General features: G+C 38.3%; 1 protein-coding gene across 1 annotated transcript; it reads left to right on the plus strand.

Annotated features, from left to right (window-relative positions):
- The first annotated feature begins 19,066 nt into the window (after nucleotides 1-19,066).
- Nucleotides 19,067-58,912, plus strand: LOC145643527 (Fc receptor-like protein 5). Its single transcript, XM_081695035.1, has 20 exons — nucleotides 19,067-19,190; nucleotides 19,564-20,183; nucleotides 24,043-24,078; nucleotides 25,292-25,360; nucleotides 27,651-27,962; nucleotides 30,259-30,531; nucleotides 35,699-35,968; nucleotides 40,235-40,507; nucleotides 50,754-51,026; nucleotides 51,357-51,635; nucleotides 52,236-52,514; nucleotides 52,676-52,921; nucleotides 53,022-53,132; nucleotides 53,344-53,466; nucleotides 53,549-53,590; nucleotides 55,303-55,377; nucleotides 55,462-55,521; nucleotides 56,041-56,112; nucleotides 57,715-57,784; nucleotides 58,033-58,912. The coding sequence occupies exons 2-20, from the start codon at nucleotides 20,108-20,110 to the stop codon at nucleotides 58,064-58,066; spliced, it is 2,973 nt and encodes a 990-aa protein (XP_081551161.1). The 5' UTR covers nucleotides 19,067-19,190; nucleotides 19,564-20,107; the 3' UTR covers nucleotides 58,067-58,912.
- Nucleotides 58,913-62,718: the final 3,806 nt, after the last annotated feature.

Raw genomic sequence — 62,718 nt, forward strand, 5'->3', positions numbered from 1 at the left:
TAGCACTTCCGTGTCTTCAGCAGTGCCAGACAGAGAGCACATGGGTCTGGGTATGTGTGAATGGTCACGATCAGCACTTAGAAACTGCATTCAGGGAATTTCAAAAGCCAGTAGTGAAAAGTCAAATATATTTAAGTGATTCTTATGAAAATCCTCATTTTAACTACAGGATGGTGTAATAAACTTAACAAATCCTTTGTAGCAGGCCTTCAGTGTCAAACATTATGGAGTTAGAAAGTATAACTCCAGTCCAGGAGATCTGCTGCCTTGCAGAGTTTAGAAACTGCATTCAGGGAATTTCAAAAGCCAGTATGGTTTATGTGAAAAGTCAAATATATATTAAATGATTCTTATGAAAATCCTCATTTTAACCACAGGATGGTGTAATAAACTTACCAAATCCTTTGTAGAGGGCCTTCAGTGTGAAACATTATAGAGTTAGAAAAAAATGACTCCAGTCCAGGAGATCTGCTGCCTTGCAGAGTTTAGTTCCAGCACATATGATTGAACTAATCATGCCTTTTAGTATTATCTGATTATCTGATTAGTAGAGCCAAATGTGTTGGATCCAAACTTCATTTTCCTAACATATAAGAGCATGCTGTGTAGGTGCAGCACTATGTGGTAGCTACACCATCAAGGACAGAAGACCCTACAGTGGTCAGTGAAGACAGCAAAGAGTATCATCAGCATGTTTTTTTCCTCAGTCAGTATACATTAAACCCTGCAGAGCCACCAGCATTGTAGAGGACCCCTTCCACCCCTCCCATGGATTATTCACCCTATCACCTGGTAGAAGGTACCAGAGTATCCGAGCTATCTCCACTAGAATGTGTAAGAGCTTTTTTCCCTCAGACACCCATTGGACTATTGTTCAGTAACATTCTGCTGCTACTGTACACTGCATACACCAAATCAAGCCACACTGCACAGACTCTTAATAATAGAATAATTTCTTTAAACCAGTATACCACACTGTGTACCATGTTGCTGCCAATGATGTTTACAGTAATTATGTAGACAGTACTGTGTTTTTGCAATGTCCTGTATCCTGCACTGGGATGTGCCTTTGTACCTGTGTTTACTGTTTTGTCACTTAACGTTATGTTGCATGTTGAACGATGAGTCCTGGAGGAATGATATTTCAGCTATGGTATACCCGCAAATAACTTGGTCAACAATAAAGGAAAACTTGATGATATGCTTACATAAGACTAACACTACATGTATGAATGCAATTTTTCATCAATGGTGATGTTAAATGAAAATGAAAAATACACATCTCTTCCACATGCGTAAGTGTGAGGTTTCATGCATAGATGGGTAATCAATGTCATGTGGACACACCCATTAGGCTTTACAAGGTTTGGCAGGTAAAGTGTCAGATAGGGTCCTGTCTTGCTGTATCTGTGTTGAACAGCAGGCAGGGTCCTACAAGTGGGGGTTCACATTTAAGTGCGTGCTATAAGTTTGTGCTAGCAGTAGATGCCGTGTGGATATGGTGCTACGAGGGGATCGTGGCGGCCTCGTGTATGCTGAACATGATGGCTGAGCACTATTAGGGCATCTTTCCCTTTGGTAGCATGGAGTGTTTTGAGGCTTTGGAGTAATTCACATGTGTATTTTGCTTTGGTCCTATTATCAGTCCCTGGAAGTTTGTACTAGTTGAGTAGCTGGTGTCCTATGAATTCTCAGTCAAGTGGCCTTATTGCATTGTGATGTGTATTTAATACATTTTGCATATGCTTATTGTTTTATCTTAGTCCTTTTTGAGCAATATGTCACCAACCACTACATTTGCCTGTGAAGAGGTCACGTGACCTCACCACTCTTTGTAAGTTCCTGTGGTTGAGATCATGTGGTTGAGACCACTGTACCAGGAAGCGATGCAGCTGTACAGGATTCTCTCCATGGTGAATCGGTACAAGTCAGTGAAACTACACACATATTTAGGCAATGCATGCAAAAATATTTGTTGCATACATGTGCTTGATAAACATTCTCATTTATGTTGCTGATATTTATCTTTCATCCACCAACAGCAAATAATTATAGATCAGAACATATAAGACACACAGTGAATGTGGAAAGTGTTTGTCACTTTGTCCCATACAAGCAGAAGTTCTGTTGAAGAAAAACAGTGATAAAGGGCAAGTGAGTCCCTTTCAGGAAATTCATGTGTGGAGGTCTGTCTCTTCTTCTTCAGGTTTCCTACCTATATGCTTACAGTACTTAAATGTACATAGTGACATAGTGGCACTTGCATAAATTATATCACAATAATATACTCCTGTTATTTATGTTTTAATTATGTTCTATTAGTATATGTGAGTTGTGCAATATAACTGAAACAGTCTCCTCATACAATTTCCATTCAAGAAAAAATGAGGAATTTGGTTTAGGATGCCACAGTTTTTATTTGTGAAAAATATGGTAATTTGTGTCAAATAAACATATGGGTATTTAGTATCTTTAAAAGGTCAGTGAAGCCTGCTTTGATACATTTAGAATTAACTTGTTATTCTGCAAGATGCAGATGTGGTGTCACTATGATGCTCTAACGTGTGAAGGATCATCTGATCTATAAAATCTATAAAATCAAACTTAGGTCTGTTATCCCAAGATAATCAATACGGTATATTGATCCACATGTACAAACATTAAAATCAACATGTAAGTGTAACAAGACAACTATGTGTGTGTCCTTAGAATAACCATTCCATCTTTTACTTGATAGCTAGATAGCTTTGGCTTTTACTAAATAGATAGCTGTATAGGTTGCTCAGACTCAAAGAGGATTTGAAAGCAGGAAGGTAGAGAATATGAGAGGGGCAGCAACTTTCTGGCTGTTGAGCATAAAACTTATATAATCTTTACAAAAGGGCCACCCATTTTACAAGGAAAAGTATGAAATTTTGCTGGAACAAAATTTGTCATTTATTGGACTTTGTAACGGTATTCATATTGCATACATGGAAGTGTAAAATTAATTGAATTAGCAGAAGATAAGAGATTGAGGGTTCCTTGGTCTTTAAGCAAACATTGGTATTAAAGTTTCAGAGAATGAAGGAATATGTAATTCTTTACAGAAGAAGTAATACTCTATCCAAAATTTTAACCAGAACTTTTATCTATGTTGTTCCATAGGCTACTTGTTAGTTTTAGTCTTACCACTCAGATGTCTAAAGGAAACTGATACATTTGCAAAGTGGAAATTCAATAAAATGTGATTGCTTTGTATAACAAGGCAGAAGTTCATGAAATTTGAAAAGCCAATTTAGAGGAAGATTAAATAGATACTGCTAACAACAATTGAATTTTCAAGATCCTTGAGTCCAACAACAATACTATGTGCTGTAGTATTCTCTTTATTCTCTGCCTTTGATTGTTTCACTCATTTGGTTTTAGCTCATTTTGACGCATTGTGATACTGATACATCTGTGAGTAGTTGTTGCATTTGCATAGGGTTGTGTTGTGAGGGCTGTTGTACAGACGTTCTCACCTCTCAGCCTCCTCAGCCTCTTCATATCTGTTAGTGTCATTCATTCTGGAGCTCACATGCTACAGAGATTGATGTTCTCTATAAAAGGAATCACTCTAAATAAAATAATAATAATATTAATAACAATAACTAATGTGGTTGTGTTTTTCAACTCATACCAATAAAAAAGACAGATATTGCAACAAAGATATTTTCCTATGACCATTCATACTTATTTAAAATGTTTAGCCTCTTAATAAACATCTTAAGAACACTTTTTTGTTTAGATACATACATTTAAAAAATGAAAAATGCATATTTCATAATTGTGAATAAAATATTAGGACAAAATGAATTAATTCTCTGTAAGATGGGCTCAAACCCAGGGCATCTAGTTGATGACACAGACACCCTGCTGGATGAGCAACTACACTCTAATAATGGTTGGCCCGTGTGCAGAACAGTTAGATCTTGGATCAGGTAAAACAAAAGGAAACTCTAAACACCACGCTGAGCATGGAAAAAGGGAGAACAAAGGACACCACGGGAATAATGGCAACCCTGATGCACTGGGGAAAACCAAACTAAAACTTCCCAAACAAAACTAGAACACGAGGAGGAACTTGAATGGCTAAGGGAAGCCTCAGGAGAGAGACAGACTTGAGAGGGAAAACTGGAAAAACACAAACACCTTCGCAGACAATAAGTGAGGTGTAGCATGAGGGCTCACAGACCTGGATACCTGAAGTTACCGGCTAGGAGCTTGCCTCAAAACTTTAGCAAACACACAGATCAAGTGGGTTTGTTAAACTGTAAACCATATCAGGCTCAGCTATCAACATAGCAGCCAGTGTGCTGCAAGCAATATCCTCTATCTAGTGATTAAAGAAACAGTTTTGCTTTATAATACAACTGTTAATCTGGGAAGGGCTGAAGGCTGAAGGTTTACACAGGACCTTAGGATGGTAAATGAAGTAATTGTTCCATGTGCTCCTCTTGTGCCAGACATGCCAGGTGTTGTTAAACTTCCTGCTACTCACACATTTTAATACACGTTTTGCCACAAGGCTTAGTACATTTACATTTACGGCATTTAGCAGACACTCTTATCCAGAGCGACTTACAAAAGTGCTTTGTCACTTACTCATAGAATATATCTATGAGTACAGTATATATATATATATATATATATATATATATATATATATATATATATATATATATACACAGTATAAGTACAGTATAGTAGGTTAGAATTAAACATACCAATGAACTAGAATACTGTAGAATACAGGGATGAATGCTGATCCCTAGAAGTGCAAAATACATAATGTCTATCTTAAACAATGATAAGTGCTATAAACAATAAGTGCGAAAGTTTGTTAAAAAGCATAAATAATGCCCTACAATAAGTATTAAACTAGTCAGTCAATAAGGGAGCAGTGTCAGTTGCCCTTTAAATATTCTGCAAAGAGATGGGTCTTCAGTCTGTGTTTGAAGACTGCAAGGGACTCTGCTGTCTGGACAGCAAGCGGGAGTTCATTCCACCATCTTGGAGCCAGGACAGAAAATAATCTCGATGCTCATCATCCATGAGACCTGAAGCAAGGTATTTCAAGCCGAGCAGTACTTGAGGTTCAAAGTACTCCAGGTACAGGTTTGGCTTTGACCATTGACCTCATGTATGAAGAGGCTGGTCCATTTTTGGATTTGTAGGCAAGCATCAAGATTTTAAATCTGATTTGTGCAGCTACAGGGAGCCAATGAAGGGAGCACAGCAGTGGAGTAACATGTGTGAACTTCCTAAGATTGAAGACCAGTCGTGCTGCTGCATTCTGGACAAGTTGTAGAGGTTTGATGGCTTTTAGAGGAGGACCAGCAAGTAGCGAGTTGCAGTAGTCTAGCTTTGAGATCACAAGAGACTGCACAAGCACCTGGGTAGCTTCCTGCGAAAGAAAGGGTCGAATCCTTCGTATGTTACAAAGGAGGAATCTGCAAGACCGGGTTAGATTAGAAACGTGAGTTGAGAACGACAACTGGTTGTCCAAAGTTACGCCCAGGCTACGGGCAGCTTCGAATGGTGATACCAGGGAGTTCTCAATGGAAACAGTAAGGTCATGGTAAGGGTTGGGAGTACCTGGGATGAACAGAAGCTCAGTTTTACTGGGGTTGAGCTTCAAGTGGTGGGCTGTCATCCATGATGCAATGTTAGTTAAGCATGCCGAAATACGTCTGGAGACCTGCGTGTCAGAGGGTGGAAAAGAAAGAAATAATTGAGTGTCATCAGCATAGCAGTCACACCAAGCCTGGAAAGAACAGAGAGAAGAATGTTGTGGTTCACTGTGTCAAAGGCTGCTGAAAGGTCTAGAAGAATCAAAACAGATGACTGTTTGGCAGCTTTAGCGGCATGAAGTTTCTCAGTCACCGCTATGAGGGCCGTTTCTGTAGAATGTGCCGGTTTGTAGCCAGACTGATTGGGATCATGCAGCTTGTTCTGGGTGAGAAAAAGAGACAATTGATTATAAACTGCTCATTCAAGGGCTTTTGAGAGGAAAGAGAGAAGTGATAACGCTGGAGCTGTCAAGTGTGGCCTTCTTGAGGATTGGTACCACCCTGGCGGTTTTGAATGCAGTAAGCACATATCCAGAAGATAAGTAGTTGTTGATGATGACAGATGAAAGGAAGCAGATCTCTTGCGGTTGTCTGGAACAGAGCAGAAGGAATCGGATCCAGCGGACATATAGTCGGAGTTGAAGAATTTCATCTGTGGAGAGGAGAAAAAGAAGTCAGAGAGTTGGATGTTGGGGAATGCACATTAGTTGGAGGAGTGGGAACAGAGGAAAAGGACTGGCGGATTGCTGCAACCTTCTCAAAGAAGGTGATCAAATTTTCTGGAGTAAGAGATGAGGAAGGGTGGGGAGGGGGAGGATTAAGGAGAGAAGAAAAAATAGTGAAGCACTTGCGTGGATCAGATGATGATGATTCGAATTTCTCTCTGTAGTAGGATGACTTTGCAGATGTTACTTCCAGTGAGAACTTGGAAAGGAGAGACTTGTATGAGCTAAGATCTGAATCTATGCGAGATTTCCTCCACCTCCTCTCTGCAGTCCTTCATTCTCTCCTGTGGCAGTGAAGTGTTTCTGTTAGCCAGGGGGCAGGTGGGGAGGACTTAGCGGGTCTAGAGGAAAGAGGGCACAGAAGATTCATTGATGTGGAGAGTGTAGAAATGAAAGTATTTGTAACTGTATCCAAAGAGAGAGAGGATAGAGAGTCAGGGTGAGGAAGGGTGGACAAAACAGTAGAAGTAAGGGAAGAGGGAGTTATGGAGTGCTGATTGCGACGGAGGAAGGAGGAACATGTTGGAGATGACTGGATGGAAAGAGAAGGAAGGGAGAGAGAGAAGGATAGAAAGTGATGGTCCGAGAGGTGGAGGGGGGTGACTGCGATGTCTGATGTTGTGGTGGTATGGGTGAAGATCAGGTCCAGAACATTGCCCGCTTTGTGAGTCAGAGGAGAGTGGTAGAGGGTGAGGTCAAATGCTGTCAACAGTGGAAGGATGCAGGAGGAATGCAGCTTGTCTGATGGAAGGTTGAAGTCACCAAGGAGAATGAATAAATGCACCTGCTGTCTTTGCAGCCACCATACGTGACTCCCTGACTCCTTTATCCCTCAAATAACATGGCTAACTTTTACTGGTCTTCCCAGTACTGATTCTATGGTATGGTTTTGTGGAAACATTGTTTATAGAGGAATAAGTCATTTTCAATGGACTGGTAGCCATTTTCCTGCTTTTTCCATGCTGCATTTAATCACAGTATGGAAACAGCACTAATTAAAGTAATCAATGACCTGTTGTTGGCTTCTGACCAGGGTTATGTCTCTTTGCTTACATTGCTTGATCTGACACTATAGATCACAACCTTTTACTAGATAGACTTGAAATTGTTGATGGTATTAGGGGAACAGCCCAGACTACATCATTGCACATAATAGTTTCTTTATTTACACACCTTTGTACCTGGACATGCCTAATCTAGTCTCTTTTTCTGCTGAGGTACACTTACCTCTGATGTGATGATGTTACTGAGCCTCATCCCATCTCAGCTGCATTGGCTACTCCCACCACCCCCTGAGGTCCCCTGCTGTAGCCCACCACACCTCCACCCTAGCCAACTACTTCTCCATTGCTCTTAATGGATGTTCTCTTGCGGGCTGGGTCCTGGACACCTCAGGACAAGACTAGGACTTCTGGAAAGTTGGACAAATCATTAATTGCTTATTTTATTTTTATTTAATGCATTTTTCTCTTCAAACTGTTATCATTGTGGTGTCCGTTTTCAGCCAGAGGAGGATGGCCCCTCCTTTCAGTCTTAGTTCCTCTCAAGGTTTCTTCCTCGTGCTCTAGGGAGCTTTTCCTTGCCACTGTCACCCTTGTCTTGCTCACTGTGGGCTTGGACTTGGACATTTGTAAAGCTGCTTTACATTTTTAAAGCTTGTTGTATAAAGTGCTATATAAATACATTTTTAATTTTTGAATTTTGAATATACATACATGCATATGTAAATACATACAGTGCATACATGTGTTATAAGATTTTTGTGGGCCCTGATCATTCTGAATAACCCAGTCTCTATTTAAACTCCCACTTTGAAAAAGTTTGAGTTAAGTTTTTCTCAGACACCATTTTAAATATTCATGGTTGCATCACATGATGTAACCAGTACATATAGTTAAACACATAATTAAAGTTATTTCAGTACCCTTCAAACCCCTCCACTAAATCAGATCATCACTATATGTATTAGTTATAGATCACAATCCTGCCTTCAGTACTGTATGATAAGATGAAGGGGGTTTTGGATTTTAGACATTTTACAACCAGGTTCTTGCAGTAAGTATTATCACACAGCTTATTTTATTGATCTTTTTAAACTCATTGAGACTCTGGACATGGAGCACTTTTGAACTTGTGAATTTTGCATTATGTATATTGTTTGTTTTATTTGTATGTGTTTTATATATTCTCATGTTGTGATTTTATGTTGTGGGCTTATGTATTGTCAGAGATCCTATGAGCTGCACTACAACAAATTCCTATTGGTTTTTGCTTATCATTATGGAGTTTGGAATATGTTTAGTCTACGTCTATAAAATGAGTTTAAGTGGAACAGTAACATCTGAGCCCCCAACAGTACCCTCCATAAAGTGTGATTATTTGATGGACATGATGAGATAAGACTTAAGCCTGAGTCTGTGGAACTGATTACAGTAACTTTGTCCTTTTGTCTTATAAAGTAAAATGTACTACTAAAATGGATTTCGAAATGGATTTATTCTGCTATGCTTAAATAACAATCCTGTTGCAGACCCACTGAACATCAACTGTGCAGCCTAACTGTATATGAGCTCCACCTATTGGATATCTCTGGCACTACACAGCCTCTGTTCTGTAGTCAATGCCAGTGTTTTTCATCAGTCCTGGTTAGGAGGCCAATAAACTGCACAGTATATTGTTTTTCCTCTACTTAATCATCTTATTAAACTAAGACCTGCATCTAGCGATGCATTTGGACACATCAGTGATGTTACCTAAGGTCACTGGCTGTTTACGGTCTTTCAAACATCATACATCATCTCCCAGGTAATCCAGCTGGCAGTGATAATTTCCCAGCTTGTGCCCCAGTAGCATCCATCGACGGATCACTCCTTCCACAGTCATCTAGAGGTCTTATCTACTGCGTCTGTTTCCCTGGACCACTCCTTCCACAGTTATCTAGAGGTCTTATCTGCTGCATCCTCTTATAGTGCATCCAGAAAGTATTCACAGCGCTTCACTTTTTCCACATTTTGTTATGTTACAGCTTTATTCCAAAATGGATTAAATTAATTTTTTCCCTCAAAATTCTACACACAATACCCTATAATCACAAAGTGAAAAAAGTTTGTTTGGAATTTTTGCAAATGTATTTAAAAAAAATAAATAAATTCATAGGTACATAAGTATTCACAGCCTTTGCTTAATACTTTGTTGAAGCACCTTTGGCAGCAATTACAACCTCAAGTCTTTTTGAGTATGATGCTACACGCTTGGCACACCTATTTTTGGGCAGTTTCTCCCATTCTTCTTTGCAGAACCTCTCAAGCTCCATCAGGTTGGATGGGGAGCGTCTGGGCACAGCCATTTTCAGATCTCTCCAGAGATGTTCAATAGGGTTCAAGTCTGGTCTCTGGCTGGGCCACTCAAGAACATTTACAGAGTTGTCCCGAAGCCACACCTTTGTTGTCTTAGCTGTGTGCTTAGGATCGTTGTCCTGTTGGAAGAAGAACCTTCACCCCAGTCTGAGGTCCAGAGCACTCTGGAGCAGGTTTTCTTCAAGGATGTCTCTGTACATTGCTGCATTAATGTTTCCCTCGACCCTGACTAGACTCCCAGTTCCTGCTGCTAAAAAACAACCCCACAGCATGATGCTGCCACCACCATGCTTCACTGTAGTGATGGTATTGGCCAGGTGATGAGTGGTGCCTGGTTTCCTCCAGACATGACGCTTGGCATTCAGGCCAAAGAGTTCAATCTTTGTTTCATCAGACCAGAGAATTTTGTTTCTCATGGTCTGAGAGTCCTTCAGGTGCCTTTTGGCAAACTCCAAGTGGGCTGTCTTGTGCCTTTTAATGCGGAGTGGCTTCCGTCTGGCCACTCTACAATACAGGCCTGATTGGTGGAGTGCTACAGAAATGGTTGTCCTTCTGGAAGGTTCTCCTCTCTCCACAGAGCAATGCTGAAGCTCTGTCAGAGTGACCCTTAGGTTCTTGTTCACCTCCCTGACTAAGGTCCTTCTACCCCAATCACTGATTGGCCGGGTGGACAGCTCTAGGAAGAATCCTGGTGCTTCCAAACTTCTTACACTTACTGATGATGGAGGCCACTGTGCTCATTGGAACCTTCATTGCTGTAGAAGTTTTTCTGTACCCTTCCCCCAATCTGTGCCTTGATACAATCTTGTCTCAGAGGTCTACAGACAATTCCTTGGACTTCATGGCTTGGTTTGTGCTCTGACATGTATTGTCAACTATGGGACCTTATATAGACAGATGTGTGCCTTTCCAAATCATGTCCAATCAACTGGATTTACCACAGGTGGACTCCAATCAAGTTGTCAAAACAACTGCAGGATGATCAGTGGAAACTGGATGCACCTGAGCTCAGTTTTGAGTGTCATGGCAAAGGCTGTGAATACTTATGTACATGTGATTTTTTGGGTTTTCTATTTTTAATACATTTTCAAAACTTCCAAACAAACTTTTTTCACTTTGCCATTATGGGATATTGTGTGTAGAATTTTGAGGGGAAAATAAATTTAATCCATTTTGGGATAAGGCTGTCACATAACAAAATGTGGGAAAAGTGAAGCACTGTGAATGTTTATGAAATGCAGTTTTGTGGGGGTCAGGACACTGAACAAATTCAAACAGGGGTTTTATACCTTTAACCCTGTGAGAGGATGAACAGTTGATGATGTTCAATCTGGCTGTACAGGGAAGGACTCTGACGGACTCCTTTTTTCCCCAAACATTAGACATTTTTCAATCTAGTGGATTGGATAACCTTTCAGAAATGGTGTGTGGTTGTTGTATATGGATGGATAAATTCTACAGTGGTGCCGCAACACTCGTTTGCATTTCTGGAACTTTATGTAAATCAGCATGAAAAAAGGGCTGGAGAGATGTGATTGTCTTCACTTTAAATTCCATCATATGTTCTCGTGATGAAGATATAAATTGTATCTTGATTATTAATGAGTGTGTTTAATTTCTAAATCCTTTATGCTTTTAACTCCACAGTTTGGTTTCATCAAAATAGCATCAAAATAAAGCAAAACACTGAAAGCTGGCTAAAGGAACAATAATGTCGTCAGATCTATGGTTCCTCTATACACTGAATACTGACTATGTGAACTTTAGTAAAGTAACAACATAATCCCAACTCAGTCCTTTAGTGTTTTAGAAACTCCTAACTGGTGCTGTATTGTTGAAGAATCACTACAATTATTTAAAATGATGTCTTGCATAAAAGCAGAATTTCAGGAATAAAATGTTTCTGGAATCCACATAACTCACCGAACAGTTTAGTAGGTGTATGGTATCTGTGTACGGTATTTCTGGTGAAGTAACTTCTGCTGAGATGAGGATAAAAGCCTGACCTTACACCTCTGAATTTTCTCTAATTCACCAGATACAACTATATAAGTTACTGAACATGATCAAATAATTTTAATAGGGTGATTTAGAATAGGAAAAACCATGAACTATACAGTGCTGTAGCCACTGAGGACTGACAAGATATTGTGTAATTCTAATTCAGTAGAAACAGTGTAGTGACATTCCATGAACCACTAGGTGGAGCACATAAACCAAATATTGAGGCTCGACAGTTGCAGTGCTGTGTGATGGTCCAAAAAAGATGAAGCTAGCATTTTAGGCTTTTAAACAGTTTTAAACAATAATATTTTAGACTAGTGAACTGGATACATTTTCAGAAATGACAAATTCTGTGCTTTTTGTATAATGTATAAATCTATAAATCTGGTTCCTTGTGATTTACACAATCTTAGAATAAAAATGTCTCACTTCAGGCTAGAGCTCTCTCTAATTCTCTGAAATCCCTGATAGTGGATAGACGATAGGCAAAGACTGGATTACTGTTGTGTAATGTCTGAATCTTCTACACCTTGTGCTCCACTGCACTTCATCCTGCTTTTCTCAGGTCAGTGAAACATATGAAACATCAGGGACTGTAGTGTCCTGCTCATGGGAGGTTTTTATTCTAACAGGACTGTGGGCTCTAGCCATGTGTGTGACTCCCCAGTTTTATGTGGTGAAAGCAGAACTGAACTGGACTGATGCTCAGAACTACTGCAGAGGAATTTACACTGATCTGGCCACCAAGAAGAAATGAAAATTATAACAGCTCTAATGAAGGGCCAGCCAGGAGTCAATTATTGGATAGAAATAAGACAGAAAATTGACCAGAACAACAAAACTATCAGCCATTTTCAATAGTTCATAGTATTATAACAACTTTATCAGTACAATGTAAATTTAGATGATCTCTTGATGGTTTCTATTGGGTTAAACCAAAATATAATTGAAATAATAAAAAATAAAGTAATTCTAGATAGTGAGGGTTACGAAAACATGTGGCAGGTGTGGAAGGTGTGTAGAACGACAGGTTGATTGACAAAACAAATGTTATAAACAACCGTGTGTATTATACAAAAATCACAAATCGCAAATTGAGTAACAAATAAAGAGACCAAGTTGGGTTTCTAGTCAGTGTTCTGTATTTACCACATACACTGTAGAACTGAAGGGTTGTTAGCAGGTGCCTTTCAGCCACAGACAAAAGAAACAAACAAAACCGAAACTCCTGTTCCTTAAGCTCAAGTCACAAGAAATGCAGCACCTGTCCTATCTAACTAAATCCAAATAGAACATAAATACATGGACAGCACAAAGTTCTTACCTAACATGTGTAACACTTGGGCCTTGTACATGTTGTATAACATATAGGCACACCCCTGGTAAGCTACTCTGTTAAGAGCTGTCTATTAACAGCTTACACTAATGAAGTTACCATGTTAACAAAGGGTTTTATGTATGTCTTAAATTCTAAGGTGCCTCCTTCCAAAGGAAAAAGGCTTAAAAATTGTGGTTGGGTGTGTACAGTGTGACATCCTCTAGGCAGAAACAACGTAGTCTGACGTTTGACTCTGGCTATGTTCGAAATAGGCTAATACATACTGTATACTGCATACTGCACTCAGTATATACTGTATACTGGTCCCTGTAGTAGTATGCAGTGTAGTATCCAGTATGCAACAAATGCAAACCATACTATGAGGTCACGTGAACATCTGAAGTTTCTGCCCACTTGTGAAAAGTTTTTCTGCCACTGTTGCATGACTGGAGTACATCACAAAGATTGCTCTGGTCATGCATTGGAATATTTGGCCAGAGTAGTATGTTATCTGGGTACATTTCACATACTGGAAAAATTAATTTTGGTCACATACTGCATACAGCATACTGATTGGGGGCCCATCATTACATAACTAGTATGTAGTAGGCTATTTAGAACACAACCTCTCTCTTCAATCTTCTCCCAACATCCACTTAAAGTTGAAACTCCACCTCCTCACATGAGGTCACACAAAACGGAACTAAATGCACCAATGAGAGAGAGGGCAAGAGAGAGCAGTAATTGTGTATATTTGGAGTGTATCTTTATAATAAACATGCTAGTGGAATGCTAGTTTGAAATATTCTCTGTAGTTGTTCCACAGCTTTGGGCCTGCAGCTCTAAAAACTCCATCCCCATACGTGTGTAGTTTGGTAGGAGGAACAGAGAGCAAAAGAGCATCTGCAGACCGGAGCAGCCATGAGGGATTGTGTCTGGACAACAGAGCAGAAAGGTAATCAGGAGCCAGACCATGTAAAGATTTAAAAACCAGGAGTAAGATTTTCTACTGTATGCGATAATGGACCAGGAGCCAGAGTAGTTTATTTTAAATTTTTTTAAACTTGGGGATTATGTGTTCTTGTGATCTGGTGTGCGTGAGAACTCTTGCCACTGAATTCTGCACTTATTGGAGCTTCTTGAGAAGACTAGCAAGGAGCCCAACCAGAACTGAGTTGCAGTAATCCAGTCTGGCTGTAATAAAAGCATGAGATGGAGTTACAGAATCAGGGAGTGAGGGATGCAGTCTCGTGATATTCTTAAGGTGTAAGAAGACAATTTTGGTGATGCTATTAATATTTGCCACAAGAGTCCATGATAAAACCAAGGTTATGGACCTGAGTCACAGAGCAGGTGATAAAATCCAGGATAGAGTGGGTTGACAAATTTTACTGAGAGTGGAAGGAGATGCTATGAGAATGACTTCAGATTTGTTACTATTAAGTTTGAGGAAGTTCAAAGCCATCCAGTGTTTTTTTTTTATTACACTCTGTCTGCTTGATTGGTTGTTGTTCATATAGACAGACAGTTCATTTATGTTCTGTTCTCTCTGGTGTTTGCACTACATTTGTCTAATGCACATATTTGCATTGGTAACTGTATGCTAATATGAAAACTGCATTTTTTATCTGTGCACTTCAAGTTAAACATTTGCTACTGTAGGATCAAAATCTTTCAACAGTGTCAGAAGACAAAGATCACATACCACTAAATCAGTCACATGATGGCTACAGTGTACCACTTAGCCCAGACAAAATATCTGTTGTTGAAAGTCATGATTTTGCTCAAGGAAATGGTAATCGCCCAAAAGCCACACCAGCCTCTAATCTACTTAGAGAGCCATACAAAGGCAAACAGATCCCACCAACCCATCGTGCCACACCAACCATTTTCTCAAACATACAGTCCCTTTCCCACCCAGGAAGGTCAGCACCATCCACAGACACCTGTCATAGCCGTGCATCATAATGTAAATGCCAGACCATACAGGGTTTAATGATATCTCTAGATACCTAGTCCACCGGGAGCTTGTCACATCTGGTCTCATTAAGTTTGATGATTGCCCCAAAAACTGCTGGGCATGGAAATCATCATTTGTGAATGCTCTAGAAGGACTAAACCTGACTTTCAATGAGGAACTTGACCTTCTGAACAAGTGTCTCGGTCTTCAGTCTTCAGAGTATGTTAGAAAGATGAAAGCTGTTCATGTTAGTGATCCTACTGCCGGACTCAGTGTGGCATGGCGATATTTCGAAGAGTGTTCTGGTTTGCCAGACATTATTGAGAGATTCCTTTTCAAAAGGCTTGAGGAGTTCCTCAAGATCAGAAACAATGATCCTTTGAGACTTAGGAGACCTGTTAAGAGAAATAGAGTCAGCAAAATTAGAGGGTTACTTATCTGGACTTGCCTATTTGGACATTGCAAGGGGGATTAATTTTACAGTTCTAAAACGAACATATGCGCTGCAAGAGAAATGGATAGCTCATGGTGGCCAGTACAAATTGGAATACCAAGTGCCATATCCACCATTTTCATCCTTTACTCAGTCTGTCTGCAGAGGTTCACACATAAAATGACCCTAGCTTTATTCTTCACTTATCCAGTGGCAAAACAGTTAAGGCAGAACACTCCCAGAGAAGATTTGGCCACTCCAAGGGCCTCATCTCTTCTCACAAAACTGAGCTCTTCCCATCACGTGTTTCCACAATGTCACAGTCTGGCAGCAACAAAGCAGACGTCGACAGGTACTGTCCAATCCACAAAAAGCCGCATCCCCTCAAGCGCTGCAGAGGCTTTAGAAGCAAATCCCTTGCACACGTTGCTGCCCTTCATCCTGGTCCAGCTCCATGGATGCATGTAAGGCTTGACCTTGAGCATGGCAGGGAGGAAAAGGACTCACCTTCTGTAAACGCCAACTGCACGGAAATCTGCGGAGCTGTCAATAGCTCTAGATCTTGTTCCAAGATCTGCCTCACGAAAATGTTTCCCAGGGGACATGTGCCAGGATCACAGATATTGCTGGAATAAGAGCTATGAACTTTATTGCTCAGCCTTTAGATGGCAGTATAAGTGTGCGTCTTCCTACCCTCATAGAATGTGATCATATTCCAGATGATAGATCTGTGATACCAACTCCTGAGGTCACAAAACTCCATCCTCACCTCGAACCCATTGCACATCTCAATTCCCCACTCGATCTTGATGCCCAGATTCTCCTTCTCTTTGGGCATGACATTCTTCAAGTTCATAAGGTAAGAGACCAGTACAATGTCCCACACAACATACTTATGCTCAGAAGTTTGATCTTGGCTAGGCTGTAATAGGTGATATCTGTTTGGGTGCCACCCACAAGCCTGCAGTTATTAACGTGTATAAACACAAACATTTTGATCAATGGCCATCCTCATTTCCACCCTTGCCCAAATTATCTCTTTTTAAAAGAGAAATTCACCACAAAAGACAGCTATAAAAGGGTGAACATGCGGAAGCACAATTTTTGAGAAAACAAATGATGACCATAAGATCACAGCCTCTATTGAGGACAGACAGTTCATTCAGTTAATGGACAAAGAGATGTGCATAGATGATTCTAACAGCTGAGTAGCTCCTCTTCCCTTTCACAAACTGAGAACACGTCTCCCCAGCAACAGAGAGCCAGCTGTAAGTCGCTTTTTTTTGGCATTCATACAAAAATCTTCGATCAGGATCATACTGAGCTAGCACTTTCTGTGATGGATGGGGAAGAATGGTGTTATTTACCCACATTTGGAGTATATCACCCATGCAAACCAGACCAGATTAGAGTTGCATTTAACTTCAGTGCCAAACATTTTGGTATCTCCTTAAATTATATGTTGTTGACAGGACCAGACTTAAACAACTTACTATGAATCTTAATGCGTTTCAGATGTGAGCAGTTGACCTTCGCTGCAGATATAGAACAGATGTTGCACAGCTTCCTTGTGAGTGAAATTGGCTACCTGAGAAAGATCCTTAACCCTTAGTTGCTCAAGTTGTGTTCATTCAGAATTGTAAGTTGTTTTTGACAAAACATAAGCTAAATGCTTTAAATGTAATGTGGTCAATCCCAGTGCATTCTCTGACTCTATAATGTTTATGGAACAAAACAGCTAAAAACCTTGTTTTTAGGTTTTATATGTTGACTACCATTATTAGCCTCTTGCAGCCACCACTCATGATTGGTGGCCATGTTTTGACAATGTGTGTGTGTGTGTGTGTGTGTGTGTGTGTGTGTGTGTGTGTGTGTGTGTGTATGCGTGTAAGATTCTGAAGCTCCATTCTCAGTCCTCAGACTCCTTAGTAGTCTACTGGCAACTTCTTCATATCTGCTAGTGTCCTTTGTTTTGGCAATCAAATGCTTCAGAGCTCAAAGTAAGAACTCTCAATTTCCTGAACATCTATTTACCAAACTTCAGAAATGGTTCATTGAATGAAATTAACTACTAAAGAAAACTGACTTTATAAACTGATAGAGGCTGAAACGTCTGTTTAAGGAGATGAAATTATTTCCAATATAGTGCTGAATGTGTTTTAACAGTAAGCTTGGGATCCAGTGTGTTATAAACCTCTGCATAAGAATCGCTCCATCTGAGAGGTCTCTTTTCCCACTACTCTAAGAGGAACTTGTAAGCAGACCTCCCCTTCTGGATTTTCTTCTTTTATAAAACCTGGCAGTAACTGTAGCTCTAGTAATGGGGTTGTGGTGCTTTTACTGTAGTTCCAGATTGAAGTTTCAATTGATGTTAATAGTCACTTGTATTAAGAATATTAAACATGTTCTTGCTATTTTATCTTACACACCAAGTGTCTATATTTTTGTACAAATATTTCCTTTACACACATCCTGTGAAGTTTAAATGGTTCAATACCATTGTTGCTATCTATCTTAATTACTTACAAAACTAAATATTTTTATTGTATTTTAGTTTTTTAGTATTTAACACATCAACACATTTGGCAGAGACTCTTATCCAGAGCGACATACAATTTTCAAGTTTGTCCCAGAGGAAGGCAAGTGTAGTGTTGGGAGTCTTGCCCAAGGACACTTACTGGTGTAGCATAGTATGCTTCGCCGACAGGGATTAAGCCCTAGTCCCCCAGAGGGGAGGCAGCATTGTTACTTACTAGACCACCCACCTTTCTGTTACTGTGACAAATATTTCTATTACTTTGATATGTACAAATTGTACTATAATATTTCTAAAATGTTCTTTGTGTTTGTGTACAGTTAGCATCTTCTAATCTGTTTTTACTTGCAATTAAATTTTAAACGAAACATTTTAATAAAATAAAGTTGCAGATTTAACAAACATAAAACATTTCTCATGTAGTTGCCTCAAATTCTTGATGTACTTGTTTCTAAAAAGATGACAAGCTTAGTTTACATAAGGATGAAACTACTATTTCTTTACAATAGCATCCTGAATTCATGATGTGAGACAAACCTCAGAAAATGAGAGGTGACATTACGGGTAGGTCTGACATTAAACATATGTGAAATCACAACAGAGATAATAAAGACATTTATTCTACCTGGGTGGGACATTTGTCAAGGTACATTGTGAAGCCATACTGAGGAACAACTAATTTCAAATAGTTTATAGAATCACATTTTACAGAATGAATATACCACAATGGCGACTTAATTCGAAGTTCTTTCTAAGAATTTATGTATATGTGGATTTGCAAGGGAAATCTGGTGTTGCTTACTTTAAATCATCTTCTCCAATCTGCACGAGAAGAGAATCTCAAGAGAATCTCAGTCCTGCTTCTGAACTGAATGATTATATGGGGACATTTTCTAGAGGCTCTGCCACCGTAAGACCGCTGAGTTGTATAGTACAAAAATAGGAATACAAACAACAGCCATTGTCCAATGGGTGTATTGATGTGACCGTTATTTATTTAAATTGTTGGTGATTTGTTTGGTTGCTCTGTTGTTAAGGATATTTAAATTGTTTAGGAAATATTTTAAATGATTATTCCGTGGTTTGTGAGACTTTTAATGTGACACGCTTAAATCTATATTGTGGACAGGAAGTGTTTTAATTGCTTGTTCGAGCCGTGGCAGCATCGACTGTCTATGGGTGGAAACCGTTATTCCGGCAACAGAACAAACAGATGTAATGGCATACGAGATGGATTTTTAACACTCTGCTGAAGGTGAATAAGGTAATGTTATTTAATTGTTTGTTCTCCATGTATTGTTTGTTTTGCATATGATCCCTCTCGGCGAACACCATTTATCTAGTGTAAGTTTGGCTGTAGCGGTCATGCTGATGTGCTTGGTAGCGAACAGCTAGTTAGTTAACAACCTGAATCATGAGAAATGTGTCTTCACATCTACGAGTAAGAGTTGTGAAGGGAGTAATGCTATGTTTCGGTTGTAGATTGGGTTTTATACTGATTTTATTGGCAAATTATTAAATGTATTTTGGTGTCGTATCTAGCTATTGAAGTGCATTAACGAAAGTGGATCTAGATTGTGAATTGTTTGGGTAACACTGTTTGAAATAAGTGTATTTTTTTCCTTTTTCTCTTACAGTGTGCTTGTGAAACTGTTGAATAAAGGAACCGTCAGTTTTTGAGATGATCTATTCAATGAGGATTCTACATAAACCAAACCGTATAACCCATCTGATATATTCTTCAGAGCCACCCCAACCAATAACAATAATAATAATCATTAGAGTAGTACCACTACTCTCATAATAATTGAAACTCACGTGTGTTATTTGTAGTCGTCTAACTTTCCCTAAACTAACTAGTTATTATTAAGACCCGTGGATTTATGGCCTGGCTACAAAGAAAATCTGTCAAGTTTGCATCAGTATGGCAAAATACATTGCCAAGTACTTCCACTTAGTTGGTATCGCATGTTCTGTTAACTGCAGTTATTTTCAGCATCGTGTAACATTAACCAGAGCTGGTAATGATGTGTGAGTCCCATTCCAATAACCACTGATGACCACTAATTAGACTGTGAATAGATGTTTCACTGCCTCTTCTCTTTTATTTTTTGTTTTCATTTGACTTGTTGCTGATTCTACTTTGTGTCTTTTATCTCTTTTTAGCTTTTTCTGAGTTTTATGTCCTCTGCTCCATTTCCACTGAGCTGCAACAGGCTCTCTCAGTATGTTGTGTGCCTGCAAATTTGCATTGCATGTAAGTTTTCATTAACAGTGTAAGAAAACTGGTTTTCAGCATTTGTTTCTTTGCTGAGCTCCACCCTATCACATGTTATTTAGTTATGATTTATGTTTATAAAGGGTCAAATTCTAGCTGTAGAACATTACATTTTTAACAAACTTGGAAAATTAGTATGTTGTATTTATAAGGGTCTGTTATGAAATGTTTCCATTTGTGTTCTTGAACAGAGCTGTAATTCTTTTGGCAAGGTTTTACACTTACTAATAAAGGGACTTAAGAGAGTTCTTGTGGTTTGGCTTCTATGCTGGTTCAGCTCTGTGGGTTTAGTCAATGAGAAAGCGGAGGAGCAGTTCTGCTCTTTCATTTAGTTTCTCACTGAAGACAAAACTAAAATAGCTACACATGCACATTCACACCATGTGTAGCTTCTGTGGTATCTCCTGTATTTTTGCAGCACAACAAGGTCTCAACTCACATACGTGAGCAAATAGGCAAAGAATGGACTTTTCACTGACTGTGTAGATGTCCATGTAGCTAATGCAGCATCATATTTCAGTATCACATGTAGAGGTTTCTGTTTTAATTACCTCAATCCCACTTGCAGCCAACACCAGAAACAGGTGCACATGAAAGTTAAACATGTATCTGACCCCAAATTGTAATAAATCAGTAATTTGGGCAGAGAATGAGCTATTGTATACCACAGTGCAAGTTATGAGAATGTGGATAACCAACTTTATAAACTTCTTTATTGCTAAGACAGCCTGGTATGTCAGATTTAACTTTTAAAATGGACAAATTTAGGATTTAACCTATTGAACACAAGCAGCAGATATTTAGATTCTTTACAGGAAGATTGTGTTAGGAATTTATAAAACTAAAGCTGGTACTTAGTGTATTGTTTAATCTGATAGTATTTAGCATTATGTTATATAATGCTGTATAAGGAGCTGAGCTTCACATTTTTCCAGCTTGCATATGGTAGAATATTGATATTGATACAGTCCAGAATAACAGTTGACCATTTGTAACCCTCATCTCTGACAGGACATGGACATGCATAACCGCTGTAGAGGAACTTCACAGAACAGAGTCTGGACAAAGAATCTCTGGTTGTGTTCCATGCTCCACACAGTACAGTTACAGGGAGACAACAGGCAGCAATAATCAGATACAGGCAGGAATAATCGAATACAGCTCAGTAACTGAGTGCACAACTTTAGAGACTTGGTAAAACTGGTGAAGATGAAGGAGGAGTGAATACTTGTGCATAAATGAGTTTGGGAATGAGGTGATGTAAATTAAGGGTGTGAGCTGGGGTAGGGCAGATGAGTAATAGAACAGAAAAGTAGAGCACTGGAGCGAGACTGGATGGGAGGCAAGAGGCATAACAGCTCCTTTTTTGTAGTGGGTGGTGGCACGACCGTTTCTGCAGATGTGTAGGACACAGAAGCAGTTCTTACAGCCATAGTGATGCCTTCAACAGACACCTAAAAAGCCTCCAGTTGTGCAGTTGTATTTCTCTGAACACTGATACAGAAAGAACTAGGCTACAAATCACACAGACTTCACAGTAAGGGAGGAAGTGACTGGAAACCAGTGGTCAGTAGTTTGTGGGGGAGGTTGATCTTGATTTAGCAGTTTGTGGCCTCTGATTGGTCTGGGGAAGGGATGCAGAGAGAGTGGCAGAACAACCAATGGCTCAGTAATTTTATTTATTATTTCAACCAGTAATATTTGAGAACAGTATAGTGTATTATTTGTTAGAAGCATCTCAGCATAGCAAACTCAGTGCACCATGATCTATGTACACAAGTGAAGTCAGTGGTAGCTCAGCAGTTAAGGTGCTTGGTTTGTAATCAGAAGGTTGTTGGTTCAAGCACCACCACTGCCAGTTTGCCACTGTTGGCCCCTGAGCAAGGCCCTTAACCCTCAATTGCTCATGTTGTGCTCAGTCATAATTGTAAGTTGCTTTGGATAAAAAAGTGTCAGGTAAATGTTAGTCATAAATTACATGAACACAACAGCATTCCAATATGAGTGTTAATATATTTATGTTCATAAAAACTTTACAAAAATGTGTGCATGGCCAGTTAGTAAAAGCTACAAGCACATGCTGGACAGAGACATACTGTTTTATAAGAGGATGTGGTTTAGGTTCTATTTTGGTCTAGCAGAGATGGAACTGAAACACAATGAATGACTTCTTTAAATGTATCTATTTTTAAACTTCAGATACCTGTATATAAAGTTACACATTATGGAATAAAAGGATACAACCCTGAAATAGTTTTGGTAGTCCAGACTGTCACCTACATACTGGCCAGTCTCAGTTTACCAACATGCTGCTCCTCAGCACCAGCTCAGCAGGTAAAGGACAGAGAACAGAGACACACAGCAGCACTCAGTCCCACCATGCATCTCCATGGTGACCACCGCAGTAAGGACAGATGGAGCTGGATAGATAAAGTTTATTTCATACCTCATTTGACCAATTCTATGGGTAAAAGCAACAAGCAGTTTAGAGTTTAACCCCATGAACACAACATATTTAAACACTGATTTTATACTACGACATTTCACACTCTGATACAAAACTATGGGTGTCAGTAACAGAACTTTCTCACTACACATGCAGAGCCAGGAACAGTTCACTCTGTACCTCCTCTGCAACTTACTGTTGCTATTGCTCCTCACCACCATATTTGGACGTAGTTTTAGGATTCTACATTTTAGCACTCATTTCAAAGTACTGTGCATGAAGATGGCCATTACTTGACTTGTATTTAGTATATGCAATTATATTAATGCCTAATTTGCCAGTTCTGTTTTTAATTGACCAGTTGACTTTGTTACTGTATCAGACTGTAAGGTATTGTAGGTGACTAACTTCATTTAATTAAATGCTATTTCCAAAAATGTATGTTCATAAAATAACTGATGTCACATGCCTTGCATTTAATATGATATATCACTATTTATTTATTTATTGGAGAGGATTTAAGTAGTTGCTGAAGTATCAATTGCATATATTTTTATATATGCTAATGATGTAGTACTCAAGTGTAACTCAAATTAGTTTTTGTAAAAATGAGAAATGGGTGAATTTTCATCTGCACCTCTCTGTCTAACTGTAAGAAAACAGGAAGTGCTGAGGCTTTAACACTCATTATTTCTCATTGTCAGTCAGTCACTAGCAGGACAGTATGGACTTCTGTCCTCTCTCTGCGCTGCTCTGTGAGTGAATTATGCCATTATTATGTTATTAAAGAGAATGCTAATATGTTGTTAATATGTAGTCTGAGGATCCTGAGTAATCAAGTTCTGTGTGGTTAAATCAAGTTTTGTAGCTCAGCTGGATTTTAAGTTATTTTTATGCTGAAGTCAGTGTAGAGAGTTTCAGTTTAAGGTACTTTTGACTTTCAAGAAATATAAGGTCCAACTGACTTGCTCTTTTTCTGAATGAAAAGACTTGGATTGTAATGTTACTTATTGATTATATCAGGAGTTGGATTTCTCTGTTGGTATATTTGTACATTTGCATGTTAATGTTTTCAGGACTTTCATTTAATCATTTAATCAATTAGTGACAGGTATTCAGAAATTGACGTTACTTAGTCTGTTCCAGGAAGATGTTTATGTTCATAGAGTGAGTGACAGGATAACAGATAAAACAGTACAAAATGAACAAGTATTGATTTGGATAAGTTTACATGTGGATTTGAGAATAATGTAGCATAGTGTTTGAACCAGCATTAATACAGATTCTGTGAAACTTTGTCAAATTCAGCTCTTCAAGGCACTTGGAGCCTGTGATAGAAGTGAATGTGTGCTATTAATGCATAATGTTGTTTACGCCTCTCCACATTTCTAGTGCTGCTTCTGCTCATCTGCATCGTACAAGCTCAAGGTGATTCATACTCATATCTTCATTTAGTTGAGAGGTGGGCAGTTTTATTCACAAGGGCCAGTGGGTCTGCAGATGTTAAGTGCATTGAAGGTAGTGCACACAGCTAAAATGACCAGTCCCAATATGATTAATCCACTTAATGAAGACTAAAACCAGCTGGTTGAGTGTAATAGCAATGTCTTTGCTCCTTGGTTGGAATGAAAACCTGCAACCACAGCCCTTGGTAGATAAGATTGGCCACCAAAGATATATTGAAATATTGCAGTTACATTCAATGTTGTAGTGGCGCTATGGCAAGCTGACCCACTCAGAGACAGGAAACAGAGTCTTTGCTCTTTATTACACATACCTCACACTTACAGGCAAGTAGCCACAAGCTCCATACTAAAGCAGAAACTGAAAGAAAAGTACAAAAGTAATGCCAGGCACAGACATAGATGAAGAGGGCAGACAGGAACAGAAACTCCTCCAAAACATGTGCAAAATAATAATATGAGCCAGTGTGAGTTTCTGGGTCTGTTTAGCTCATCCATTTAGAATCAGCTGACAAACAGCAGTAACAATAACAAAATGTTAACACACCAGTATATCCATGTGTGCACATCAGCTATTTAAACAAGACTTGATGTACCCTGAATATCAAGTGTAACAGTCTCTCAGAACAGCCTGAGGTTTAATCTAACAGACACTGAAGCACTGTGGTAGCCAGTCTTCATACTGAAGCACCCTGGTAGCCAGTCTTCATACTGAAGCACCCTGGTAGCCAGTCTTCATACTGAAGCACCCTGGTAGCCAGTCTTCATACTGAAGCACCCTGGTAGCCAGTCTTCATACTGAAGCACCCTGGTAGCCAGTCTTCATACTGAAGCACCCTACCTGAACACTCAGCTCCCACTTACTCCTTAACTTGAGTCCTTTTTGGTGCTGAGGGTTGTGAAGCCAAACCCGTCTCCCAGGAGCAGCAGCTCGTTCTGCTGGTCTGTTTCCTACAGCCCTCACAGATCTGTCAGAGCAGCTCTCTCACCACTTCTCTAAGATGTTCTTTCAGCACAGGTAGAAGGAACTTTCACCCAATAATATACAGGTAGAATTAACTCACATCCCATAATATACAGGTGCCAGATGGGAACCACTCAGAACTCATGCATTTAGAGTTGGGGTCCACCTTCCTCACCAGAGTTCGCACACTTCAGTTTCCTCCTTTTTCTCCTAGTTTCAGATCCGAAACCTCTCGTCAGTAGTGACCAAACAACTGAAACTGAAGTTGCAGACTCAGAAACAGGTAATCATGTACACAGATACACAAAGAGGGTGGACTGAAACAGGGAACAACTTCCAAATATGCTGGTGAATAAGATTCAATAGGAGATCAGTTCTTAAAATTCTCCAGTAATAATAATACAATATTGACATATTTTAAACATGTTCACTAAGTAATTTACGTGATGTATATGTGATCTCTCATCCTGCTACATGTAAGGATTCTGGAAGTGACATTCTGAGCTCAATTTTTCTTATTTGTTCTGAATTTAAAATGAGAAGAGTATTTTCAGTGAGCATAAGATTAGCATTTTAACTCTTTGTCTACAAAAGGGAAACTCACAGTATACTCATGAAGGTCTTTGTGTTTTTAAAACCTTCATTCCAAACAGATTTTGAAGAACATTAGGTTTTATTATTATAATTCTTTTAATATTGAAACTTCATAGAATATATACATTTAAAATAAACATAATTTGTGATTATTTTACTGGCTGCCTGAAACATAGTAAATAGCTGATCAGAGAGGTTCATACTGAGTAATGAACATGTGATGTAGGGGCAAGTAGTTAGTTAAAGCTGGAGAGTCTTTATTATCATTACTAATGAACTGGAGTAAACAACCTGACACAGCAGCAGTAATAACTCAGTGTGTTGAGAACAAACAAAGGAGTTTGAGAGCAGCTAAGGCAACGTGCTCTAGGAAAAGGATGACTGGAAAAGTGCAGCACCGACATGTGGGTTTAAATAATGTGGAGAACAAAAGAGGGCAAACGGGGAATAGGTGTTCATGATTATTAATAATTGGGAGGGTGGGAAGGGGGCAGGTGTGGTGGGTGGGGGCAGGGGTGGAGTGGTGGTGTCCCTCCTGCTGTGTACTCAGCGCACCACGACAGAACATTTGTTATTGAATTATTACAGTGGGCCCAACGTCTACACTAAAAATGGAGTCTGGCTGGATAGAAACATTCATAGCATTCAAAACATTGTAAGTAGTGAATGTAAAGGGCAGAGTAATACAGTTCAATGCATACAGTTATGTATTAACACATATATGTATATAGTAAGCTAATGGTTTGATGTAATAATGTAATGGTAATACTATGTTACTCTACAGTGTTGATCTCATACTGTGTTATTCTGCACATGTCCTTCCTCTGTGTCATGCTGTAATATTCTGCATCACTGTGGTGTCCTCATGCTTAGTGTGACTGAGCACCAGTCTTCACGCTTGGGGGTCTGTGTGTCAGAAAGTCTAATACCCAGCTGCAGATAGACTTATAAAGACCAAGGCTACTTGGCTCTAGTCTGGAAGGAGCAAAAAAGTGTTAAAAGCAGAACTAGAGTCTGTAAATAGCAACTTGGAATGTCCAAATAATGTTGATGTAAGGACAGATAGAGCAAGCATATGCAGGTGAACATTTAATAAACATACTATCAAACAAACCTTCAAGTGTAGTCAGGCAGAGCATGGTTAAACAGGGGCAGGCAGTGGGAAACCAGGCAATGCAAAAGAGAGTCTCACAGTCCAAAAATCAGCAGGGCAAAAAGGAGCAACATCGACGGACGATGGCAAGGTGAAAAAACAATGCAAGAATGTACGGGGCACGGAGCCAATTCACAAGAGAGACGGCTTACAACACGAGACATCTTAACAAGACTTTGCAAAGTGAGGATTGTAGAAGTGACGTTTAAAGAGTTCCTGATGAGGATGAGAGTGTATGTGCAGACAGGGGTGTGCACAGTGGCTAATAGATTGGCCTGACTGATCAGTGGACTCTAGGAGGGACTGTAGCAAATGGTGTGACAATTGCTTTAGTTCAAAGAATGATCTTTTTAATTGCCTAATTCATGTATTTCTACATCAATAATTAGGCATGACTGATCGGCAGACTGATCTGATCTAGAGGGTGTGACAATTGTTTTGGTTCATGTATTTCTACATCAATAATTAGCCAATATACATGCCATATGTATTGTGTTATGACAATAGGTATTAAAGGATCAGTAAGGAATGTACTTATAAAAGAGCAGTTTTTCTTTTTATTAGCTGAAAATTGGCTGAAAATTGAGCCAATTTAGATAGTTTGGAAAACGAGGCAGGTAACTATACAAAAATCATTTATTTTTGTTAAAGTGTAGAATGCATAGCGTGTATCAGAAACATTAACACTGAACAATATTACACAGAGGTGTGTAATTGCTTATGCATGTGTATTGCACACTTAGCAGGATTTGGTTCGGCACTCATGAAACATCAAGTGGGAAACTTTAATATTGAATAATATTTTTTAAATATTGTGCTCTTACAGAACAACCAAAAGCTACACTTACATTACAACATGACTGGACAGAATTTTTCATAGGAGAGACTGTCACTCTTAAATGTGTCATACCGGAATATGGAAGTAGTGAGTGGACATACAACTGGTATAAGAAAGGAGATGGAGATAATCCAGTTCATTCTGCTGAAGGAAGTGTTGGGAAAAAGAATTCAGACAGTAATCAGTACATAATCAGCCATGTTGAAGAGTCTGATGCAGGTGACTACACCTGTAGAGGAACAGAGGCAGGAGCATCCCGCTACTCCCACACCAGTGATGCTGTTACACTGACTGTATCAGGTGAGTGTGATCATGCATTGACAGAGTGATTAGACACCTACATCCTTACAATGGAGTTACTCAACTTTGCTTTAATCTTCATCTTGTAATTGGCATAAAAAAATTAAAAATCACCAAACAATCCACAAATAAATATTTCTTTATAAATTATTTCCATGAGAGCGATGGCATTAGAGAAGCAGGTGTGATCAATGTTCAGTAAACTCAGCCTCACCTCACCATGCAGTCAGTACCTATGTATTGAGAGTGATTAGAAACACACATCCTTACAATGGAGTGAGTCACATAACCTCAGTGTGATCAAACTGAAGTAATATTTTTGCAGTTGTTTGTTTTAATCATTTTATTTTTCATCTTATAATAGGCAAATGAACAAACTTTAGTAATTTGTTTATAATTTATTGAATTGTGAGCAATGACAAAGATAGTACAAATGTGTGTCTCTCTCAGTAAAGGATGAGTGATGTATTTAAAACAAACTCTCTTTCCCTACATAGAAGGGCTCATCCATTCCATTTATCATCACACTGTCATAAAACCTGCTAGTTTTCCTTTCCTGCTACAGTGTTTGTGGAGTTTTAGGCCAGATTCATCCACCCTCATCAGACATAAATACTTGTTTAGTATTGCTTGGTAATTTATGATGATGCTTTACTACAGAGTTTATTTATCTGCATCCCTTGCTGCTCCACTGGCACTTTTTAGAATAAGTACTGAGATAAGTACAGTACAGAGATGAGTACAGAGGTGCACAGAATGTGAAAAATAAATTGAGCAACAAGCTGGAAATTTGGTATAAATTACTTCAATGACAGCAGTGTGATTAACATGCTCCAGCAATGGGTGGTGTATTACATTTAGCTTTACTGCAAAATGTAGAACATTCTGGTGCTAAAACAGGGAGCCAGAGAGGAATTATAATGAGAGGATGTGGTTGTGGACTGTCTCACTATAATGCACTCTTGACTGTGTAGAAACATGTTAAAAGAGACAGATAATGGCAACATCTAATATGGCATGAAAAGCCCTTTGATGCTGCATTCTGCTCATTCTTGCTTATGCACATATACTGCACACTAAGCATGATTTGGTCCAGCACTCATGAAACATCAAGAGGAAAAACAAGATCAGCCAGCATCAACTTTGGAATACAAATATTTTACACTGGTTACACCACTTTGATCATTTAGGCAATGTGTTGCCTACCAGGCTTCACCACTAAAACTTCTTCAGTAAACACTGAATGTAAATACTGCACTAGGCACAAAGCATCTTAAGATGATAAAGCTTCTGCTTGTGTTTTAAGGGCAGAGTCTGATACATTAATCATTTCATATCAGTGAACCAAACTACTTAAATAAGCACATAGTATATATCGGGTGAGTGTGATCATCTCTTCAATATTAATTAACCCCAGGCTCACTTCACCATGCACTCAGTACTCAAGTGTTGCGAATGACTAGGGATCTATACTTTCACAACAGAGTTGCTCTAAAACCTAGTGTGATCAATATGATGTAGCACTAATTTCAGTTGTTTGTTTTCATCATCATTTTATTCTTCTTCTAAAATTAGGCTGTCCAGACACAAAACGCATGAAGCAATCAAGTGTAAATTAATCTCTGTGCTAGAGGTGTTTATCTTTTTATTATAAGCACAGAGGTGTGTACCTGGATATGCACATATATTGTGCACTAAGCAGGAGTTGGTTCAGCATTTATAAAACATCAAGTAGGAAAACAATATCACCCAGCAAGCAGGAACTTTGGAATACAAATATTTTACACTTTTTCAGTAAACACTGAAACTAAATACTGCGTTATACACAAAGCGTCTGACGATAAAGCTTCTACTTGTGCTGTAAATGAAGAAACTGATACATTCATCATTTCTGTAACAGAGCGATCAGGAGGCGGACGCATTCGCTGAGAAGAGTGAGATTTATTAGGGGCAAATCCAAAATCAGAGTAGTTACAATAGTCCAGGTTCAGAGATCCAAAACCGGGAATCTGAGAAAACATAGTAACAGGGAACAATATGAAAACAAAAATGGAAATAGGCTACAACAGAACAACGCAAAGGAAGAGAACAGAATGGAAAACAAAACTGGGAAGTAAACCGAACAAAGACATGAGACTCGGTAACCATGATGACAGGATGCTAGGGAGGGGCTAATCGCGACAATTTCATCTCACTGAACAAAGTGCTCCATTAGACACAAAGTCTATCTTAAGGTGTAAAGGCTTCTACTTGTGTAGTGTGAGACTCTGATACAGTCATCATTTTATATCAACAGTAAGACCCAAACCATCTGTGACGGTGCAGCCTCAGAGCTCTGTCTACACTGGAGACATCGTTACACTGAGCTGTAATATACAGTCGTCTGTAGGATGGAAGTTTCTCTGGTACAAATACAATGGACACCCAGGAACGCTGACCAGTACAGATGAACATTCCAAGACAATAAGTTGGATAGTGTCTTATGTAGGACGATTCAAGTATTATTGCAAGGCACAGAGGGGAAACTACCACACACATTACAGTGAGGTGGCTGAAATTACAGTATTAGGTAAGTTTTCCTTTTTTGTTTTCCTTATACTTTGGCTTTGAAATTATTTAGAAAAATATATGATGTTACATTTATAATTAAATATTGTTATTAATCATTAGATATACGGTGTACGTTGCAGAAGTATTCATTATGTTGGAAAGTGAGACCATAGGCTAAAAAGAAAGTACAGCCATCTGATCTAGCAGAGGTCACTCACATATTTGATATTAATCAGCAGTACAAATAGTTTAGCGATGATATACATAAGGAGGAGTAGCCAATCCCTAATATTTATTACTTCCATGAAGGTGCTAATTCCTGTATGCAAACAAAGTCAGTAAGAGCCAAAATACTCACAGACCAGTGGAGCCCTCACACTGATTGTATTGGGTGTTGTAGCTGTCTCACATCTACTTGATACAGTAGAAAAAGCAGCTCTAGTTTTGTGATACCAGTAGATTTATAGTACATAGACATGTGAACAGCTTCATCAAAGTATTACTATTTTAAGCAATGTTTTATTAGAAATATATTATTATATTTCCACAGCAAGACCAAAAGCTGTGGCCTCCATAAAGCCTGATCCACAGGTATTTGTGGGGGAGACTGTCACTCTCAGATGTGACATACAGGGAAGCAGCGTCTATAGGTGGCAGTACAGCTGGAAGAAAGAGGGTTCAGAGAGAACTATCAGTAGTGAACAGCAGTACAATATCGGTGGTGTTAAAGATTATCATGAAGGTGAATTCACCTGTAGAGGATCAGAGACAGGAGGATCACGTTACTCCCACACCAGTGATGCTGTTACACTGACTGTATCAGGTGAGTGTGATCATGCACTCAGTACTTATGTATTGACAGAGTGATTAGACTGTCAACGACTGCTCTCAGTCCCACTGGTCACGTGGTACGGACCACCGCGTGATGTGGGAGTTTGTCTCTTTGTTTGTGACCACGCCCATGTTCACACACCTGTACCGGCTTCCGTGTCTAATGTCTGCGTGTATTTAAACTGTTGCAGGAGAGTACAGGGTTGTCCATCTTTTATCAAGTTCTTGTTTGATTATGTTCAACTACATTTTTAAATTCACGATAGTATCGCATGTTATGTTTGTAACCTGTTGTCCGTGGTCACCTACCTGGTTTTCTGTGAATGCTGATATGTTCGTCCTTCGTCCAGCCTTACAATGGAGTCACTCTCTTAACTTTTTAAACTTTATTTTAATCATTTTAATATTTACAGAATAATTTGCAAAAAACCCCACCAAACAATTCACAAACCTAAATATTTCTTCATAAATTATTTAAATGAGAGCAATGGCATCAGAGAAGTGAGTGTGATCAATGTTCAGTAAACTCATCTCACCATGCAGTCAGTACATATGTATTGAGAGTGATTAGAAACACACATCCTAACAATGGAGTCACTCTATTAACCTTAATGTGATCAAAGAAAATATTTTATTTACAGTTGTTTTAATCATTTTAATTTTCTTCTTATAATAGGCAAAGTGAGCAAACTTTATAAACTTTATTTCTTTATAAATGATTTAATTGTGAAGGGCTCATCCATTCCATTTATCATCACACTGTCATAAAACCTGCTAGTTTTCCTTTCCTGCTACAGTGTTTGTGGAGTTTTAGGCCAGATTCATCCACCCTCATCAGACATAAATACTTGTTTAGTATTGCTTGGTAATTTATTATGATGATGTACTACAGAGTTTATTTATCTGCATCCCTTGCTGCTCCACTGGCACTTTTTAGAATAAGTACAGAGATAAGCACAGTACAGAGATGAGTACAGAGGTACACAGAATGTGAAACATAAATTGAGCAACAAGCTGGAAATTTGGTATAAATTACTTCAATGACAGCAGTGTGATTAACATGATCCAGCATTGGGCAGTGTAATACATTTAGCTTTACTGCAAAATGTAGAACATTCTGGTGCTAAAACAGGGAGCCTGAGAGGAATTATAATGAGAGGATGTGGTTGTGAACTGGCTCACTATAATACACTCTTGACTGTGTAGAAACATGTTAAAAGAGACAGATAATGGCAAACTCTAATGTGGCATGAAAAGCCCTTTGATGCTGCATTCTGCTCGTACTTGCTTATGCACATATTCTGTACACTATGCAGGAGAGAGAAACTGACAGAAAAAGAAATGGAGAAAACGAGTTGTGAGAGAGCACAAGTATATCCAGTAATACCCATTAGGTCTATTTTAGTTATGATTCTTAGGAACCATAACCATATTCATTACATCATTCCAATAAGCCATTTTTACAAACATGAATGGCAGAATTGTTTAATTTAATTGTTTAATCCGATTATAGCAATTCCTTGTCCACCAGAAATAGATTATAGGAGTAATAGTATACCAGTTCCTAAAGGAACATGATAACACCATTACATACATTTTATTCCGAAGCATCTAGAAGACCCTACGGCATATGCATACTTGCTTTTTGTTGATTTTAGTTCTGCATTTGGATTTGCTTCAGCACTCATGAAACATCAAGAGGAAAAACAAGATCACCCAACATCACCCTTGGAATACAAATATTTTACACTGGTTACACAACTTTGATCATCTGAGCTACGTGTTGCCTACCAGGCCTCACCACTTGTTTTCACCTTTTTACAGGGTGACAAAAGTTGGCATTGTTGTGCAAGCTGAGACGTACAGTGTGAAATGCATCTGGGGAAGCAGCTAGTTAAGTGATAAATGTGGCATATGGTTGATGGTGCGCTCAGTAGGTCAGGAATTAACACCTTAGAGCAGAATTGGTGTAAATGATAAATGGGGTTCAACAATTTCTATTGATGGTAAGAGAGAAACACAGTAGTGACAAAGAGTTTAACCCATCGATAACAACATATTGCACGATACGTGTCTTTCATTTTGTTTTGATTCTTCCAATCCGACTATTTATTCAGAGGTTCTACTGAAGCTTTCATGTTTCTCAAGTTTTCTAGTCTTAATTTTGTTACCAGCTTTTGTCTGGAATTTTGTCTGATTAATGGTTTCATATAATTTATTTTAATTTGAAATACTGTGTGTTGAATCCATCTTTGTTCATATAGATGTGCCGGTCATTGAGAATCCACTTGTGCCTCAGTGTCTGCTAAATAAGCACTATTTTTAGATGCTTATAAAAGTTGGCAATGTTGTGTAAGTCACATATGTCTGTGTTTTATTTTAACAATCCATGTTTAGCCATATCTGGAACACCAGACATAAAAGAGAGGACAAATTGTTTGCAAAACATGAATGCATAACATAGACTCATAATGCCAACTAAAATATTACTAGTTTAGCTACTAACCCACTGAAAAAAAGATAATGGCAGTTTTGGCAATACACATAACACATTTAGGGCCCTTTAACTTATCCAACACATCAGAGTGGCCCACATGGATCTGACAGTGAATCTCAACTGCGTATTAAAAACGAAAGAACACCAGGTGAAATCTTGGCTATGGGAGATGATGCAGACAGTATTCTCTGTATGTCAATGACTGAGTTAGACAAAAAGGAAATACATCAAAACGCAGCTCTGTTTTGGTATGTATAACATCATACAGTATTTGACAGAGCCCAGTTTAATTATCAGTGCCAGGAAGAGGGGAAAGTACAGTGCAATTTATCATAAATGTTCATAAATGATCAAAGCATTGACATTTTAGCACAATATTGAAGAATTAATCAGGGAAAGAACAGAAGTTGGAAAAAGACACTGACTGAACTTCTTCAGGTAGATGCTGATTTAGCTCTAGCCTTGTCTATACTAAAAATATGTGAAAATGAGACTGTGAAAAATCAACACGCTGTGTTACACTGTAGTGTAGATGCAGGAAAAACCCCTGACATGAAATGAGATGCCATCAGAAGCAAGATGACAATCAGGAATTCATCTCAGTACCAAAAGTATGAGAGATGTGACAAAAAAACTGTGTCAACAAAATCAAACAGAACCTGTACAATAAGACCGTGGTAGATGTCTTGTAGGGAAGAAAGTTTCATGGAAAAACTTCCCAGGTAGAGACACTGTGTGCCATAAATGTTGCATAAATGCTGCTCACTCTGTGTCTCAGGGTGAGTGTGACACATAGTATGAGGACTACCCTTCACTTGGAGAAGTGTCCTCAGCTACTACTGAGTAGTTGTGCTGTGTACAGAATCAAGAAATTAACTCTTTTCATTCTCTTTTTGAACCTCTAGAGATGAAATTCAGGGTAGTAGAGCAGGTTGAAGCCTATAAATATATGAACACAGAAATAAATGAATTTTTGTCCTTCTCCCAACATGATGATTTTGTATATATGAAATATCAACAATGCTTCATTCGTTGATTAAATCCCTTGTTGAATCAGATCAACTTTGCAATATTACATCCTAGTGCACCTTTCTCACTGCCAAGAGTAAAACCAGGTGAGAATAAATAATCAGAAAGGCAAAGTCCACTATCAGAGCTGTACAGATGGTGTGTTGAGAGGAAAGATGCTGCTTCCATAATAAAGGACCCTACACATCCCCTTCACTGCTCCTTTCAGTGACTCCCATTGTGCCGTCACTATAAAGTTTCACTGGCAACAGCAAATTATTTTAAAAGTGAAAAAAGAATACTGTTATTTTGAACTTGCAATCAGAGACCAACATCTTCATAATGAATTTGCTCTCTTAAAATTATGGTGATCAAACTGATGTGATAGTACAGTTTACAGTTTGCTTTCAATTGGACATTCCTGATACACGATGCATGAAAAGACCAAGTGTAAATAGTCTCAATTTATTCATATATCCCTTCCTACTCCACTGGCACTTGTCTCTCATTGTAATACATCATTGTTTTTATACATACAGAGATTGGTGGTGCTTATATATTGTGCATAAGCAGGATTTGGTTCAGTATGAATGAAACTTGGAAAAGCTGGTTAAACCCAGCAAGCATTCATTTTGGAATACTTCATACTTGTTATGCAACTTTGATAATTTTAATAATACATTACACGTCCAACCTTCACCACTGCAGCTTTTTTAGTATCTGAATCTAAATGAATTCACTGAATCTAAATGCCACATTAGGCACAAATGCTGCTATTTCCACAAATAATAAAGTTTCCCCTCGTGTTGTAAATGGAGATTCTAATACCTTCATCATTTCATATTAACAGCAAAACCCAAACCAACTGTGAAGGTTAAGCCTCAGACGTCTGTCTACACTGGAGACACTGTTACTCTAAGCTGTGAGGTACAGCAGTCTACTGGATGGACGTTTTTATGGAACATTTACCCTCAGCAGCCAAAATCATGGACCACTGTAAGAAAAAACAATATAATGGATGTGACAGTCTCTGAAGAAGGAACTTCAGAATATGGTTGTGCTGCACAAAGGGGACAATACTACACACATTACAGTGACGTAGTCAAGATCACAGCAGCTGGTAAGTGATGTTTTATATTTTCATCTGCATAGTGATTTATGTATCTGCACTTTTGTCTCTACAAGCCCCTCTGCCACTCTCTTCCTGAAGTCACACACATGCATGTGTTGAGATTTCATAAATAAGCAAAGGCAGTATTCTGATATTTGATATTGTACATTGACGGAGATATAAATGTAACTGTTAAATGTAGACCACGTGTACCTAATAATGGGTATATTATTTAACCCCATACACTACACTGTGAGATACAGAATAGCAGTACTATAAGTTAAGGAATAATAAAGCAATCTATGTAGTATGAGATCTATGAGATATTTTCATAGATAAATATAAAACTTTCATAAATTGTCCATCCAAATTGATAATAATTGGACACCACCCTGATTACCAGGGAAAATGAAATCATTTAAATTAATGTATTAATGATTATTGATTCAGTCTCAACCCATAAAGGTCACCACTTCGATAACATGATGTCTCATCTACCAAAAAGTAGAATACCACTCTTTACTCACAAGAGTTATTTCTAAGGGTATATTTATTGGATAAACAGAAATAGGAGAACATGCATATAAATCATTGATTACGATTCTACTAATGACCAGAGGTACTGAGTTCACTAAAATCGTTATATTACAAAATATGTAACAAACACTGTAACGGAAACAAATTAACTCAAAGTAGATTCATGTGGACTGAAGTGGCTAACTGATAAATAAAGAAAAAGAATGGAAAGAAAATCAAATCTGTTTAAGTAACCTGTGAGAGTGATTAACTGGGCAGAGCATGCTTATCAAACAATACCAAACAAGATTCGTTTTGAGAGAGTGTGACAAAGTATAACTGGAAGACTTAGAAGAAATAGACAACTTATTGAAACAACCTGAGAGAGAACTAATTAGGACTGAAGAGGCTGCTTAGCAGATGAAAGGAAGGAGTTAACTGACCAGATTTGATGTATAAACAGTTAAATTAACTATTTATATCAGCTGGTAACATAAAAAGGAAATGTCTGTCCTTATGAGTCATTAGGCTCGACAATGTCAAACCATCTGGATAGCACTGAGAGAGAGAGAGAGAGTCCATTTCCATTATATCATCTGGATGGCCTTTAGAGAGAGTCTGTTTTCTAGTCCATTGACCTTGCATGAGTGATATAGGCCACTGACAATGAAATGACCAGGTTTTCTTGACCCATGGGATTGGAGTTAGGAGCTGGTTCAGTTAGAGTCAGAGGCCTTTTAGGTTAGGCCTTTCAGAAACAGGAGCTTTGGTATCAGTGGTTATGTGACCCATGCTTGCTCTTGATGACTGTTGTAGAGGTTATTGGCTTAGTTTTAAAAAGAAAAGTTTAAGTCTTGATTTCTTCTTTGTTACATGCTCCTGGTTGATGGCAAGACAACAGGTTGTAACAGTCCTATGAGAAGTGTGTGCGTGTGTAAAGTAACCGAGCATGAAACCAACACTAATAACTTCTGTGTTTATATCTATTTCCGTTTAGCGATAAAAACAGACATCAATGGCGAGAGCACGTGGGTTAAGGAATGAGAACAAATCTTGAGTGGTCAAGAAGTACAGGTGGACATTGTGGATGGTGCCAAAGAAACGGAAATAATAAAACGGCTTCCCTGCCTACCGTATAACTTTCCTGATTAACAATACTATAAAGTGGCACCCGCCCCTGAGATACCACATCTATACATTGTATTCACCTGTAACCACGTTACCTTACTTGTCCACTCTGACAGATAGGGGAGACCTAACAGTAATCTCATAAATAACACTCAACAACAGTAGAGTTCACAAATTCGCAAGATGTCTTAAGTAACTGATCTCTAGCATGCCCCAGATCAGTGCTGCTCCATTTCAGCAAGGTGGTCCACCTTTAAAGCAGTAGTCCCGCCTCCATCTCTGCACACAAGGCTTTTCACTGGGTTACCAGCAACAAGAAAAGCAACCAATGCTAAACAAAAATGTGCACACCTGGCACAAAACATTCTTGTTAAAGTTCTTTGGTGGTAACTCATAGACTAAGGGTTTAGGGGTTCTGCTTAATTGGTACAAATAAGATTTCTAGTAAATACAATTTCAAGTGGTTAACAATTTGTTTACAGTAAACAGGAGGTAAGCAACATAAACGTAAATTGATTGTGAGGAATAAAGCAAATGAATATTGAAGAGAATAATGAAACAAAGGACATTTCTCAAATAATAAAACCAAACATCACAGTTTAACGATAATATTAAGATACCCAAACATTACTGGCTGATTACCATTTGACATCATAGTAGGTTAAAATATCAAGTTATTACTTTGTGAAGCTGTGGGAAAAGAAACTTGTACATCTCTGTGGGATGAGAAAACCTGGCTGCCCTGGTAAGTTTTGAGTCTGATGGAATTTAGGATCATGGTTCCTTGGGTATAAAGATACTGTTACAGGGTTAGTGCCATCCCAATCTGTGGATTTATTACACCTACAAAGTGTTGGAAGAACATTTTCCAGTTTTAATGTTTTGAACATCAATATTGGACTATTTTGGCCTTGTTCCCAACACAGTTTTCTCTAAACTTGTCTAAAAGGATAAAAAAAAGATCTATCTATCTAGATCTATCTATGAGTTCATACTGTATGTTTTTATAGAAAGACACCAAATGCATTATTTGTGTACAGATGCAAATAAGGTAGGTACTATACTAGGTTGCTAGGTAGATAGCTGTTATTGTTAACATAGATATATAACTAGCTAGCTAATATTAATTCTGTATTAATATTAATATTAATACAGAAAGCACCTCAGTTAATTGTGTGAACATTAGCAAAATCCTCCATCATGATTCACAATCATTTAAATAACAAAGCAGTGCTAACTATAGCCAAAAAATAAAGGTGCACTTCATAGTTTAGTGAAATGTAGCGAGGTAGCTAGATTCTAGATTGTAAAGCGCCTTTTGGTATTAGAAAGGCACTATGTTATATGTGTAAATAATTTGAGGATGGTGGGCCTGTGTGCAAAACAATTAGATCTTAGAACAGGTAAAACAAGAGGAAAAACTAAACACCACACCAAGCATGGAATAAGGGAGAACAATGGACGACACGGGAAGAACGGCAACCCCGATGACCTGGGGAAAACAAAACTAAAACTTCCCAAACAAAACCAGAAAACAGGGAGGAACTTTAATGGCTAAGGAGAACCCTGGGAGAGAGACAGACTTGAGAGGGAAAACTGGAGAGGGGAGGGGACATGTAATAACAATGACACCCTCGCAGAGCTGAAGAGAGGTGTAGCACAAGGGCTCACAGACCTCAATACCCAAAGGTTACCGGCTAGGAGCTTGGCTCAACACTTTAGCAAAGACCCCACACTGAGTGACTGGGTCACTGAGTTTATATAGGTGTAGCCCAGCCTGATTAGTAGTGTGCCTGACTCGAGGCCTCCCTCTGGTGGCCCGAGGGGGCCTCGGCCTGGTGCCAACCCTTACAATATCACACTGTATTAACTTGTGTACCTGAAATTCCTATATGCTGTATTTCACTTTATCACGCACCCCAAAAACTTTCTCCACCATCTGCCCCTCCCCCCACAAAAATAATTCCTGCAGGTCCCACTGATTCATCACATGTAACACTTACACAGAAATATAGATCCCCAAATCAAGACAAAAAGTGCAATTATACAACATGACAATATATGAAAAAAATACTCAGCAATTACTCCTAATCACCAAATGAAGTATGTGCCATGTGTCTATTGCTCACACTCAATTTTGACTACTAATTTGTTTGGTTTTTTTACAACCTGTGCAGTATGTTTCCACCACGCTTGGTTTAACGGAGTAATAAAATCAGTACATCACTGCATTCCCCAAAAAGTTTTCCTTGTCAGGATTCCACCTTTGTCACATTTGTAAACGGATCTTGATGTGGCCTTAACATTTCCATGTTAACCATTGTGCTTAGATATTAGATGAATAATGTCTGGCTGAAATTTGAGATGAATAATTTTATTGGAAATCAACACCCCCTCTTGTTTATATTAGTAGTGCCTAATGCAATTTGCGGAGGTTATTTACAACATTTATTTATCATTTACACAATTTGAGAAAATCTTCATGCTTATCTACTGTTACATATTATTTGTTTTAGTAACAGTTAAAGGTTTATAAATAGCCTTCTTTCTGTTTTCCATTATCTGCATATACATGAAAACAACTTCACTAAAAAAAACAATTATTCAGTGGATTTGATGATCTTTCCACAGCAAGACCAAAAGCTGTGGCCTCCATAAAGCCTGATCCACAGGTATTTGCGGGAGAGACTGCCACTCTCAGATGTGACATAGAGGGAAGAGGAGTCTATAGGTGGCAGTACAGCTGGACGAAAGAGGGTTCAGAGAGAACTGTCAGTAGTGAACAGGAGTACAGTATCGGTGGTGTTAAAGATACTCATGAAGGTGAATACACCTGTAGAGGATCAGAGACAGGAGGATCACGTTACTCCCACACCAGTGATGCTGTTACACTGACTGTATCAGGTGAGTGTGATCATGCACTCAGTACTTATGTATTGACAGAGTGATTAGACTGTCACCGACTGCTCTCAGTCCCCCTGGTCACGTGGTATAGACCACCGCGTGATGTGGGAGTTTGTCTCTTTGTTTGTGACCACGCCCATTTTCACACACTTGTACCCGCTTCTGTCTCTAATGTCTGAGTGTATTTAAACTGTTGCAGGAGAGAACAGGGTTGTTCGTCTTTTATCAAGTTCATGTTTGATTATGTTCAACTACATTTTTATGTTCACGATAGTATCGCATGTTATGTTTGTAACCTGTTGTCCGTGGTCACCTACCTGGTTTTCTGCGAATGCTGATATGTTTGTCCTTCGTCCATCCTTACAATGGAGTTTAAATAAAGTTTAAAAACTTTTTAAACTTTATTTTAATCATTTTAATATTCACAGTATAATATGCAAAAAAACACCAAACAATTCACAAACCTAAATATTTCTTCATCAATTATTTAAATGAGAGCAGAGGCATCAGAGAAGTGAGTGTGATCAATGTTCAGTAAACTCATCTCACCATGCAGTCAGTACATATGTATTGAGAGTGATTAGAAACACACATCCTTACAATGGAGTCACTCTATTAACCTTAATGTGATCAAAGAAAATATTTTATTTACAGTTGTTTTAATCATTTTAATTTTCATCTTATAATAGGCAAAGTGAGCAAACTTTATAAACTTTATTTCTTTATAAATGATTTAATTGTGAAGGGCTCATCCATTCCATTTATCATCACACTGTCATAAAACCTGCTAGTTTTCCTTTCCTGCTACAGTGTTTGTGGAGTTTTAGGCCAGATTCATCCACCCTCATCAGACATAAATACTTGTTTAGTATTGCTTGGTAATTTATGATGATGATTTACTACAGAGTTTATTTATCTGCATCCCTTGCTGCTCCACTGGCACTTTTTAGAATAAGTACAGAGATAAGCACAGTACAGAGATGAGTACAGAGGGGCACAGAATGTGAAACATAAATTGAGCAACAAGCTGGAAATTTGGTATAAATTACTTCAATGACAGCAGTGTGATTAACATGATCCAGCATTGGGCAGTGTAATACATTTAGCTTTACTGCAAAATGTAGAACATTCTGGTGCTAAAACAGGGAGCCTGAGAGGAATTATAATGAGAGGATGTGGTTGTGAACTGGCTCACTATAATACACTCTTGACTGTGTAGAAACATGTTAAAAGAGACAGATAATGGCAAACTCTAATGTGGCATGAAAAGCCCTTTGATGCTGCATTCTGCTCGTACTTGCTTATGCACATATTCTGTACACTATGCAGGATTTGGTTCAGCACTCATGAAACATCAAGAGGAAAAACAAGATCACCCAACATCACCCTTGGAATACAAATATTTTACACTGGTTACACAACTTTGATCATCTGAGCTACGTGTTGTCTACCAGGCCTCACCACTTGTTTTCACCTTTTTACAGGGTGACAAAAGTTGGCATTGTTGTGCAAGCTGAGACGTACAGTGTGAAATGCAGCTGGGGGAAGCAGCTAGTTAAGTGATAAATGTGGCATATGGTTGATGGTACGCTCAGTAGGTCAGGAATTAACACATTAGAGCAGAATTGGTGTAAATGATAAATAGGGTTCAACAATTTCTGTTGATGGTAAGAGAGAAACCCAGTAGTGACAAAGTGTTTAACCGATTGATAACAACATATTGCACGATACGTGTCTTTCATTTTGTTTTGATTCTTCCAATCCGACTATTTATTCAGAGGTTCTACTGAAGCTTTCATGTTTCTCAAGTTTTCTAGTCTTAATTTTGTTACCAGCTTTTGTCTGGAGTTTTGTCTGATTCATGGTTTCATATAATTTATTTTAATTTGAAATACTGTGTGTTGAATCCATCTTTGTTCATATAGATGTGCCGGTCATTGAGAATCCACTTGTGCCTCAGTGTCTGCTAAATAAGCACTATTTTTAGATGCTTATAAAAGTTGGCAATGTTGTGTAAGTCACATATGTCTGTGTTTTATTTTAACAATCCATGTTTAGCCATATCTGGAACACCAGACATAAAAGAGAGGACAAATTGTTTGCAAAACATGAATGCATAACATAGACTCATAATGCCAACTAAAATATTACTAGTTTAGCTACTAACCCACTGAAAAAAAGATAATGGCAGTTTTGGCAATACACATAACACATTTAGGGCCTTTTAACTTATCCAACACATCAGAGTGGCCCACATGGATCTGACAGTGAATCTCAACTGCGTATTAAAAACGAAAGAACACCAGGTGAAATCTTGGCTATGGGAGATGATGCAGACAGTATTCTCTGTATGTCAATGACTGAGTTAGACAAAAAGGAAATACATCAAAACGCAGCTCTGTTTTGGTAAGCATAACATCATACAGTATTTGAGAGAGCCCAGTTTAATTATCAGTGCCAGGAAGAGGGGAAAGTACAATGGAATTTATCATAGCTGTTCATAAATGATCAAAGCATTGAAATTTTAGCACAATATTGAAGAATTAATCAGGGAAAGAACAAAAGTTGGAAACAGACACTGACTGAACTTATTCAGGTAGATGCTGATTTAGCTCTAGCCTTGTCTATACTAAAAGTATGTTGAAATGAGACTGTGAAAAATCAACACGCTGTGTTATACTGTAGTGTAGATGCAGGAAAAACCCCTGACATGAAATGAGATGCCATCAGAAGCAAGATGACAATCAGAAATTCATCTCAGTATCAAAAGTATGAGAGATGTGACAAAAAAACTGTCAACCAAATCAAACAGAACCTGTACAATAAGACCGTGGTAGATGTCTTGTAGGGAAGAAACTTGCATGGAAAAACTTCCCAGGTAGAGACACTGTGTGCCATAAATGTTGCATAAATTCTGCTCACTCTGTGTCTCAGGGTGAGTGTGACACATAGTATGAGGACTACCCTTCACTTGGAGAAGTGTTCTCAGCTACTACTGAGTAGTTGTGCTGTGTACAGAATCAAGCATTTAACTCTCTTCATCCTCTTTTTGAACCTCTAGAGATCAAATTCAAGGAAGTAGAGCAGGTTGAAGCCTATAAATATATGGACACAGAAATAGATGAATTTTTGTCCTTCTCCCAACATGATGATTTTGTATATATGAAATATCAACAATGCTTAATTCGTTGATTAAATCCCTTGTTGAATCAGATCAACTTTGCAATATTACATCCTAGTGCACCTTTCTCACTGCCAAGAGTAAAACCAGGTGAGAATAAATAATCAGAAAGGCAAAGTCCGAAATCAGAGCTGTACAGATGGTGTGTTGAGAGGAAAGATGCTGCTTCCATAATAAAGGACCCTACACATCCCCTTCACTGCTCCTTTCAGTGACTCCCATTGTGCCGTCACTATAAAGTTTCACTGGCAACAACAAATTATTTTAAAAGTGAAAAAAGAATACTGTTATTTTGAACTTGCAATCAGAGACCAGCATCTTCATAATGAATTTGCTCTCTTAAAATTATGGTGATCAAATTGATGTGATATTACAATTTACAGTTTGCTTTCAATTGGGCATTCCTGATACACGGTGCATGAAAAGACCAAGTGTAAATAGTCTCAGTTTATTCATATATCCCTTCCTACTCCACTGACACTTGTCTCTCATTGTAATACATCATTGTTTTTATAAGTACAGAGATTGGTGGTGCTTATATATTGTGCATAAGCAGGATTTGGTTCAGTATGAATGAAACTTGGAAAAGCTGATTAAACCCAGCAAGCATTCATTTTGGAATACTTCATACTTGTTATGCAACTTCGATAATTTAGATAATATATTGCACATCCAACCTTCACCACTGTAGCTTTTTTAGTATCTGAATCTAAAAGAATTCAATGAATCTAAATGCCACATTAGACACAAATGCTGCTATTTCCACAAATAATAAAGTTTCCCCTCGTGTTGTAAATGGAGATTCTAATACCTTCATCATTTCAAATTAACAGCAAAACCCAAACCAACTGTGAAGGTTAAGCCTCAGACGTCTGTCTACACTGGAGACACTGTTACTCTAAGCTGTGAGGTACAGCAGTCTACTGGATGGACGTTTTTATGGTACATTTACCCTCAGCTTCCAAAATCATGGACCACTGTAAGAAAAAACAATATAATGATTGTGACAGTCTCTGAAGAAGGAACTTCAGAATATGATTGCAGTGCACGAAGGGGACAATACTACACACATTACAGTGACGTAGTCAAGATCACAGCAGCTGGTAAGTGATGTTTCACATTTTCATCTGCATAGTGATTTATGTATCTGCACTTTTGTCTCTACAAGCCCCTCTGCCACTCTCTTCCTGAAGTCACACACATGCATCAGTGTTGAGATTTCATAAATAAGCAAAGGCAGTATTCTGATATTTGATGTTGTACATTGACGGAGATATAAATGTAACTGTTAAATGTAGACCACGTGTACCTAATAATGGGTATATTATTTAACCCCATACACTACACTGTGAGATACAGAATAGCAGTACTATAAGTTAAGGAATAATAAACCAATCTATGTTCTATGAGATCTATGAGATATTTTCATAGATAAATATAAAACTTTCATAAATTGTCCATCCAAATTGATAATAATTGGGCACCACCCTGTTTACCAGGGAAAATTAAATCATTTAAATTAATGTATTAATGATTATTAATTCAGTCTCAACCCATAAAGGTCACCACTTCGATAACATGATGTCTCATCTACCAAAAAGTAGAATACCACTCTTTACTCACAAGAGTTATTTCTAAGGGTATATTTATTGGATAAACAGAAATAGGAGAACATGCATATAAAACATTGATTACGATTCTACTAATGACCAGAGGTACTGAGTTCACTAAAATCGTTATATTACAAAATATGTAACAAACACTGTAACGGAAACAAATTAACCCAAAGTAGATTCATGTGGACTGAAGTGGCTAACTGATAAATAAAGAAAAAGAATGGAAAGAAAATCAAATCTGTTTAAGTAACCTGTGAGAGTGATTAACTGGGCAGTGCATGCTTATCAAACAATACCAAACAAGATTCGTTTTGAGAGAGCGTGACAAAGTATAACTGGAAGACTTAGAAGAAATAGACAACTTATTGAAACAACCTGAGAGAGAACTAATTAGGACTGAAGAGGCTGCTTAGCAGATGAAAGGAAGGAGTTAACTGACCAGTTTTGATGTATAAACAGTTAAATAACTATTTATATCAGCTGGTAACATAAAAGGAAAAGTCTGTCCTTATGAGTCATTAGGCTCGACAATGTCAAACCATCTGGATAGCACTGAGAGAGAGTCCATTTTCCGTTATATCATCTGGATGGCCCTTAGAGAGAGTCTGTTTTCTAGTCCATTGACCCTGCATGAGTGATATAGGTCACTGACAATGAAATGACCAGGTTTTCTTGACCCATGGGATTGGAGTTAGGAGCTGGTTCAGTTAGAGTCAGAGGCCTTTTAGGTTAGGCCTTTCAGAAACAGGAGCTTTGGTATCAGTGGTTATGTGACCCATCCTTGCTCTTGATGACTGTTGTAGAGTTTATTGGCTTAGTTTTAAAAAGAAAAGTTTAAGTCTTGATTTCTTCTTTGTTACATGCTCCTGGTTGATGGCAAGACAACAGGTTATAACAGTCCTATGAGAAGTGTGTGCGTGTGTAAAGTTACCGAGCATGAAACCAACACTAATAACTTCTGTGTTTATATCTATTTACGTTTAGCGATAAAAACAGACATCAATGGCGAGAGCACATGGTTTAAGGAATGAGAACAAATCTTGAGTGGTCAAGAAGTACAGGTGGACATTGTGGATGGTGCCAAAGAAACGGAAATAATAAAACAGCTTCCCTGCCTACCGTATAACTTTCCTGATTAACAATACTATAAAGTGAGATACCACATCTATACATTGTATTCACCTGTAACCACGTTACCTTACTTGTCCACTCTGACAGATAGGGGAGACCTAACAGTAATCTCATAAATAACACTCAACAACAGTAGAGTTCACAAATTCACAAGATGTCTTAAGTAACTGATCTCCAGCATGCCCCAGATCAGTGCTGCTCCATTTCAGCAAGGTGGTCCACCTTTAAAGCAGTAGTCCCGCCTCCATCTCTGCACACAAGGCTTTTCACTGGGTTACCAGCAACAAGAAAAGCAACCAATGCTAAACAAAAACATGCACACCTGGCACAAAACATTCTTGTTAAAGTTCTTTGGTGGTAACTCATAGACTAAGGGTTTAGGGGTTCTGCTTAATTGGTACAAATAAGATTTCTAGTAAATACAATTTCAAGTGGTTAACAATTTGTTTACACTAAACACAAGGTAAGCAACAAACGTAAATTGATTGTGAGGAATGAATATTGAAGAGAATAATGAAACAAAGGGCATTTCTCAAATAATAAAACCAAACATCACAGTTTAACGATAATATTAAGATACCCAAACATTACTGGCTGATTACCATTTGACATCATAGTAGGTTAAAATATCAAGTTATTACTTTGTGAAGCTGTGGGAAAAGAAACTTGTACATCTCTGTGGGATGAGAAAACCTGGCTGCCCTGGTAAGTTTTGAGTCTGATGGAATTTAGGATCATGGTTCCTTGGGTATAAAGATACTGTTACAGGGTTAGTGCCATCCCAATCTGTGGATTTATTACACCTACAAAGTGTTGGAAGAACATTTTCCAGTTTTAATGTTTTAAACATCAATATTGGACTATTTTGGCCTTGTTCCCAACACAATTTTCTCTAAACTTCTCTAAAAGGATAAAAAAAGAACTATCTATCTAGATCTATCTATGAGTTCATACTGTATGTTTTTATAGAAAGACACCAAATGCATTATATGTGTACAGATGCAAATAAGGTAGGTACTATACTAGGTTGCTAGGTAGATAGCTGTTATTGTTAACATAGATATATAACTAGCTAGCTAATATTAATTCTGTATTAATATTAATATTAATACAGAACGCACCTCAGTTAATTGTGTGAACATTAGCAAAATCCTCCATCATGATTCACAATCATTTAAATAACAAAGCAGTGCTAACTATAGCCAAAAAATAAAGGTGCACTTCATAGTTTAGTGAAATGTAGCGAGGTAGCTAGATTCTAGATTGTAAAGCGCCTTTTGGTATTAGAAAGGCACTATATATGTGTAAATAATATTAATGGTAATATCAAATTAAGACTCACGCATCATGTGTTACCATCCATGGAAGTGAAAGAATGACAGTTTGCTGTCCATCGTATCATAATATGCACTGATAAATAAAGCCCACTCTATAGATATAAAAAAGGATATTCACGAATACATTTTGGAATGAAACCTTTGATTTATTTCAGTACTGAAGCTGGAAAGGTTTACATAAAACTGTGTGAAAAAGTGTAACATATAACAAGCAGATAATTTGGACTAATTTGTATTGTAACCATTGTAAACACATCACATATTTTTCATATTTGCACAACCAAAACATTTTCTGTGTTCTACAAAATACACATTTGTTTAATGTGTAGAAAAGTTTAGATGTTTTTTTTTTCTTGAAAGGTATTTCATTATGTTTTTCATATAAAAGCACAACATTGAAAATAAAACAGTTTTAAAACTTCTTTGGCTGTGAATTAAGTTGCATGGCAGTAATTACATCGTGTTTGATAATGAAAATGTTTTGGTGATGATATCAGTGAAAAACTGGCAATTTAAAATACAATAAAGACACACCAAATCAAATGTAACCAACATCACACTAAAACAGCAGAAAATGTAATTATTGCACATTTCTCTAAGGAGAAAAAATGGTAGTCCATATAGTTGGCATGTTTGGGTTAATACTTTAGCTAAACAATACTCAGCAATGTAACGGCTCGAATGCCACAGGTCAAGGAGCAGGTCGCTCAGACTCCCTCGACAGTAATAGACATTTATTGAGAAACACAGAAGACAAGGGCACTCACTTAAACTGTGAGAACGAAGCACATGAAACATCATGAACACTAACACTAACGAGCGACGACAAACGTACTTATACATGTTCAACGACTGACAAAACTGCACGTGCCAACATCAGTTTAAATACACAAAATGTGCAGGTGTGTGCAGACACCAGAGGTGAGGCTCCAAACAAGAACAATAACAGGGAATTCCCACTGCAGGCTGCGGAACGAACTATGTGACCCCTGGAAAGAGCAGCAGTCTGTGATAAGCAATGCTTCCATTACTTTCACTTTGAAACATGATGCTGAACATAAAATGAGAAAGAGAGGTGCATGTGAGAAAGATGGCAAGATGAAATGTGGAGAGAGAAACTGACAGAAAAAGAAATGGAGAAAACGAGTTGTGAGAGAGCACAAGTATGTCCAGTAATACCCATCAGCTCTATTTTATTTATGATTCTTAGGAACCATAACCATATTCATTACATCATTCCAATAAGCCATTTTTACAAAAATGAATGGCAGAATTGTATTATTTAATTGGTTAATCCGATTATAGCAATTCCTTGTCTACCAGAAAGAGATTATAGGAGTAATAGTATACCAGTTCCTAAGGCAACATGATATTAACACCATTAAATACATTTTATTCTGAAGCATCTAGAAGACCCTATGGCATATGCATACTTGCTTTTTGTTGATTTTAGTTCTGCATTTAATACTCTCCAGCCTCATTTAGTGTTGGAGGAATTGAAGCCACTGAGAATTAAACCTTTCATTATTTACTAGTACCATTCTTTTGGGTCAGGTTGCATTCAGCTTGTGAAAGTTAAAAGCAACTGAAAATGCCATTTGATAGGTCAGTTAATGACTCCTTAGTTATTCTCAAGTGAATATCTATAATGGGGCTCAGACCCAGATCAGATGACACCAACAGTCTACTGGGTGAGCTACCACGCTTTAATGATGGTGGGCCCGTGTGCAAAACAGTTAGATCTTAGAACAGGCAAAATGAGAGGAAAAACTAAACACTACACCAAGCATGGAATAAGGGAGAACAAAGCACAACACGGGAAGAACGGCAACCCCGATGACCTGGGGAAAACCAAACTTAACCTTCCCAAACAAAACCAGAAAACAGGGAGGAACTTTAATGGCTAAGGAGAGCCCTGGGAGAGAGACAGACTTGAGAGGGAAAACTGGAGAGGGGAGGGGACATGTAATAACAAAGACACCCTCGCAGAGCTGAAGAGAGGTGCAGCACAAGGGCTCACAGACCTCAATACCCAAAAGTTACCAGGTAGGAGCTTGGCTCAACACTTTAGCAAAGACCCCACACTGAGTGACTGGGTCACTGGGTTTATATAGGTGTAGACCAGCCTGATTAGTAGTGTGCCTGAATCGAGGCCTCCCTCTGGTGGCCGGAGGGGGCCTCGGCCTGGTGCCAACCCTTACAATATCAGATTGTATTAACTTGTGTACCTGAAATTCCTATATGCTGTATTTCATTTTATCACACACCCCAAAAACTTTCTCTACCACCTGCCCCTCCCCCCACAAAAATAATTCCTGCAGGTCCCACTGATTCATCACATGTAACACTTACACAGCAATATAGATCCCCAAATCAAGACAAAAAGTGCAATTATACAACATGACAATATATGAAAAAAATACTCAGCAATTACTCCTATTCACCAAATGAAGTATGTGCCATGTGTCTATTGCTCACACTCAATTTTGACTACTAATTTGTTGGTTTTTTTTACAACCTGTGCAGTATGTTTCCACCACGCTTGGTTTAACGGAGTAATAAAATCAGTACATCACTGCATTCCCAAAAAAGTTTTCCTTGTCAGGATTCCACCTTTACAAATGTGACAAACGGATCTTGATGTGGCCTTAACATTTCCATGTTAACCATTGTGCTTAGATATTAGATGAATAATGTCTGGCTGAAATTTGAGATGAATAATTTTATTGGAATTCAACACCCGCTCTTGTTTATATTAGTAATGCCTAATGCAATTTGGGGAGGTTATTTACAACATTTATTTGTCATTTTCACAATTTGAGAAAGTCTTCATGTTTATCTACTGTTACATATTATTTCTTTTAGTAACAGTTAAAGGTTTATAAATAGCCTTCTTTCTGTTTTCCATTATCTGCATATACATGAAAACAATTTCACCAAAAAAAAGCAATTATTCAGTGGTTTTGATGATCTTTCCACAGCAAGACCAAAAGCTGTGGCCTCCATAAAGCCTGATCCACAGGTATTTGAGGGAGAGACTGTCACTCTCAGATGTAACATAGAGGGAAGAGGCGTCTCTAAGTGGCAGTACAGCTGGAAGAAAGAGGGTTCACTCAGTCCTGTCAGCAGAGAACAGCTTTATACAATCAGTGGTGCTGAAGAGTCTCATACAGGTAAATACACCTGTAGAGGAACAGAGGCAGGAGGATCCCACTACTCCCACACCAGTGATGCTGTTACGCTGACTGTATCAGGTGAGTGTGTTCAACTCTTTAGTTATTATTAATCCCGGTATTGTATGATTACAGATGACACCAGATATTTAGTCTGTGTCTTCCATGACTTTATATACTGCTGTTCTGTTTGAGTTAGTGGCAGCAGTAGTGCTGCAGTCCATCAGTCTGAGCTAAATATCTCTACTGTCAGCCTCAGGTCACCATGAGAGCAGATCTGCATCAGCACTTAGGCTGAGATGTTACATCCTAATAGATTGTGTCTCTGAAATATAATGACTGTGGTAAAGCGTCTGGAAGCAGCATGTGAACTCAGTTTATGACCTGAACCATTTGTTTCATTTCTATTAGCAGTGAAACCTAAACCTGAACTCAACTCTAGCCCTCAAGGAGCTGCACTGATGGGAAACCCAGTGACTCTGTACTGTAAGCTGGAGCAGTCTGCTGGATGGAGCTTTCACTGGTCCAAACACACACAGAACCCTGAGAATGAGACCAACACTGCAACACACTCCTACACCATCAGTGCAGTGAAGCTTTCTGATGGAGGCCAGTACTGGTGTAGAGCTGGCAGAGGAAATCCAGTCTACTACACACACTTCAGTGATGCGCTCTGGGTAAACATTACTGGTAAGAGAGTTTCTGCGATAGTGATACTATATACAGCTGAACATATAAACAACATGCAGATAACAGAGGTGGCACAAGGCTGGTTTTGGCTCAGAGGCTGATATCTGCACACTCTTAGTAAACTACATAGACAGTGTGAGAGGCTTTACTAAATTCCAGCTACAGAAATAAGCAGGATTTCCCAGTGACATCATGTACGAGGTAGCACCTGCATGAGTGAGGGAGCAGGACTGCTGCTTTTACACTGGAACAATAGAGTTAAGAAGACAATACAGCTAACATTACACTGTGTGAAGACAATTCAATTAACAATACAGGGTTAAGAAAAAGATGCAGAATGAAGGACTGAAAAAAAGCTCAGAGTGAATAGAGAGTGTGAGGACATGAGAACTGAGCTCAGGTGTGTGCTGGGTTTGTTTAGGAGTAAGGCGGTTAAATACAGAAATACCATCATTTAGTTATTTTAAAGTACTGTAGAGTATGAATGTGAGTATTTTCTATCAGTTAAACCATCAGTTTTCCTACAGTACAGTGAACAGTTCGTGTATGTGGCATTAGTTTAACAGTATTGTGCAACATTTGATTTGTCTGATTTGGCAGGTGTGTCTTCTCTAGCCTCTCTGATCATCATTCCCAACAGAACTCAACACTTCAGTGGTCACTCTCTCTTACTGAGCTGTGAGGACCAGAGGAACTCTACCAAATGGAGAGTCATGCAATACACACAAAATAGGAGTGTGTCAAATTGTCCACCAGGCAAGGGATCAGTTACAAGATCTACATGCAACATCAGCTCTCTCTCCACATCTCACACTGGAGTGTACTGGTGCCAGTCTAAGTCTTTAGGGAGCAGTAAACCTGTCAACATCACAGTGCATGGTGGGTCTCCAGTAAATTTTATCTCAGGAAACATAGGACTAGTGATAGAATATAGTAATTCTACTATATTTGTTTGTAGAATTAGATGAATAATATTTCATGCATGTGAAAATACTTGTGTGTATTTTCCACATTTTGTGTTTTCTGCATCTCTTTAACAGATGGTGATGTGATCCTAGACAGTCCTGTACATCCTGTGACTGAGGGAGATTCTCTGACTCTACGATGTTTATTGAACAAAACATCTTCTAACCTCATATCTTACTTCTATAAAGATGGATCACTCTTTTGGAACCAGACCACAGGACAGATAACCATCCCTGTCATCTCAAAATCAGATGAGGGTCTCTACTACTGTGAATACCCAGAGAGAAGAGAATCACCACAAAGCTGGGTCTCAGTCAGAGGTGAGAAATAAATTTCATGAGATTTGATTTCTTTTACATTATTTCAGTAAGCATAAAGTGCTCTGAATGTAAATTCATATGTGTCACTTTGCTTCCACAGACTTAGGTCCTGGATCCAGTGGTGTAATAGTTGGACCGGCTGTTGGACTCAGTTTAATCTTGTTGCTCATTATCATACTTATCCTGTTCCTGAGCTACAAGAAGAACAAAGGTTTGAAAGCATCCATTTATCTGTAGCATATGACAATTATATACAGGCTATTTAAAGACATGTTACTTCTGTACACCATGGTGGATGTGCTCTTGCTGTCAGAAACTTTGCCAATTTACAGGATAAAAAGTATTTTTATCCCTTTTCCATTAACTGTTAAATGAAAATTAGCAGCGATCCTGTTAACTTTACGACTGTTTTACTGTGTGAGGAGGTACAGGATCTCGGTCTCCCCCTACTGGACATCAGGAGAACACTAACCAGACCACGGGCCAGAGGCAGAGTTGGACTGGGCCTGAGAGCTCTCTTGCAGGAACCTCACTGCTGCAAGCAGGTTGGTCTGTTTCTACTGAACCCACCAGCTTTTTGTTCAAATGAACACTTTTACTTACACTGCCTTCTTTCCTCTTTAATAGGAGGTGATCTGATTTATGCCAATGTTGGTAACAGGATTACAGGTAGAGTTCACCTCAAATAAATTTACTACTTTAATGGATGCCCTTTTATGTTTGCAATGATTTTACTGCTTCATCCAACAATGACACGTATGTATATGCTGTGAATAATAAAACAAAACACATAGGAAATAGGAAGAACTCTGCATATCCGCAGTAAGAACACTGACTTTTTGCTTTTCTGCTTATCTAAACTGACTTCTAAATATCTGACATCTGATGTTAATGTCAGATAATACATTAACGGGCCCAACTGATGGAACTTTCTCTAAAAAAGAGCTGAAAAACTTGAAACTTCACAGTAAAGGTACATACCACATAATACAAATTACTTTAAAAGAACACAAGACTGAATGGAGGGACACTTCACACTGTCTCTTTTTTCCATACAGTATCACCCTAAATTATGAACTCTAATATTATTTTAAACAGATGATGCTATGTATGGGTCAAGTGTTGTGGTTTACTCAAAGGTTTAAAGCAAAAAAAACCCAAAACAAAGGAATAAAGACCAATATTAACAATTTTACTACAATCTTGTTTGTGTGTGTGTGTGTGTGTGTATGTGTGTGTGTGTGTGTGTGTAAGAGAGAGAGAGTTGGAGAGAAACTAACAGATTGTATCTTGCAGACTAAAAGATACAAATATACCATCAGTTGTTGGATGTTTGGAATTTTCCCTTGTTTTATGAGCTATAAGGTTCACATTACTACTATAATGTTAATACATGTTTTTTACCACCATCAATAACTGTAACCCAGGGTTATAGTTCATTTAATGATTGTTGACAGATTATTTGCAGTAATGTCTGTTTGATGCCGGTATCAGTCACACTTGATGTACGGTATCTGTTTGTACACACCTACCAAAAATTAAATATTTCTCTTTTGTATAGTAATTTTCACATAATTATATATGTAAAATACATATACAACAGTTTATAAGAATACAAAGGTAACAGAAATGCTCTAAATTCTCAAAACCGTCCTTAGTCTAAATACCTGAGATAATTATTTATATTTAGCAAGATAGAGTAGATACCAAGGGATTTATATGAAACTGGCTCCTATGCAGATACCCCAGGAAAGGAAGGTACCTCTACTGAAAAGGACAAGCATATTAAAGTCATTAGCCTAATAAATCACCAGTTAACAGAACCACAGATTTCAGCTGAAATACATGCTTTACTGATCTCTAGCAGGGCAAAAGTCTTGGGCAAAAGAACGCAGCCAATGCACACTAGAACACTGGAAATCTGCTCTTTGGTCAGATGGCAGCATGTATGGTCTGCATTGTGAAACATTTGGGAGATGATGTAATTGTGTTGCTTCTTCCTCCTCTCACAAACTCTCACTGAAATCTTTCACTTCTCTCACTGAAACCTCTCACACCTCTCACTAAAACCTCTCACACCTCACAGCCAAACCTCTCACTCCTCACACTCAAAGCTGAACATTCTTCTCACTCAAAGCTGTCAGTACACAAAAGCATGTGCATGTGATATGGGCCAAAACATTCCCACCAAATCTGATCTGACTGCTATGACTTTGGAATATTTTAGGCTTTACAGTGTAGCTTGCAGGTGCACAAAGATACTTTAGCATATTTATTTCTCCTCTGGACTCAGTAATTCCACTAATTTACATGTTGCAGCTTTAAAAGATTATGAAATTAGAATGAAAATGAGGGAAAGCAGTTTGTTTTCTCTTTAATAGATGCTGGTGCAGGACCCAGTGATGTGACTTATGCTCAAATTAAAATGAAACCCAAGAAGAAACCAAAACAAACAGGTGGGGCGATGGGCTTGTGTATGAAATATATATACCTTGTTTTTTTGTGGTGAAAGCTAATGCATGTGTGTTCTGTACTGTTAGAGAAGACCAGGGAGGGCACTGATGTGATGTACTCAGAACTGAAACAGAAGTCAGAAAAGGGTAAGCAGTAGAACATCACAGCTCCACTTCATAAATGCCAGATAAAGCAAGAAACTGGTTTTATTAAACACTAATTTACTTTTGCTCTTTATTTTGCATCTTGGAAATGTGTAAATTTGTCAGTGTTTCTAACATTAGTGACAAACGTGGCAACAAAAGTAGTGAAAATGTTCTTTTATATACTAAGTGATAAGATGCCAATGGAATCTGGACAATATAGAAATTCCTCAGGAAGACATGATCCGTGTTTTCTCTGGCCTCTGGGAAATTATAGACCACACAAAACACATCATTGTAATTGGTTAAGGACAGTAGTTTGTATTGGGTTAAGCTTTATAGTTAATGAGAGTAGTCTGTGTGGGGTTAAGCAGTGAAGTGTCTGCCTGATGGAAGACTACAGGGTATGACTGGAGGCCTGTAGTGTGGGATGTCTGAGTAATGCCCTGCAGAGTTCTTTAAAAGGATTATGATGGTAAATGACTGTGGGGAAAGAATGAGGTTATTTTCTCTCTTTCACAGATGGTGCAGGACCCAGTGATGTGACTTATGCTGAAACTGAAATGAAAACCATGAAGAAACCAAAACAAACAGGTGAGACTGAGATTGAAAAAGTGTATCTGAATATACTCTGTTGTGAATCATGGATTTACTTTTGCATTTAATAGACCGAATGCTTCCAGCTCCTGTAGTGTTAAAAAAGTCACTGTGGAAGCTGTTCCATAAGATGTTACTTTATTGTGTGAAAGCTAATTCATGTCTGTTGTGCACTGTTAGAGAAGACCAGGGAGGGCACTGATATGATGTACTCAGAACTTAATTTTCACTTTTGAAGAGAAGTACAATAGTCACAATAGTAGCAACAAAACTAGTTAAACTAAATAAATGAATGTAAACTCACTGCTAGGTGATGGGGGGGGTAGAATGTACACTGCTGGGTGATGGGGGTAGTGAGCATGAGGGGAAAAGGATGAGACTGTCAGTGTGTGTGCTAATATACTGATATGTCTATATACATATGAATGTCTGTTCTGTTGGTGTGTGTGTGTGGAAGCAAGAGAACAAGTATGCATGTGTGTGTTGAGATGCCTGTGAATAGATGTTGCATGGTGCTGCTTAAGGATGTACTGCACCATAATAAGCTCTACACCACTGTACAGCTGTATGATCTTATCGAGCTGTGCCCACTTTCTGAAAACTCCAAAGTGTCTCTCTTTGCCCTGTGCTACTGCTGCTAGGGTAGCCAGCATTTCTGCTTTCTGTGTGGGGCCCATGGCGGCCCATGCCAGTAATGTTAAGTGGCTCCTAATAAACCTGGATAGGCTTCATGGGATGGTGCAGCAAGAAGGAAACAGGCATTTATTGGTTCCTTCTTGCAGAGAGTCTTTAATGGGTGTTTAATAATATAATACATGAGATGCTACATTAATACTAGAACAGAGAATACCTAAGGACAAACAAGAAATAGAAACAGGGTTGTAGAGAGTAGGTTGGTGGTAAGTTTTAAGATTTGAGATTTATTTTGAACATGCAGAGAAAATTTGACTGACAAACCTGTAGGAGGAGAAGCCCAGAGATGAGGAGCTGATCTGGAGGATGCTCACCAAACCTATGGAGGTTAGAAGAAGGAACAGTTAACAGATCAGCTGAAGATGAGCAGAGAATACAGTTGGGTTTGTAAGGAAGGAGAAGGTCAGACAATCAGGAAGGAATGAAATTATTAAGAGCTTTGCAAGTGAGCATAAGGATTTTGAATTGGATGCAGTATTTTACAAGAAGCCAGTGAAGATCTTAGAGAACAGGTGTAATATGGTTGTGACAGCGAGTGTGAGTCAGAAGGTGCAACAACATAATTTGGACTGATACCTACAAGAAGAGAAATACAATACTCCAAGTGACTAAAAACAAAGTCATGCACAAGAGACACAGCAGCAGGGTTAGAGAGACAGGATTGAAATTCTATTACAATATTGGCTATGTTACAAAGATGACAGTAGGAGGTTTTAACAATAGAACTGATATGTGCATTAAATTAATAAAACACAAATTTTTACCAGGATTGTATTATGTGGAATATGAACAAATTTCAGAGTCGTATATCCCATTTCAACAATGTTTTGCTCACTAGGGGGTATTCTGCAGTGTTTTTAGACATTGAGTCAGTGTAAAAGTCTTTGCATTCTACCTCTTTTCCAGGTGATTCCACTAAAACCACCGATTCAACATATGCTCAGATTAGCAAAAGGCACAGCAAAAAGAATAACAGGTAAGAGTGATTCATTACAGACATGTTGATAAGACAGTTCACTAGCAATTCCTTAACATTTCCTAGATGAAACTATAGGGTATTCTTAAAGATGTGCCTTATAGGACATATCAAATTAACATTTCAAATGAACATTTTTCTCAATAGCTTAAACATTAAGGTTAAGCCATTCATGCAAACCCGAATAAAAATGTATGTTTTTCTAATTAATGTGTGAAGAGACCTTATAAAGCATCTTTCTCTTTTAGGTGTCTGAAGAAAGTGCAACATTGTGAAACTTAAATCTTCAATCAGTGACTCGAGTAGTGTCAAAGCTGCCTCACAGAGAATCTATGATAAATGTAGTTTTTACAGGATCTGTTGTTCCGTTCCTTGTGGTGTTGCTGTACTCGAGGTTTTCTGAAGTCTAGTTTGTGGCTTTAGGGGACAGGAGGGACCAGGATCTGAACTAAAGAGATATTTAGGCTTATACTCCGTAACTTTGCCAATGATGTATCCAGTTTACATCATCTAGTAAAGATCACTTGATGCTGCTGAATATTTTTGAATAGCCACAATCAAAATAGTACAATTAAAAGAATAATAATTTTTAAAAGGGTGATAACAGTACAAGGTGCATGCTCATTTGGTATTTTTTATGGATTTTTTACATTTAAATTTCATTTTTATAAATAGATTTTTCTGTTATTCAAATTTTCTCTCACCATGAACATCCTAATGTTTTATAGTCTGTTTTGTTTTTGGCTTGATTTTTACCCATATGCCTAGCCAAGTGTGAAACATTTAAGTGATGGCTCAAATACTGCACATTGGTCGTACGCTATACATTTTGATGTAAAATTGTAATTCAATATTCTTATATATCATTATAACTTATTATTGTAGCCTATTTGTTTACTTATGTCTTTCTTTCATAAATGTTTGTTTGCTATAATAAAAAAAAAACTATTGCTATTAAAAACTCATTATCGTTCTAAAAATAAACCTTAACATTTCTTAACATGTACTGTATATGCATGAGTTTGTATGACAGGTCTATTGGTCCACTCATTATGTGCGCCCCCAACATACAGCTGGTGTGTTCAAAAGAGCAAATAAATAAATAAATATAATAAAATCTTAAAAAAATGTAATTATGAATTTCTCTTATGATAGCAAATTTATAGTTATCATGGTTAAATAAAATATTTATTCAAGCTTTAGTTTTATATTTTCTAATTCAGTTAAAATTACAATTTAATCTGCATTAACTACATTAGTGTGTGTGTGTGTGTATTATTTATATATATATATATATATATATATATATATATATATATATATATATATATATATATATATATATATATATAAAATCTTATTTTTATTTGATTTTTAACTTATAACAAATTTACTTAAGCAGTGCAAAGTAAAAATGTAATGCTTGAGGATTAATGCACTGAATTAATGCAAAAACATATTTTTTCCCAAACACAAAATTATTAATGTTCTGTTCTTCTTCTGATATGCACTCATGAATGGTAAAAATATTCTCATTGGCTTAGCAGCTCTTCGCTTTATTCATATTCCAAACTAGCTCAGTATCTAATCAAACGCTGCACTTTGTTAAGAAATAGCACTTCGGTGTCTTCAGCAGTGCCAGACAGAGAGCACATGGGTCTGGGTATACTATGTGCTGTAATATTCTCTTTATTCTCTGCTTTTGATTGTTTCACTCATTTGGTTTTAGCTCATTTTGATGCATTGTGATACTGATACATCTGTGAGTAGTTGTTGCATTTGCATGGGGTTGTGTTGTGAGGGCTGTTGTACAGATGTTCTCACCTCTCAGCCTCCTCAGCCTCTTCATATCTGTTAGTGTCCTTCAATCTTGAGCTCACATGCTACAGAGATTGATGTTCTCTATAAAAGGAATCACTCTAAATAAAATAATAATAATAACTAATGTGGTTGTGTTTTTCAACTCATACCAATGAAAAAGACAGATATTGCAACAAAGACATGTTCCTATGACCATTCATACTTATTTAAAATGTTTAGCCTCTTAATAAACATCTTAAGAACACTTTTTTGTTTAGATACATACATTTAAAAAATGAAAAATTTCATAATTGTGAATAAAATATTAGGACAAAATGAATTAATTCTCTGTAAGATGGGCTCAAACTCGGGTCAGCTAGGTGACACCGACAGCCTGCTGAGTGAGCAACTACACTCTAATGAGGATGGGCCCGTGTACAGAACAGTTAGATCTTGGATCAGGTAAAACAAAAGGAAAATCTAAACACCACGCTGAGCATGGAAAAAGGGAGAACAAAGGACACCACGGGAAGAATGGCAACCCCGATGCACTGGGGAAAACCAAACTAAAACTTCCCAAACAAAACCAGAACACGAGGAGGAACTTGAATGGCTAAGGGAAGCCTCAGGAGAGAGACAGACTCGAGAGGGAAAACTGGAAAAACACAAACACCTTCGCAGACAATAAGTGAGGTGTAGCATGAGGGCTCACAGACCTGGATACCTGAAGTTACCGGCTAGGAGCTTGCCTCAAAACTTTAGCAAACACACAGATCAAGTGGCTTTGTTAAACTGTGAACCATATCAGGCTCAGCTATCAACACAGCAGCCAGTGTGCTGCAAGCAATATCCTCTATCTAGTGATTAAAGAAACAGTTTTGCTTTATAATACAACTGTTAATCTGGGAAGGGCTGAAGGTTGAAGGTTTACACAGGACCTTAGGATGGTAAATGAAGTAATTGTTCCATGGGCTCCTCTTGTGCCAGACATGCCAGGTGTTGTTAAACTTCCTGCTACTCACACATTTTAATACACGTTTTGCCACAAGGCTTAGTACATTTACATTTACGGCATTTAGCAGACACTCTTATCCAGAGCGACTTACAAAAGTGCTTTGTCACTTACTCATAGAATATATCTATGAGTACAGTATATATATATATATATATATATATATATATATATATATATATATATATATATATATATATATACACAGTATAAGTACAGTATAGTAGGTTAGAATTAAACATACCAATGAACTAGAATACTGTAGAATACAGGGATGAATGCTGATCCCTAGAAGTGCAAAATACATAATGTCTATCTTAAACAATGATAAGTGCTATAAACAATAAGTGCGAAAGTTTGTTAAAAAGCATAAATAATGCCCTACAATAAGTATTAAACTAGTCAGTCAATAAGGGAGCAGTGTCAGTTGCCCTTTAAATATTCTGCAAAGAGATGGGTCTTCAGTCTGTGTTTGAAGACTGCAAGGGACTCTGCTGTCTGGACAGCAAGCGGGAGTTCATTCCACCATCTTGGAGCCAGGACAGAAAATAATCTCGATGCTCGTCATCCATGAGACCTCAAGCAAGGTATTTCAAGCCGAGCAGTACTTGAGGTTCAAAGTACTCGAGGTACAGGTTTGGCTTTGACCATTGACCTCATGTATGAAGGGGCTGGTCCATTTTTGGATTTGTAGGCAAGCATCAAGATTTTAAATCTGATTTGTGCAGCTACAGGGAGCCAATGAAGGGAGCACAGCAGTGGAGTAACATGTGTGAACTTCCTAAGATTGAAGACCAGTCGTGCTGCTGCATTCTGGACAAGTTGTAGAGGTTTGATGGCTTTTAGAGGAAGACCAGCAAGTAGCGAGTTGCAGTAGTCTAGCTTTGAGATCACAAGAGACTGCACAAGCACCTGGGTAGCTTCCTGCGAAAGAAAGGGTCGAATCCTTCGTATGTTACAAAGGAGGAATCTGCAAGACCGGGTTAGATTAGAAACGTGAGTTGAAAACGACAACTGGTTGTCCAAAGTTACGCCCAGGCTACGGGCAGCTTCGAATGGTGATACCAGGGAGTTCTCAATGGAAACAGTAAGGTCATGGTAAGGGTTGGGAGTACCTGGGATGAACAGAAGCTCAGTTTTACTGGGGTTGAGCTTCAAGTGGTGGGCTGTCATCCATGATGCAATGTTAGTTAAGCATGCCGAAATACATCTGGAGACCTGCGTGTCAGAGGGTGGAAAAGAAAGAAATAATTGAGTGTCATCAGCATAGCAGTCACACCAAGCCTGGAAAGAACAGAGAGAAGAATGTTGTGGTTCACTGTGTCAAAGGCTGCTGAAAGGTCTAGAAGAATCAAAACAGATGACTGTTTGGCAGCTTTAGCGGCATGAAGTTTCTCAGTCACCGCTATGAGGGCCGTTTCTGTAGAATGTGCCGGTTTGTAGCCAGACTGATTGGGATCATGCAGCTTGTTCTGGGTGAGAAAAAGAGACAATTGATTATAAACTGCTCATTCAAGGGCTTTTGAGAGGAAAGAGAGAAGTGATAACGCTGGAGCTGTCAAGTGTGGCCTTCTTGAGGATTGGTACCACCCTGGCGGTTTTGAATGCAGTAAGCACATATCCAGAAGATAAGTAGTTGTTGATGATGACAGATGAAAGGAAGCAGATCTCTTGCGGTTGTCTGGAACAGAGCAGAAGGAATCGGATCCAGCGGACATATAGTCGGAGTTGAAGAATTTCATCTGTGGAGAGAGGAGAAAAAGAAGTCAGAGAGTTGGATGTTGGGGAATGCACATTAGTTGGAGGAGTGGGAACAGAGGAAAAGGACTGGCGGATTGCTGCAACCTTCTCAAAGAAGATGATAAAATTTTCTGGAGTAAGAGATGAGGAAGGGTGGGGAGGGGGAGGATTAAGGAGAGAAGAAAAAATAGTGAAGCACTTGCGTGGATCAGATGATGATGATTCAAATTTCTCTCTGTAGTAGGATGACTTTACAGATGTTACTTCCAGTGAGAACTTGGAAAGGAGAGACTTGTATGAGCTAAGATCTGAATCTATGCGAGATTTCCTCCACCACCTCTCTGCAGTCCTTCGTTCTCTCCTGTGGCAGTGAAGTGTTTCT

This window comes from Electrophorus electricus, chromosome 13, assembly GCF_041902795.1.
Source record: "Electrophorus electricus isolate QZ-2024a chromosome 13, ASM4190279v1, whole genome shotgun sequence".
Classification (NCBI taxonomy): Eukaryota; Metazoa; Chordata; class Actinopteri; order Gymnotiformes; family Gymnotidae; genus Electrophorus; species Electrophorus electricus.

What these genes read in the sequence shown, in the direction of transcription:
- LOC145643527 (XM_081695035.1), top strand. Translation starts at nt 20,108, where the DNA reads ATGTCCTCTGCTCCATTTCCACTGAGCTGCAACAGGCTCTCTCAGTAT. An exon ending in TGTTACACTGACTGTATCAG is followed by an intron (nt 40,508 to 50,753) that starts GTGAGTGTGATC and finishes ATCTTTCCACAG; the next exon opens with CAAGACCAAAAGCTGTGGCC. An exon ending in GAAACAGAAGTCAGAAAAGG is followed by an intron (nt 55,522 to 56,040) that starts GTAAGCAGTAGA and finishes TCTCTTTCACAG; the next exon opens with ATGGTGCAGGACCCAGTGAT.